At 33.8% G+C, this 68,151-nt stretch overlaps 2 protein-coding genes, 2 long non-coding RNA genes and 2 pseudogenes across 4 annotated transcripts; 4 read left to right on the forward strand and 2 right to left on the reverse strand.

Moving 5' to 3' along the window:
* Window positions 1–11,733: 11,733 nt before the first annotated feature.
* On the forward strand, window positions 11,734–14,494 carry LOC128170789 (putative nuclease HARBI1; annotated as a pseudogene).
* An 853-nt stretch (window positions 14,495–15,347) lies between these two features.
* LOC128170790 (uncharacterized) lies at window positions 15,348–17,383 on the reverse strand. The gene is made up of 3 exons (XM_052836556.1): window positions 16,511–17,383; window positions 16,198–16,394; window positions 15,348–15,926 (listed from the first exon to the last, which is right to left on the reverse strand). The coding sequence occupies exons 1-3, from the start codon at window positions 16,551–16,553 to the stop codon at window positions 15,354–15,356; spliced, it is 813 nt and encodes a 270-aa protein (XP_052692516.1). The 5' UTR covers window positions 16,554–17,383; the 3' UTR covers window positions 15,348–15,353.
* Window positions 17,384–19,080: 1,697 nt separating this feature from the next.
* LOC128173805 (uncharacterized) lies at window positions 19,081–20,400 on the forward strand (annotated as a pseudogene).
* A 20,330-nt stretch (window positions 20,401–40,730) lies between these two features.
* Window positions 40,731–42,528, forward strand: LOC128173898 (piggyBac transposable element-derived protein 4-like). The gene is made up of 3 exons (XM_052839572.1): window positions 40,731–40,813; window positions 41,611–41,779; window positions 41,869–42,528. Exons 1-3 carry the CDS (start codon window positions 40,731–40,733, stop codon window positions 42,403–42,405), a joined length of 789 nt encoding a protein of 262 aa, XP_052695532.1. The 3' UTR covers window positions 42,406–42,528.
* Window positions 42,529–58,711: 16,183 nt separating this feature from the next.
* LOC128172099 (uncharacterized) lies at window positions 58,712–59,701 on the reverse strand. The gene is made up of 3 exons (XR_008242189.1): window positions 59,527–59,701; window positions 59,222–59,353; window positions 58,712–58,807 (listed from the first exon to the last, which is right to left on the reverse strand). It is a non-coding gene; the product is annotated as an uncharacterized LOC128172099 (long non-coding RNA).
* Window positions 59,702–62,483: 2,782 nt separating this feature from the next.
* Window positions 62,484–66,012, forward strand: LOC128172098 (uncharacterized). Its single transcript, XR_008242188.1, has 3 exons — window positions 62,484–62,888; window positions 63,898–64,183; window positions 64,899–66,012. It is a non-coding gene; the product is annotated as an uncharacterized LOC128172098 (long non-coding RNA).
* Window positions 66,013–68,151: the final 2,139 nt, after the last annotated feature.

Here is a 68,151-nt window from a genome sequence, read left to right on the forward strand (position 1 = left end):
AAAACCCATGTGTGCATTACAGCAAGACGCAAATCTTGTGTATTAGATAACGACAGACCCGCTCGCTATAGCTAGTCCAGTCGTGACCTATTTCCTCGGCTGCGGACAAGGGTGGATACGCAACTGTTCACATACACAGCTCGGAATCCACCTATATTTTAAATGCGACTCAAATGCATTGCATAGAAACAGTTCTTTTATCCATAATGTGTTTCACTAGAAAATAACTAAAATGTTTCCGTATGTAAACCGGTACCCTTTATGTCAGTTATGCGCACAAACACCCCGTTTATTTGCCAAATAAAACACAAATACATGGTAACAAGTCTGGCTTTTTTCACTCATATTACGCAATACCCGAACAAAATATTATTGTCACGACATTAATAAGATCATAATGAACAACTTTTGCTGCGACAGCCATATCGAAATCTTAATCAATTTTGAGTAATAAAGTGAAAACTTTGAATTGTTCTAGGCCCTTAATTTGAGGGGCCAGCCCCTTTTTTGAGGTGTCAAACAAAAGATCTTGTAAATATAATTTTTTTTCTTCTATATGTCTTAACAAAATATTTGTGAGAAAAAAGATAATCTAAGAAAACCAGGCAAAATCACAACACTTTTTTAATCTCATTTTTTGAGCCCTACCGAGCTTTAGCGCATTTTGTGCCTGAAAATTGTTAATGCCTTATTACATATCTACAATCTTTTGTCTATCATTCCTGAAATTTTGAACTAAATATCTTTTGTAGTTTTTGATAACTCTCTTGGACAAGCCGACACTCTGAAAATCAAGAAAACGTCGATATTTCAAAAACGGAAATGACGTCATCAACCAAAAAAATTTCCGATCAAGTTTAAACTAATGTCAGTAAGATCTGAAAATTTTATTGAAATCGCTCAAACAGTTTCCGAGTAATCGCTGACACAAAATCGGTAAGAAAAAAAAAGGAGAAGAATGAGAAAAAAAACCCGAAGAAAAACAATAAGGTTTTCCGTTGGAAACGGAAGACCTTAATTATATGTACATGACCCGCTTATGCGGGTTATGCTATTTTTCTGGAATGCTAGCTACCTTCATACCTACATGAAACACAGAAGAAAGCCTTTTTTTGTTTTGCTTTCAAGAATCGGAAATTCTGTTACAAAAATACCGTGTAAAAGGTTTATATGTAAACCGTTATGAAAATGCTCAACTTTTCAAAACTTTTCTAAATATGATCGCATCTGTACTAGTGCCGGATGATGTAGCGCACCCATTACAGAGGTCACATCAAGTTCCCTGGGACAACAATTTTAACTGCTTTTACCATTGCACACGTACCATCTATTCAGCAGATAAATTATTTCCATTCTTTTGTCTTATCCTATCATTTAGACCTTTATTTAAGAGGACAATCGATAGAAATCAAAATCGATAAATAGTTCAGAATTTAAAAAAATCAAAGACATAAAAAGAAAATTACCAAAATATCCATTATTATGATAGTTTGTCGTAATTAGTCCGAGTTATTTTTTGTTTCTTAGTGTTTCCTTTCTATCAAGCATAGACGCACTTTCTCATTGCTTGAGACTTGGGTTTCTTGAGGCTAGATATTATGCAAATCTTCCTTACCTAAACCAAAACGGCAAAACGCTCAATACAGCAGTGCACTCTGATGTTGAAATAGATGTAAAATAGTGATGAGATAATTGTATATAAATACAGTTGTATGCGCGCGGAAAACGCTCAATAAGTCCTTGTTTATTGACAAATGATGAATTTTGCACATATTGGTTTTCATCAAATGGAACCCCCCCCCCCCCCCTTTTCCAAATTGCTAGATCCGCCTCTGCACTGGTGAACTATGACATCAACACTAGTGAGGGCTAGAAGATCCCCGTAAATGCACTTACAATTCATGGTAGCTATGGGAACTTGACAGTAGCAATTTGATTGGTTCTTTAAAGATTTATATATAGGATTTCAGAAATTAATTAGGATGATGTTTGATTGTGGCCTGTGGGGGTTATGTGTATGAATACCATTAATTGCATTACATTTGGCACATAATTAAATCCCTAATTTAGATTGGTGTGACAAGTAACCTACAATTACATACATAGTTTACACCTTGCAAACGAAGTGTGCGTTTAATTGTAACCCGAGTGTTTGAGGCTACACCCTAGTTAACACATATTGATGAGCGGAGTTTGTAACACACGTGGTAGGATATCGTAAGGGGTCACTCCAGTATGTATAGCAACCTGAAAAAAAAGAGATAATCAGCTAGTCTTCCTGATGTTTTGACAACCGATTATTAAGGGTGGGCGGTACTAAGACACCTATATAAACTCCCGCATTCAAACTTTAGCCTACATTCATTTTTTTGAATTTAAACATGACTTCGATGCAGTAAACAACGTCGAACTCTCTTTTAAGGCGGGAACCAACCGGTTCTTGACAGTGAATGACCTGAGAGTGGACCTTAGAGATTGGGTGGTCCCTTCTCACCGCACAAAGAAAGGGATCACCTTTACTCTTGCCAGGTGGAAGCATTTCACCCATCTCATCGATGAAATAGACCAGGCCGCTACGAAGCTCTGGGCAGATGACCCTGAACTGGAGATGAAGAAGTGGCACCTGGGGGGCAATGTATTTGTCACCGTAAACCCCGAATGTACGCTGGTTGACATCCGCCATTTTTGGATGCCAGAGGGTCAGACAGAGTTGACGGCCACTCGAAGAGGTCTGTCGTTTAAAGCGACCATACGTTTATCATGAACATCGTTTATCCTTTCCTATCGTGTATCAATCCTATCATATCGTGCGTGTATACTGTTCTATCGTGCGTTAATCCTATCCTTTCGTGCGTGTATACTGTTCTATCGTGCATTAATGCTATTCTATCGTGCGTGAATCCTATCATATCGTTTATCTTGTAAAAAATAACGTTGCGGGTACTGTATGTACAGCATTGGCACTCTCCAGTAAACACTCCATTAGCATAAGCTGTCATTTCTGAGGTAGTAAACAAATTGTTCACATAATATAAAAAAAAATACAATTAAAAAATTTTACATTATAAATGGATAACATTTAAATCAAAACTAGTATAAGTAAACCAATTTCACATATTTCCATTCAGTTCAAACAATTTCCAAATACAGCTGACTGAAATGTAATGAAACTAGCATTACAATAAAGTATATTGACAAACAATAAAAAAAATAAAAGCACATTAAACAATTTGTCTTAGGCCTAGTTTACATTAACCGATAACATTTAAATTAAAACTAGTTCAAGTTAAACACTTTCACATATTCGGTACAAATTCAGACAATTTCCAGATGGCTGGAATGTAAAACCAAATTGGAATGAGACTAGCATTACAATATAGTAATGTAAAACCAAATTGGAATGAGACTAGCATTACAATATAGTTTATATATAAATATATAAATATATATATATATATATATATATATATATATATATATATATATATATATATATATAAAATCAAAACAATAAAAAAAAATTCTTTGGACTAGTTCACATTTAACATCTCTTTATAATGAATATCATGAAACACCTTGTAGTTTTCTTTATTTAAAAAAAAATAAAAAATGCAGTATTCTTTAACACCAGTATCTACCCAAATGTTTTGCACTCATTTAAATCAAAGCACCATAATAATTACACAGTTAAAACCAAATTCAAAAACCAATTTTAACATAAACAGTTACAGCATAAGGCGATTCACTGGTCTGCGATTTCTCGTTGATCTTCTTATTGGTTCTGGATTTCTAATGGGTTGTGGATTTGCAATTTCTGGTTGGGGAGGGACTATTGGTTGTTGAATTTCTCTAATTCCCCACATCATAAACACAATAATCGCAGCCAAAATCATTATGCTAATTTATCATGTCGGTCAAAAATAACAGTAGACTCCAAACTATTCAAGCTGATCACATCTATATCAGCAGCAGATGATGATGGTGTTCGCTTATGTCTGTTGTAGCAGAGGCAGACTATGGCAAACCCCATTACCAAAATACCTGTAACACCTATTCAATATTAAAAAAAAAATAACACTTCTAATTTTCCTTCTATAAGTTTTTAAAATAAATAATAATAAATAAGTTTGTTGTACCTCCCAAAATAGTACCCAGCACTGCAGCTTCCACTGTCACTTTTGATGTGATTGAGGGGGTTGTGGCCTGGGTTGAAGTCCTCCAAACAAAGTCAGATGTCCGGTCAGTGGTGCTGGTGGCCTTCCTTGGCTATATCAATACAACCAAATCCATCAACAAATTAAATTATTCATAATTACTGGCTACGCTTTGTTGTACAAATTAAAGTCTCTGTAGACTTAATGTAAAAAATGGCCGCTAGGTAGCGCTGTAATGGCGGGTATTTTCCCCGCTCTATGTCATTTCTATAATTATCAACAAAATCATTTAAAATTGTTTAAAATACTTGCACTACATTCTCTGCGCTTCACAACCACACGTCCCGAGGTCACTACGCTAAACAGGCTGCAGCAGGGTCTGAAGTATCGTCAATTGCCACCAGTTCAACAAAGGGTGCTATCACCCGACCACCCGTCGACAGATAGGATATCCTATGTTCATTCACCTTGTCATCATCCAGACGTAGAACGTTATCCACTCTAGCACATCTAAGTATGTCTGACATCTTTTGGCAGATCTCTGCCGGTCTTGCGACTCCCCAAACAGCAGACAGCCCTAAAACTAGGCAAAACCACTTCATGTTGTTGTTTTCTCTTCTCTCGCTTCTTTAAGGGTGTGTGTAATAACAAAACCGTTTCCGGTAAAAAAAAAACCAACATATTTTTCCGGATTAATAAAAAATAATTTTAAAAATCCAAAATATTTAAATAATACTCATAAAAGCATAACAACTAACAGTTTTTACAGTATGGTTTAAAAAAACACATTATCATTACTTTATCTATATAAATGTTCCTTAAGTTTTTTTTTCACCCTGCTGGCCAGTAGGGATGGTATTACATGTTATAATCCCAGGTGCTGCTGTACACAACATGCTTATCAAGGCCATTACCAATAATTAGCTGCTATTTGGTGTATTGTGTACCTAGTGTGTCATGTTCTTATATGTAATTCTCCTGCTTATAATTTTCACTAGATATTTAGTTAATTAAGTGTAGGTAAACATAATATTTCACTGTCATTTCTACCTTCACTAATTCCCTGACATGTTTTTAAACAAGGGTGTTCAACAATTACACCACAAAAACCTTCCCATTCCAAAACAAGTCATTTAGACTTAATACATTTTTCATTGTTATTTCGATAGCTATTAACTAAATGGTAGAGCTATTAATCTGTATGTGTTCTATAATTAATATATTTGTAAAACCTATAAATACAACACTAAGGTAAATGTCTTTATTACTCCAACTCTATTATACCCATATTGTACCTGCTCTACTTGGTCCACTCTCATGTGTACCTGCATACAGCTGGTCGCACACTTAAGCAATGATCTTATTTAATTTGTCTACCCTCAGGTGTACCACTTTCTACTCAGGTGTTTTACCTGTCTACCCCTCAGGTGCACCTGCATACATCGGTTTTACATAATTTTTAGTGCCAACACCCAACACACCATAGGAACGATAGTACTACTAACATTTTTTAAGTCAAATACATGACTTATATCATGATCAAATGGAATAAAAAATAGCAAAATACATGACTGATCCATATTCAATGCAGTCAAATACATGACTGAAAATGGATACACCGGAGTATGAAGAAACAAATACGTTTCTGTCAGTAAAATTACAGCAGCTAAATACATGACTGTTGTGGCATGGATCAAGTCAAATACATGACTATTAGCTATATATTGTGTATAAAATGTCAATTCAGTCAAATACATGACTCAAAATCCAAGTAGTCAAATGCATGATTAGTGTGGCATGGATCGAGTCAAATACATGACTAGTAATTTATATTGTATATAAATGTCAATACAGTCAAATATATGACTGAAATCAAAGCAATCAAATACATGATTGATGTTTAAGAAATAATAAGATCACAGTCAAATATAAAAACCGGCAAATAAATGCCTGATGACTGGGGTAGAAAAAACATACATGACTAGAGAAGATGAAGAAAAACTTTCATCGATCAAGTTATATGCTATTAACAATCAAATACTTGACTGATTATTTAATGAGAAAACTAAGTGGTCAAATACATGACCTGACAAAATAGGTTGAGACAGGAATCAAACACGACTGATTTAAAAATGTAAATACCGAGTGTCACAATCAGTCTCGTACATGACATATCCTTTGGTATTCTATCATAAAACAGTCCTGTACGATTCACAAAATGAACTATACAAAAATATATTACCTTGATGTTGATATGGCAACATGCAACAATTCCTTTGTCAGGTAAATGAGGTCATGCATGCACACAAAATGAACTGGAGTATATAATCCTAGAAAAAACAACCAATTATTCAATTACCTTTATATTGTATGCGAAACATTGCAATATAAATTTGTTCATAATGATTACAATTATTATCATGTGACACATCATTTCTCCATCCTCATATTAGGAAACTCCCTCCATTTACTTTAAGAAAGCAGAAAAAGATTACTCATGAAATATTAGTCAACAATAATGTTGATTTTTGCAATGTTACTTAATCACTAACCTAATGACATGCAATTCAAACTATGAAATCTAGAGCATGCATGATAGCCAGTCTGATGCTTCTGTAAAATTTCTTATGACCAACTGCAGGTAGATGTACCCCATCGCTACCCAACACATGTAAAGGGCTGTTCATTAGGCGGAGATGTCGCCAAAACAATATTTTCTTGTAGTTTAAATCTCAAAGTAACACGGGCAGCATGTTGTTGATTATCTTCCGCCTTTCCTCATACAACTGTGGTGGTATATTTCTGGGCCTAAGTCTTTTAAAAAATTCACAGACCACACCGACCTGTACACTTTCAAACTTTCCAAGCTTTTCCATGAGCTCTGCTATGCTACATGCTACTTTTTCTGGTCTTGCAGATGAATAACACATGTCATTTCCTCCTAACTGTAGTAAAATCACTACCGGTTTGAAAGAAAATATGCAATTCTGTAGGTCTTGGTCTAGAAGCAAACTTTCTGTTCGTCCTCCGCTTATTCCGAAACATCGGATTTTGCACTGGGCAAGGTCAAAATCCGCTGGAAATAATTCACTTTGTCCCAGAAGCCTAAAGTGAGTTTGTTACATATTAAAGCATCCAAAGGGAAAAGTATTATGCTTAAACTATGTAAATGAAAATTGACAGTTCTACAAACTAATTCTGCAAAACTTTGTTGGTGCCAATCCTAGCATTAAGCCCTCCGACACTTGATAATCTCTGGATCTAAAATGTATTTTTGAAATAAAACATGCAAGTCTTTTTTTCTTTCTTTCTTTTTTGAAAAGTAATTTTGCTAATCAGTTTTATGCTCAAATCTTTTGAATTCTTAATTAAACTTAAAAAATATAGTTACCACTTTGTGGCGTTCCTCGCTCTTTTCTTTTAAAGTCTTCTCACAACTGTCAAATTCTTCTATTGTAGTTAACTGCTTGAGGATTTCTCCATCATTTCCAGGGGTTGAAGGGGATTTAAGTGTTCTTATCTCCTGCCTTATCTCCTTCAATAGACATGACTCTCTTTTGAAATCTGGGCATTAAAAAATATATTGCTTCATAAAAATCATCTTTGAATTTATAACAACAAGCATTCTGAGAGTATTGCATAAGCAATAGACGTCCTCTACCAGTTTGTAGAAAACAATGCACTGTTATGCATAATATCATTTTTGACTGTCTCAACAGACCAACCCGATAACGAACCCGATTGTAATAATACAAAAAACCATGTCGATTAAATTTACAACACAATGCTTGACATTATTTTACAGAATGTATTTGTTTGTTAGAAACAATGAAAGGAATGGTCCATATTGTGCACGATATTATTACTTTCCTCGTTTATTTGATACACACCGAGCCCGATAACAAACCCGAACATTAAAAAATTGGAATATAAAAAAATAATTTTCTCGAAAATATGTCAACCAGACGCTACAAAAGTGTACACTCAACAAAGACCAGACCAGTTGTCTCATAGATTAATGAATAATGTGTGTTTGATTAGTACGTATATCTCATTTTAAAAAAAATTGATAATAAAAATTGTCATAATCATGTAAAATGTTTAGATATAGTACACATTGAATAAATTTTAAGTCAAAGTTTATGTTCGGAGTACAGACATCTAAATGAGAACATTTTACTTAGGCTGAGGACCAAAGACTCTTAAATACATTGAGTAGTGCAATACATAACATATTGCTGAAAGTAGGTATAATTTGATTTTGCCATGGTATTAAATGAAATAAATAGCTTTGGAGTCTAATGATATTCAAATAAGAGAACAAATTTTAGTGTTCAAATATCTACAAAATGCAATTTTCTGTGAAATCTAAAATTCACCAGATGAAATTGAATGCCTTATTACTTTTACTTTAACAGTCAGCTCGGTGTTCCATTTATTTTATACTGAATAGTTAAGTTTTTATTGCTAGGAACAAAAATTAAGCACATTCATTTAAAATAATTGTTTCCCCTTTGATACAAAGGAACAATAACCCGGTTTTTATGCTGTATTTAATATAAATGCTAGAGTTCAAATTATGCATTGTAATATGTACAAGGTGAGGTTAATTGCTGAGGTAAAATTAGACATCAGGTTGTTTATATTCTATCAAAATAAAACAGTCTAACATGTAAAGAATCTTAATGGATTTAATTAAATTTTAGATAAACGGGTATCCAAAATTAGTAAAAAAAAATTTAGAAAGTCTGATCTTTAGCATTGAAAACAAGGAAAGTTAAGTTATGTAATATTTTGGTTGCCAACACTAGACAAAGTGTTGTTGCACATGGATAACACAAGGAAGGTATACTGTTATGTATGTGAGCATAAACGAAAAATTTCATTTACCATAGTTCTAAATGACGACCAAACATGCGACAGGAAAATCTACAAACTACAGTCATTTCAATACCAGAAGAAGTGGAAACTTTCATTTTATGTACAAATTACAGTCTTTTAATACTATGGGAAGAAAAAACCATCAAAAGTATATTGTTGACAACCATACATTACAAAAGTTTCTATTTGGCATGTAATTAAACAAGAGGCCCATGGGCCACATCGCTCACCTGAGGAACAATAGGTATGATAAAGTCAGCTACATGGAGTCATAAAACAAACAATCTGGACAATGTACAATAATACATGTAGATCCTGTATAAATAAAATCCATTTTTCCCCCTTGGAACTTGGATAGCCCTGATTGCTGCCAATATTTACAAGAGCAGACTTTAATCACCGCTCCTGCACATATATAGGGACTCAAAGTTACGCAGGCAGGGATGACCGCACACCTACGCAACTCAACAGGTACCAACGTTTACGCAAGCAGGGATGACCGCACACTTGCACCAACAGCTCAACCTAACGCAAGCAGGGAGTGCCGCACACTTGCGCTAGAAAGGCCGCTACCACCACCAATACAAGCAGATATGACTGCACACTTGTATTAATGCGATACAGGGCAGGAATGACCGCACACTTTGTATCGAAGGTTAGAAAACACATAGATTAGATAGAGCAAGGATGTTCACACACTCAATCTCTCCATACCTGTTCAAGTTTAACCCCAAACAGTCGCTCATCGAAATGCAATAGACACTGTCCCTATATATGTGCCAACCTAAAATAATTCCTAGTATCTAAAAATTGGAAATCAAAAATAAACAAAATAATCTGGCCTTACCCAAAACTTCTTATGCAGAACAACTTATATACATTGAATATTTATTATTGTATAAAAATAATCATCACAATAATTGGTAAACAGTGGATGCATTAATTAAAATAATCAAGAATCAATAAATCAAGGGCAATAACTCAATACAGTAATACAAAAAGATTCTAATGAAAAAATAGCTGCCTGCTTCAATTCTATAGTCATATCACATGTTGAGTATTGCAGTTCTCAAAAAGATCCTTTACAATTGTTTATATATGGGATATTTAGCTACATCAAACTCTGAACCTTCTTGTGAGGCCGAAGAATTGTCCTGGAGCCAAAGTTTTAACAATGATAAAGAATCATCTTGCTGATTAGTTTCTGAGAAGAAGATTTTTAAAGATTTACTTTATATATTCCTATGTAAAACTTCGACCCCCCATTGTGCCCCACCCTACCCCCCAGGGATCATGATTTTCACAACTTTGAATCTACACTACCTGAGGATGCTTCCACACAAGTTTCAGCTTTCCTTGCTGTTTAGTTTCTGAGAAGAAGATTTTTAAAGATTTACTCTATATATTCCTATGTAAAACTTCGACCCCCCATTGTGGCCCCACCCTACCCCTGGGGGTCATGAATTTCACAACTTTGAATCTACACTACCTGAGGATGCTTCCACACAAGTTTCAGCTTTTCTGGCTGTTTAGTTTCTGAGAAGAAGATTTTTAAAGATTTACTCTATATATACCTATGTAAAACTTCGACCCCCCATTGTGGCCCCACCCTACCCCCGGGGGTCATGAATTTCACAACTTTGAATCTACACTACCTGAGGATGCTTCCACACAAGTTTCAGCTTTCCTGGCTTTCTGGTTCTTGAGAAGAAGATTTTTGAAAATTTCTCGAAATTTTTCATTAATTTCTAATTATCTCCCCTTGAAAACGGGTATGACCCTTAATTTTCACAACTTTGAATCCCCTTTGCCTAAGGATGATTTGTGCCAAGTTTGGTTGAAATTGGCCTAGTAGTTCTTGAGAAGATGTTGAAAATGTGAAAAGTTTACGGACGGACGGACGGACAGACGGACAGACAGACGACAGACAAAATGTGATCAGAATAGCTCACTTGAGCTTTCAGCTCAGGTGAGCTAAAAAGCATAACATATAACCATAAGCAAGAATGAAAATGAAAAAAATGTAAAAACTAGATAAAGCTATTTACACGAAAAACATACTTACTTATTGTATACCATGACATATATATATATATAATTATACATTTTCAAGGAAGAAAAGAAGTTAAAATAAAATTATACCTGATATTTAAGGAAATAAATTTAATAATGATTAACACTATTTTTTAAATTGATGAATAATACATAATCATGCAAACACTGGGCATAAATATATAACTGTAGTATATTTAAATATAATCAAGCTTACCGAAATGATTCTCCCTTTCACAGAGACTAGTGTCTTGACAGGGGATCTCTTCTACATATCTGCGGGCAAGAGTTGCTGCAGGGGATGGGTTTGCGATGGCTGCCCCTTTCTCCATCAAAGGTTCTGGCACATCCATCTGCGCCGTTTTGTGGACTTTGTGATAACAACTGTTCCTTCATTTTCATTCTTGAATATGTAATTCATTAGAATGATGGTGGCTGATGCTTGCTTGTTGTTTAGTTTCAAAGAGTCATACACCATTCCCTTGATGGCATCAGTTGTGTCAGCTAATACGACAACTGTGTATTCCTTTTTCTCCCCATCCGTTATGTACTTTTGAGTATTACCAATGGCACACACTTTAAGTTTTAGTGGAAGCGAGTATGGTTTTGCTCCTTTGCTTCCCTTTAATTTTGTTACCGTCAACATCTGAAAATATACAATGAATATCAATTTTTTTCAACAATTACCACATATTGATGCATATAATTTATTTTTTGATATCTACCTTTTGTACTTGGTTTTCAAACTCAATGAATGATATTTAACATGAGTGAAATCATTTCAATGTAATATACAGAGGTTTATGATCCGAATAATGAGATTCTAGTGCACCCCACCCTTCAATGTCAGACTTAGCAAAACTGGTGTAAAAGTGGTCCAAAACTGAACCATAATCAGTTGTAGCATTGGTAGGCAAGTGTTGAAGTTTCAAATTATCTGACATAAACTGAACAAGGGTTTCTGAATTGTCGAAAGATTGTTTGCACAATATCACATCAATCAAGAAGACTTGGATGTTATCAAACATTTGTCTTCGGCAATTAAGAATATCAAGTTTTGTACACAACATTTTATTTTAGCTTGTTCTCGAAGCCTGGTCGTTTCTTCCAAAAGACAATACAACAGTTATTTTATTTTTATTTAGTTGGATAATGTGCAGGTTTTCAATATGAGTCACCCTACACTGTAAAAATTGTGTTTAGGCAATAAACACTGTATTAACATATTTACATCTAAACGTATTTAGAAAAATGTTATAAACCTAAACATTACTAGAGAGACGCGTATTAAAACTAAACATGTTTAGAATTAGAACATGTTAGATATGTCCCCGCTTTCCGGCGCGCCTTTTTCCTCCCGCCATTTGAAAACAAACAAAGGAAACACGGCATCATCGAGATCTCCAGGAACTATGAAACACAGCAAATCAAGAGCTCAGCAGGTAACTGTTTATGTTTTTAATGTTTAATTATACAATATCTCGTTAACAATTTATCAATTTTAAAGTATATATACGGAAATATTAAAAAAAAAAACAACTCGACTGAATTCACGAGTGATTATGAGGTGATGAAATGGTGGTTACAATGAAAAAATAATTTTTATTTAAATAAGTTAATAAGCAAACAGTATTAATTAGAACTATCTTAAAAGAATACTAGGACTGGCCAGTAGATTTCGTCTTACATTGTATACATTCAACGTTCATACATGTTGAGGCTTCGATGGACATTTAATCATGCAGAAATTAGGTCTATTCAAGAATAAAAAGCTAAGAGCGTTTTTATCTGGAAACTTTAGTCTTGACTCTAGTGATAACAGGACGTAAACAATTCATGCGCACGCAACTCTCCAGGTAAACACGTTTTGCAGCGGAGTCTGTACTCGCAATATGGATGTTATTTTGCTGCAATACTTTTTGGACGAAAATGACAATGACATGGCAGTATACCTAGCGAGAAATTTAACAATTTTTGCCTTGCTGAATCACAAACGATTTATTCCGAGGATAAACAATTATGCCGAAAATATCGTGCCATTGTTTGATGCAGCATTATTTAGATCTCATTTTCGGGTAACACCAGCTGTGTATGACATTATACTTCGTGAAGTGCAAGGCTCTATCGTATCAAAGCATGGCGGAGGAACAGAGCAGATTGAGCCAAGTAAACAGTTACTTATTTTTCTTGCATATATGGCAAGTCAAGAATCTTTGAGGGAAATAAGTGTGCAGTTTGGAGTTGGGATCAAGACGGTCCACGACGTAGTCAAATCCATGTCCTACGCAATAAACACTCTCTTAATAAGAGTAAGTATAAATGAACTTGAAAATGATGGTCCAAGACCATGGATACCGGTAACCTACAGCGGATATCGGTATGCTGTAAATCAAAACTTTAATGGTATCGATAAATTCATGATATTTTTAATTTTTTAAAAAATATCATCGTTAAGTTTTAATTCTTACCAATTAACTGTTTACAGAAATGTTTCATTTCATTTCGTTTTGCACACTGTTTTGCAGTTGACCCCCAAATGGATTAGGTATACTGTTTTGATATTGCTGCATTTTCTCTCAAAAATTTTATATTTTTTTTTATTAGATAATTGACTGGCCTAGTATTCAAACGCAGCAAGCCATATCCCGTGACTTTTAATTACAAAGTGGAATTCCTGGCATAATTGGAGCCCTGGATGGAACCCATATCCGACTTTATTCAGCACCAAAAGGGGACCGAGATTACTTTAACAGAAAACAGTTTCCTTCCATTCAGTTGCAGGTATTGTATATTTCCTGAATATTTAATTTAATGTTTGTTTTTATGATTAATTCTTGTGAATAAATGCAATACATGTAAATAATAAACTGATTTTTCTTATTGTCACTTATTTTCAGGTAGTATGTGACAGTGACATGGTCATTCGTCATGCATACACTGGCTGGCCAGGCTGCACTCATGATGCAAGGGTTTTGCGCAACTCGTCACTATTTGAGGATGGGGAGCAGGGAAATGCTATTGGTCAACGCAACTTTATCATCGCAGACAGTGCATACCCCTTAAGAAATTTGCTAATCACTCCATTTAGGAACACAGGACACCTTACTCCAAGGCAGCACAGGTTTAACAGGAGACTTTCGAGTGCCCGGCAAATAGTTGAACGATGCTACGGTCATCTTAAGGGGAGGTTTCGGAGGTTGAGGGAAATTACTGTCAGGAAACCACCTCATATAATTGCAATTATTATTTCCGGGTGCATATTACACAATTTGTGTGTTCTTAGTCATGATGTTGAGGACTTTATAGATGAAGATCATGATGTAAATGCTAATTTTTATCCCAACATAAACCTGGATGGAGGGTGTGGAGCAGCCAGGAGAAATGAAATAATGAACGCATTACTGTGAATTTGAGAAATATTAAATAGAACAAGAATAGAATTCCTGGGTCCCCCGCCGGTCAAGCAGTATACTAGTATCGAGTCTATCGACCAATGCTGATTTTCGAACTTGACCAAAGTATTAGTGGTATAAACATTTGGTATAAATTTAATGAAAATCCGACAAAATTTGTTAGCATGAGAGCGCTTACAAGGTCAATTTTTGGATAAAACGGAGTCTTTATTGCGGTCAAAGTCCCATAACTCCAACAAAAAGTATCGACCAATGCTGATTTTCGAACTTGACCAAGGTAATAGTGGTATAAACATTTGGTATAAATTTAATGAAAATCCGTCAAAATTTGTAGGCATGAGAGCGCTTACGAGGTCAATTTTGGATAAAACAGTCATTATTGTGGTCAAAGTCTCACAACTCCAACAAAAAGTATCGACCAATGCTGATTTTCGAACTTGACCAAGGTAATAGTGGTATAAACATTTAGTATAAATTTAATGAAAATCCGTCAAAATTTGTAGGCACGAGACCGCTTACAAAAAAAGTGTGACGGACGGACACACGGACGCACGGACACACGGACGCACGGACGGACGCCCGGCATTTCAATGTCCCCGCACCGCGTTGCGGCGGGGGACAAAAACAACTAAGCAATGTGTTTATGTTTTAATATTCATAACAAATCAACATAAAAATTCAATACACTGCTTGTGTATAAATAACATAACAATTGTAAAAAAAAAGTGTAAACCACAAAATTAAAAAAATATCACAAAGTTTTAATTAATATGTATCAGTATATACCTATATTCTGATATTAAAAAAAAAAGTCTGACAATCATATGACGTGACTGATACGAGATCACAATTGTTACTTTTTGTCCAATGATCTTTCGAACAAATCGAGCATTCTGTCCATTCTTTGAAGTTTGTCTCTGTGCTGTGTTTCCATTTGATCCATTAGTTTTGAATTTTGTGCATCCAACTTTTCCATCAGATCAGTTTTTAAATTGGGCCTAATCTTCTTTTTTGGCAATTCAGCTTTTGTTTCCAATGTTTCTTCCCTATCTCCCTTTTCCAATTTTCTTTTCAAACACTCATTGGTTTTTGGTAACTCCTTCAGTCGACCTGTGTCAAAAGACACACTTAGTTTTGTTGATGCCTTATTCCCATATGCCCCATCAAATGCATCTTTATGTTTCCAGTCCATACGATCTGCCCCTGTTTTTGAGTTGTGGTCATTTATTTCTTTATACTTTTTCTTCAAACTTTTCCACTTGTTAATTATCTGCTGCTTTGTCAATTTCAGCCCCTCACCATTCAATTCCTTTGTAATAGCTTGCCACAAGGAGTCATGCGACTTGTTACCACAGAAATCTTCCTCTTTGGATAATCGACAGTCTATAAGACGTTTTTCTTCTGCGACCGTCCAAATATGAATAGACTGAAATATATATACATTAATCTAAATGTAGCTTGTCAAGTTTTTCAACAAGGAGATTGTGAAATTCCTCCAAAGACACACACATATCATTTGACACTTGAATACTCTCTTTTGACATTATTTTTTCTTCTTTCTCCCAAGGAGAATAAAGTTCAGAAAAACATTTTGTGCTCTCAGGTGACGAGTCCAAAAAAATTATATCTAAATTTTTCTCAGGGTAACATTTGTTTCTGTGATGTTTTTCTAAATTTGGCCAGAAATAATTGTCTACCTGTTCTGATGTTGATGATGAGGCACTGGTAGACTCTGGTGTGGAGGAGAAACTTGACCTTGAAGAGCTGCAAGGCGATTCATTTTCAACCGGAGTTTCATTACTGGTACATGGCATTTCATTGCTGGTACATGGTGGTTCATTCCCAGTATTCTGAGCTCTTATGGCATCTGCTAAAGCTTTTCTAGTCATCGGATCTAAAAATTAGGATTAAATAATAAAGATATAGAAGAACAAATATTTTGCATATTTTAAAATATTCAAATTTGATTAAAATAAAAATGTAGTAACTTATAAATATAATTGTGCTTACCACACTGGGGGGACCTGTACAATTCTGCTAACTCCTTACTCATTAGAGCAGTGTAAGTGGTACTGTCAATCTTTGTAGTTACAAGGACACTGAAAAGTTCATATGAAACATTCAATAGTAAATGAAATTGAGGTCCTATTAATTCATCATTTTACTTTCATAGTCAAATCTTAAATATTTTCCTGTATTACACTGACTAATACAAGCACACACACACGCATGTACATGTACACACACACATATATATATAATCTCAGCGAGATTCGTCGAGACTGAAAAATTTTTGACGGACGTCTCTTCCGAATCTCAGACCAGTGCCACACAAAGTGATTCGGGAAAATTTGCCCCAACTTCGGCCGGTTGTTATGTTAGAAATACGCTGAATTAAATCATCTGCTCGCTTCAACTTTTTACTTTGAACATCCCTTTAACTCCCTATCAACATAAAATGTTAGGTTCCTACCGTTAAAAGATTTATATCCCACAAAATATGAACTTGTTTATTTTTCAATTCATTTCCACACTCATTCACATCTCCAATGCTGAAGAGTTCCAGTCAAGGTCACAAATAGCCTGTTTCAGAATATGTCGTACTCAAAGGTTTCAACCTTATCATTTTATGAATATTTCATTATAAAATTAAAAGGTTTAGTTATAAATACCGGATATTTCCTTTTTATTTATTATAAATTCCATATTTTATTTTTTTTGGCAAATAACTTGACATCTAAATGCATTTATAAAGTTTATGTTTGCCCTTTTATAATTTTCTATGTAAAACTACGAATACGACATATTTTGAAACAGTCTATTTATGACCTTGACTGGAACTCTTCAGCATTGGAGATGTGAATGAGTGTGGAAATGAATTGAAAAATAAACAAGTTCATATTTTGTGGGATATAAATCTGTTAACGGTAGGAACCTAACATTTTATGTTGATAGGGAGTTAAAGGGATGTTCAAAGTAAAAAGTTGAAGCGAGAAGATGATTTAATTCAGCGTATTTCTAACATAACAACCGGCCGAAGTTGGGGCAAATTTTCCCGAATCACTTTGTGTGGCACTGGTCTGAGATTCGGAAGAGACGTCCGTCAAAAATTTTTCAGTCTCGACGTATCTCGCTGAGATTAATATATATATACACAAGTGCGTCGGAAACAAATTGAAAGGGGGGGGGGGGGGGGCTAGAATCTTGAACAAAAAAGATTTTGGTTATGGTAATGTGTAACTGTGAAAAATTGGGTGGGGGACACTGGGGGCCTAGCCTGGTAAATATTGTCTCGAATGCTTACTGGAGGCACTTTTGATAATCTGAGTTGTGAAGTAAATGAAATTCTTTAGTCTTTTGACTATTTATATGTTTTCGGATTAGTTATAACTGTAGCAATGTACTATTAAATAATATCATGTTCAATTTCACAAATTCAGCCATTTTAATAACCTCTGTATTACATTTTCGATAATTTTTAAACTAACAGATTTTGACTGCTGCCGCCGTCGGCCATTTTGAATCCATACAAACCCTGCGTCAGAGCAGGGTCGACCTCGATATCAACCCCGGTAGAATTCGGGTCGGAACTCTTGTGTTTTTACCTGGAGAGTCTCGACTCGAGACGGAACTCGGGTCCCAGATAAAAACGCTCTTAGTGTCATTGCCAATTCAAACGAGAGATATGTGACTTTTAGCTTAGGTAGCTTGCGGTTTATTGATTCATTCCAATTTATATCATCTTCCTTGGATACATTAGTACAAAACCTCAAATCAAGTGGAGATATACATTTTAAATACTTTAGCAGACATTTCAAAACCCAAAAAGAAAAGACATTGCTTTTAAGGAAAGGTGTTTACCCATACTCTTTTGTTACCGATGCATCAAAATTTATGACAAAACAATTGCCTCCAAAATCATCATTTTACAATTCTCTAAGCAAAACTGACATATCCGATGAAGAATACAAACATGCACAGCTAGTATGGAATGAAATGATTTTGACAACAATGGGCGACTATCATGATTTGTACCTATTATGCGATGTCCTTTTATTAGCTGATGTTTTTGAAAGGTTTAGAGAAGTATCAATAGAGAGCTTTAATCTAGATCCGGCACAATATTTTACATTGGCGGGAATGTGTTGGAGTGCCTGTTTAAAAATGACAAAGGTAGAATTGGAACTACTGACAGATATTGATCAATACCAAATGATTGAAAAAGATATACGAGGAGGTGTAGCCATGATGACAACTCGACATGCCGAGGCTAACAATCCATACATACCAGAAACTTTTGATGAAAATAAGCCAAGAGAGTATTTAGGCTACTTTGACATGAACAATCTTTACGGGGGTGTTATGCTAGAACCGTTACCTGTTGGAGACTTTGGTTGGTTGACGGACAATGAAATTTCCCAACTCGACGTAATGAATATTCACAAAAATAGTGACATTGGGTATATTCTAGAAGTCATTTTAAGCTATCCAGAAAATCTGCATGATCTTCATTCAGACTTCCCATTAGCGCCGGAATCTATAACAGTGTACGTTGACGAGAGGAGTTTCAAAAAATAAACAATAAAACAAAAGGAGTTGTTTCAAAAAAATTAATACCAACTCTTTGCAAAAAAGAGAAGTATGTGCTCCACTATCGCAATCTACAATTTTACCTTAAAGAAGGACTTGTCCTAGATCAAATTCATAGAGTCATCCGCTTCAAACAAAATGCATGGCTCAAACCCTACATTGAATATAACACCAACAAAAGACGACAAGCCAAGAGTGATTTCGAAGTGAAATTGTACAAAGACTACAACAACATAGTGTTCGGGTAAATAAATTTTAAATACAAAAACAATTTCGTTTAAATTTAATAAAATAATTAATCATTCTTCTAATAATTTGTTTTCTCCTTTCTTTTTAGGAAAACAATGGAAAATATACGAAATAGGATGAACTTCAAATTAGTGAATACCAAAAAGGGCTTACTAAAACTGGTAGCCAAACCAAGCTTTGAAAATTTTACAATTTTTAACAAACATTTGGTTGGTGTAAAAAACAAGAAGGTAAAACTGCTACTTAACAAACCAATCTACACAGGAATGACTGTTTTAGACCTCTCCAAACTATTCATGTATCAATTTCATTATGGATATGTCAAAAAACAGTATGGTGACAGGGCAACTTTGCTGATGACTGATACTGACTCATTGTTTTACAAGTTTCAAACGGAAGATTTGTATCAAGACATGGTTCAAAATAAAGAGTTATTTGATACATCCAACTACCCACAGAACCATTTCCTTTATAGCGAGACAAACAAGAAAGTAGTTGGGAAAATGAAAGACGAAACCGGTGGTGTGTATTAATTTTATTCACGTGGAATGATGATTGTTCTTATATACTTTAAACGTTTGAACTAATACTTTTGTCATAATTATGTTTGCAGGGTATCCCGTAAAAGAATTTGTGGGACTGAGAGCTAAAATGTATTCATTTTTGATTCACGACGAGAAAGAAACGCAGATAGGCAAAGGGAATTACCAAAGCTATCGTCGCCAAGGAATTAACCCATCTTCATTACAAGAATTGTCTTTTTGAACAACAACGATGTCGACATAAGATACAGAACATTCGTAGTGACAATCATATCTTATATCTAAAATCTATCAATAAAATATCATTGTCGCCTTTCGATGATAAACGATGGTGGTTAGCTCCATTTCAAGTCGACAGCTTCTCCTATGGACATTATAAAATTTACAAATGATGAAACAAACGAAATGTCTAGTTGAGTTCTACTTTAATTTGAAATGCATGGACACTGTATTATATAATTATCATTGACTAATTTGTATATAATTATATATGCTTATTTATAAAGAAAGAATGATACATAGTTTACTGAACATATATATAATTCATTTTGTCAAATGCTTTTTTTTAATTTAATATTAAATGATTAAGATTTTAAAGAAAAATCATTCTTTCATTTAAAAACCATAAACGTTACATTGCTTACTTATTAAAATTATTAAACTAAATATTTCATAAATGAGTTTAACGCTGATGGTTTTTTTTCAAATTTCAAAATTCAGTAATATAACAAATCGACAATGTCATAAAAACTTTGGAAGTATACCTAAAATGCTTATGCATGGAGACAATGTTTCACCGTTATACTTTTTACATAGTTTTGCATGCTTTCACATTGCTCTTTTAATTTCATGAACTCGTTAAAATGATAGTTGGATTGGTTAAAAAGTTCGGTGGTGTGAAAGAGAATTTTTTCAAAGTCTTGAAATTCTGTCAATGACATCTTTACTTTCCCACAACTGTTAAAAAATTGACAACGATAAAAAATTGATATTTGAAGACAATTTTCGATAAAATATTTACATTCAAACTGTCTAATAATCTCTTTCTTACTAGTGAACATATTCGGAATATCAGACACCCGACTACTGACTGCGGACTGCAAACAAAAGACTGTTCTTGTGGAACGTATCAAAACACGTTTTTAAACTTAATTAGAATTTACCTGTTCACGCCGCCGGTTTTTTCTCTCGTTATTTTCTTAGATAAAATTGATACATTAAAGGAAGATTTCGTGCATTGTCAGCTCTATATATTGGGCAAAAAAGGTTTGTGTTTCATAAATATTATAATACGTTTAAAATACTTATAATGCAGTTGTATATGCATATTTTATGCATTTATTAAGAATGGACAAGGTGTTTGCTTAAATCAGAGATGGTATTGTCTACAAACAAGTCCTGCTACAATATCTACAACATATGCCAATTTTGTTCTTGGATGCCGCCATACACTGCTTAAAATTTTATATTTTTTCAACTTACAAATTGTTCGTTCTACAAGTGTTCTATAAGATGATACAATTTTATTAAACTTTCGGCGCTTTCTTTGTTCTTGATGATTTCTTGTAACTATTTGGTGTTGAGAAAAGGGTGTTATAATTGGATATCTGTTTGGATATATTTTGTCACCTAAAATGAAACAGTCTAATGGGAAAGGGAGGTCTCTTCCAATTTTGTAGGACATTAAGGAATACTGCTGAGCGTCGTTTTGATGTCCAAGAAACCCACTTTCTAGATGACGAATCAACCCCGAATTGTCAATTATGATTTGTGAATGTAACGCGTGATATTTTCTATGACCAGAGTAATACGGTCTTTGTGGTTCCGTTCTGGAACAATATATTTCGACTGATGTTCCGTCGATTGCACCAACTGCATTTGGTAATTTTGGCCAAATATGTATCATATCCCGCCATTCATCAACTGATGGCCACGTGATAAATGAATTTGCTACAGCATGGAATGCAGGCATTAACTGGTCAATTTCTTCATGAATTGTTGTGGTACTTACATCAAACAGTTGAGACAAGAAATTGTAAGATGGATAACATCTCAACCAAATCATAAATAAAAGCGTACGGTATTTTGGCGACAGATTATGGCCAGTCATTTTCCTACCCATAGCGTTAGTTATTTTCTGCACAAGGTCTAGAAAAGTTTCAAGATTCTCGCCTGTTATCTCATAAAAGCCATAGGAATGGTCTGAAAACATGCAGAATATATCTCTTCCTTGCCACACACCTGGTTCACCTGTCGATGTCGCACATCCACCAAAGGATCAGGTGGGGGTTTAGTGATAATCATCAATATTGATAAAAATTGTTTAACAATAAAACAATCGGGCGGACACGAAGCAAAAGCTGGGAGAGCTGCAACCTCAACATCAAAATCCATGTTTACCTGAAATTGAAACAATTCTTAATAAAAAATTACCTGTTTTATATTTCTATAGTTTATATTTACCGGGGGATTGGAGGAAGGTGGGGGGGGGGGGGGGTAGCAAGAGAGTTACTGAATCAATTAAAACTATTGGGGTCAATTATCGTTGGTTGTTACTATTTAATGAGAATGTTATATTTGCTAATACATGTACATATAATGTAGGAAGATTACTTGCATTTCATATTATTTGACACCCCCCCACCCCCCTAGGTTTATTTGCTGGTGAGAGTAACCAACGAAATTCTAGAACATTATGGCATCACAATTTAATTGATTCTAGGTTATTGGGGTTTTTATGGAAGTCTACGGGGTCTATGTTAAATTAATATATTTTTTTAGAAATCCATTTAATTCGTAATTCTAATTTAAGTTACAGTTGGGTCAAGACCCCAATCAATCTTAATGATCGCATTCATTCATTGAATATACTTTTCTATACTATCATAATAAATAAATAATATTACTAATATAATTTAAAACGAAATAAATAATTACATCCTTTGTGTTGAGTTGAACGGATCCTAAAAAGATTAATTGATTGCATTCGTAACCTAATATTATTTAAAATCCTTCACAAAATTAACACCCTTTACTCTAAATACAACCAACCTTTGCTTACATTTTTTATTACTTTTGATATGACCCTTTAGTTTTTTGTTTGTTTGGTTTTTTTTGTACCGCTCTTCCTATTCTTTCATTCCGCTCAATTTCTTCCGAGAACACGGACTTACTTAGATATGGATGATTTGCCAGATATCCAAGATGGTAAGCTTTCATGTACATGTAATCTTTTTTATCAATATCTAAATACATATATGTATTTTATTTTCTATTGAAAACGACGTGCATTTCATTTTTATAGTGAACACATGCACAGTACATGTTAAATACATTTAAATAGATATATCATAAAAATGAAAATTGTTCGAAAATATTCAAAACTGTGAATTGTCATATGCTTAAGTTTAAATGATAATAAAATAAAAACCGACCCTCTCTGGGCAACAGTAAAATACAAGTCCAATAACTCTTTTTTTTTTAAAGACAAGGCTTCCACCCGAACACCCCTCGCAAGTGCAAACTTGACGGAGGCGTTATCCCTTCATGCTTATCTATGATTAAATATAAAATAATAATTTTTGAAAGACATCTCCTTATTTCAATATATTTTTAACCATAAAAAATTAATAAGCATTGAAGTACATTTAAAATTCTATCAATCATATTTTTTAATTGCAGATAATTTCGAACATCAACAGCCTTTGGTAAATGTAAAACGAAAACGGGTGGTAAAGTTTTGCGATCAGGAAATCCTGTTGATGTTGAGCAGCTACCAGACTTATCCATGTGCTTGGGTTCAAATACACAAATCGATGATTGATAACATCCATCAGCTTCCATTAGAAACGCAGAATTTGTACAATTCCTCTAATGCAAAACAAATAAAAGATAGGCTTTCTACAAAGTTATCTAAATTGCTGTCTGTATTTTGTTTAAACAGAACTCTTTGTAATGTTCAAAATTATTTCTAAATAAATGTTCATATAAAATTCAACCAGCTTCAATTTTATAAATATAGTTGATAACTTTGTTTTTTATAGGAATGAATTGAAGAAGGTAAGGGACATAGAAATCAAATTAGCACAACCTGTTCATAAAAAACAGACCGGGGTACGTGCGACCACTGATTTGAACGAATTGGATGTAAGATCTCAAATGATGCAAGATCTGTCCTCTTCCGAAGAGGATTTGAATGAGGCCAATTCCGATTCGTCTACGCCTGCTCCTTCAAAATCTGCATCTTTGACCGGTCCGTCTACATCTACGTCTTCATCTTTGCCCGGTCGGTCAAAATCTTCATCTGTGCCCGGTTCATCTAGATTTTCATCTACGCCTGGTACTTCTAGACCATCACCATCTCAAAAAGGAGTTCGCAAACGGCCACTTCTGAGCGTTATGCGGGAAAATCAAGAGAAGTATAACATTTTTATAACAAAAAAAGTACCAAAACTTCTTAAAGCTCTTGGTGTTGACTCTGACGAGTCTGATTAATTTAATAAAACACTTGAAGAACTCGTTTCCTGTATATTTTTTAATTTCATTAAAAAGGGATACATTTCCTCCACTTGTTATAATATGTATAAACAATTTTGCGGTATTTTTTTAAACATTGATAACGTTTCGGTCAAATATGTCGTCAAGTATCATTATGGAATATCTTGAAATTACTTCGAAAACATAAAAAATATTATACATTATATACGTGTACCTTAAATTACGTGAAATTAATCTTTAAAAATATCATAATTGAAAGAAATCAACATGCTTATTCTTATAAACAACGCACCCGAAGTCAAAAATTAAGTTCAATGAAAACAATTTTTTGAACACATATTTTCTTCAATTTTCGTGTTTGACATGTCCCCTCAACTAAAACGTCCGCAGTCCGAAGTCCTCTGTCTGGTGTCTGAGATTCCGAAAATGTTCAGTAGTAGTACAGTTCAATATTATATAGAGTATAAATAAATCGTTTTACACAATTAATGAAACTTTTCTATATAGAGAAAGACTGTTTGAAAGGTGCATGTTTAAATTTCCCTGTGTTATTCATACCAGTAACAAATTATTAACGCGTGCAATAATTCTGATAGAAAAGTTTCATTTTACAGATTACATATGAATAATATATATTATCTAAAAATAACAATGCCCCGGATTTCTTTTTTCTTTATCTCTTTAGAACTCATCATCTCCGTCTAAATCCACCACTCGCTTCTTTTTGCGTGGGGTCATCACAAGCTATTGATTGAAGAAAACACTCCCCATTGTACCCTGATATATCCTAATAGGAAAATTAATCGAATGTAAGGACTGTGATACTGAATTAACTAACTTACCAGTTCCGGGCTAGGTGGTCCTTGATTGGACTTCCTGATTTCATCCACCGTTTTATTTATTGTGAAGTATTGATTGTTCATAGTTTCAAAAACGTCGTCTGGGAGTGACACCTGTTTACCGTTGTTGTTGTCTAGAACGTTAAACGAAAGACAACTCTTTAATATATTAATCCAGTTTTGCCGTTGTAAATTTACGTTATTTAATTCAAAATATCACTTACCCTGCAAATGCAAATACACCTTCCCTTTGTAGTATGACAGTTGGATGGCATACTGTCCTCTGGCATATCTTGTAGACTCTTTCAGCACAAACTGTACATTCCCGTTGCTCTTTTCTTCTTTTTCAAATTACTGCATCTTAGTGCGAGTAAATTAATCGCAATAACCCCGCAAGATGAAAATTGTGAAAATGTACCATCTTTATATAAGTATATGAACATGAACTGTCCCTGAACTTTTTTTTTGTGTTTACTAAAAATTTGGGAAAACAGTAGTGAAACCATTGCATGAACTATCACCCCACCAGCAAACTTTATTTCCCACTCTCTAAAAGAGGAAATTATAAGTTGTTCACCTTTAGTTTAAAAAAAGGCATAGTGTTACAAGATGCTTACTTGGTCATTTTGTGAAGTAAACAACATTTTTGAAGTAAACAATATAATTATAGTTCGATCACGACTTCAGAAGATCTCATCACGAACCTTCTCCTGCAATGCTGCTTTTCTTACATCAACAACGGGACAAAAGACATCACCGAACACTCACATCAACACACTCAGAGTTAAAAGATAGCATTATAGTCTATTTACTATACACAGGAGTAGATTAAGTTCTTGTAGACCGCAATCTCTACTTAATTTCGTGGGAATAGTTTTATTTTACATACATTTATCAACATGTGATCTACACCAATAGGTATTTTTTATGAATCAAACACTGATATAGTTCACTGCTTTAGAAGACCTCATCATGAACTTCTTGCAAACAATGGCGCTAAAAGAAGACTCCTGAAATTACATCAACAGCGGGACCAAAAATCCTCAAAGATCACTCACATCAACAACGAAATTTTGTTGTAAAAAAAATAAGTAATAAACTAATAATGATAATAACATTAAATATAATTTTTCAACCTTAAATACAACATCCCATCTAATGGTCTCATGTGTATACGACCGTAAGCCTAAATCCCCCCCCCCCTTTTCCACATGATCGTAAAAGACACATTTTAAATGTTAAATATTCAGTATAATACATGGTAAAAGCAATTAAATAGAGACAGTTTTGATGACTTAATGATTTATTTAAGGTGATACATTTCCTGAAACTCGTTAAGGTACTCCTACTTTATTTTTAATGCATTGATTTTAATTGTAATTGATTGTATATAAGCTAACCCATTAAGCATTACACATCGGGCTCGACATTCAAATTATTCCTAATAATGTGAAGTGCGTCTTGATTCGGAAGTATCATGATCATGCGGTTTTTCAAATTGTGGATTCTTTTGCTGTTCAGATGGGTGTGCTGTACTAAAGCTGTCTTTTACTTTAACGCATGTGATTCAGATGGAAATTGTGACTGGTATCCAAACAGCGTATACTCCGGATGTGTGGATTGGATTAATTTACATTTTTCCTATTTTGACCTCTCACCATCGTTAGATCTAACGTGCTCAACAGTTCAACAGATACAGATAGAGTCTAGCGACTGTAGCTGTGACAGTCTTAGGAGAGTGCTGAAAGGAGATCACCTTCCCGAACTAATCATAGGACGCTATGTGTGTGTAAGTTCAAATTCATGTACTTTTCTAACCTATTCGATAAGTACCTCCAGCGTGTTAAGAAACCTCACAATTGCATTTAATGAAATGTTAACACCTAGCACTTCTATTTGCTGATATTTATTTATTTATTATTTTTGTTGTTGTTGTTTGCAGGTACCCATAACCGTCTCCAGAGAGTCATCGACCTTGATGGCGACTACGAGCAGACCTGCCGCTGGGGGTCATGAATGACAGGTAGATTGTTATCTCATACAATGGATATTTTCTGTACATTCATACAATAAATTTTCTGTATATTTACATGAACTATGAGCTGTTCCCAACAGTTAAACACTGAATGTACATTGTTTGAATATGAAACCAAAACATATCCAGTTTGTTGTTATATACATGAACTTTAATTATTATTGTTGTTGTTGTTTGCAAGTGCCCATAACAAGCTCCAGAGAGTCATCGACCTTGATGGTGACTAAGATCGAACCTACCGCTGGGGGTCATGAATCACAGGTAGATTGTTATCACATACAATGGATATTTTCTGTACGAGAAACATACCTTCTTTGTTGTTATATACATGAACTCATATACAGATGGTTATCAACCATGGATAAACTGACTACTTAGAACATACATAGCAAATTAAAGATAGCTTGAAAATAAGCTTCAAATAAATTTAATATGCATTATAAGAAATTATTATTTATATTGTTATTACTAAATACAATAATTTGTAAAAATGGAGATTTCAACACTTTGATACAGAACTCTAATTTTTAACAGAAATCCACACCCTTCACTCCTCTCACCAGCCCCTTGGTCACAGGATCAACAGAAAAGGTACTTCAAATTGTTTCACATAAAATCAAAGTTTCATAGATGATGCTTTAAAGTTTAATATACCACAGTAAGTTTTAAATGGATTGATATGAAATCTGAAAAAGACTTCTCATGGATCCAGCACCTTTTAGTAATGAATGTTTATTTTTAGCTGCTGTTGACTACACATCAACCATCTAAAGACTCGGATGCCGATGGAGGTACCCCTGTGATGACCATTCTCGTAAGTAAATACTTATCTATTTCTTCTTTTTGTTTGTCTTTATTTACATTATTTTTAACACTGACTATTCTGAGATTGTGTCATATCCAAAAAAATCAAAAACAACCTCTAAGAAGTTCAATATATACTGGATCCAGAACAAACATTTCACTTGATTCTTTTGATTCTGAAGGTTATGTAAGACCACACACAGACATTGAAAGCATGTATGAAGACATTGTGTAATTTTTGTTCTCAGTAAACTAATTTGTGTAGTTACAACTTTTAACCTTATAATCATAAACATCCAATAGATGTTATTAAGATAGTTCTTCCAATTCTTTTTCCAGTTGTCTGCACAGCATTGATTGTCTCCTTAATACTGATATTATTTATAATTACTTTATTATGGCTTAAAAAGAAAAGACAAGTTAATTTGTTATATTCAAACCCTTGTGATCAATTTGAGATGGAAATATGTGTTTATATTTCAAAATATATATGGTGACCGGGTTATATATAAGATATATAACTCTATGTTATTTTCTCTGCTTTCAGTAGTATCAATCTGCTTGAGTAGTCTATCAATTGGCAGCTTCTGCATTTATCTCATCTGCATGCTTAAAAAACATATAATTAGGACAAGACTTCAGCAAGCACATTTTGCCGATGTAAAGGAGCAGTTCAATGCACACGAATTGAGAAATGAAAGTTTATCTGATGTAGAGGAGCATTTCAATGCACAAGAATCGAGAAATGAAAGTTTATTGTGACTTTGTGTGTATTCTTTGTAGGCGTAGTTGGCTTTCTCGCATATGTAAACAGACAACTTGACATAATAAGAAGAACACTTTTAGGTGTACATGATGTATTAAGTAGAATTTCTTTATCAGTCGAACTGTTCCTGGGAAAAATAATAGCCATGCTGCAACATGTGCACCTCCATAATCAAGATCGTGTAAATGAAACTGTAAATAAACAAACACAGGAACTTGATAATCAAAGAAGATATCCAGTTAGAATTAGGAAAAAGACAGATTTTTATGGGGTAGCTAAATAATTCCTTATCACTTGATATACCAAAGGCGTTTAAGTTTTCACTTCAGATTTCAAGGTAACTTGTGTAACTATTTTTGAAAAAAAGAAGGGGTGAGGGTGATAGTTAAATGTATTATTTACTATTACCTTAAATAATCCTTTGCATATTGAGTAGAATATTTTTCTTTTTTTTCAAGTGTCATTGTTGTGTTCATCACTTGCTTGGGTTTCATTTTTATATATTGCCGTTATGAAAATTACAAACGTCAGCAAAGAAACTTGAGGTTAAATTGCTTATATTATTACATAGAGGACCCAACAGAATTACAAAATTACATGGAAAGAAACAATCTAGGCTTTGGTGAAGAGGTTACTACTTCTCTTTAATGTGTTCTACTTCTCTGTGATGTGCTTTTAGAGATTTACATAGAAAATATGAAGCTTAAAAAATCGCATGACTTCTTTGCTTTAAATGTATTCATAGTCATAGCATATCATTCCTTTTAGATGTAAAAAAAGGGAATGACATAAGTTGTATGCTCGCTTTGCTTAAAATATAAGCATAGATCATTGCACATCATTTCTTCTAATTTTAATTTTTTGTTTGTATGCTTGCTGGTTACACATTTTATTGGTAAAAGTAACAATAATGCCATTTTGATTTATTATTGATTTTATCTGAAAATGTTACTGTTGACTAATTTAAGAATCATGTGATGTACATTATTGATTTATAACTGATTTGTTTACTTTTTTGGTGTTTACAATTTAAGCTGTGATTTTTAAATTTGTTATTGTCTCCTTTTACAAGATATATGCCATTTAATTATATATTGTACAAATTATGTACATTGTATTTTTCAAATTGTCGTGTTTTTTTTTGTTTTTTTATTTTAAGCTGACATGGTATGTTAAATGTTAACTGATGTTTTTTCTTTACCTCAAACAGTTTTATATGTGATTTATGTTGGGTTTTTTTAACTCCTTTACAAAGAAATGTGCGAAATTATTCCAATCATATTTTAATAGTTGTGTATATATTGTGATTTTTATTGATTTTATTATTTTTGTTGACATGGTATGTTAACAAAATGATTACTAAATAAATGTTTAAATGATATATTCTGTATTTTGAATTCTTGAACATGTTAAATACCTTCTGCATTATTAATAGGACATTTCCTTAACAAGAAAAAAAAAAGTCAAAAAAAAAACAACTATTCCCACAAAGTCATAAGGGTCATAGACCTTTTGGTAGAGAGACAATCCTGTTTTGATGTACCCTGAACTCGGGGAATAAAGAGGGATCTGGACTAGTGTCCTCCCATAGAGTTGTTATGGAGTTTTGTCTCGGAGTGTGAGGGGTGAGACAATTATTTAAAAGGTCTTTAGGAAAGTTTGACCAGGTATTGACTATCTGATAAAAAAAGGCTTATAAGAATAAAGAAATTATTATTGAGCAACAATAAATAGGTAACATATAATACTTGGTGAGGAAATTATTTAATAAAGGTATTTGTAAAAAATATGACTGAGGTATTGACTATCTGATAAAAAAGTAAGGTAATTAGGGTATTGAATATTTTTACCTATAAAGGTGTACAATAACCAACAAGGTTCTTAACATCATATTAGCTGTCCTTGACTGGTCATTGACTGACAAATGGATGTGGATATGTGAGAATAAAGCTTTTCATTCAAAATACATTTTCATTGTTGACAGTATATAAAAGTAAACATGTTCAACAAGTTGTTGAATTTCCAAAATTCTTCCCATAAGCATTAAAGTCGTAATTAGGAGTCTACGATTGCATTTATATATACTAAGAGAATATGGATTATTACAGAAATTCTGCCGATGAGGAAGTCATTTGTCCGTATGACAAAACTCATGTCATTAGAAAAGGAAGACTGTCACGTCATCTAATTAAATGTGCAAAAAATAACAAAGCTCTTCTAAAAAACTTTACATCTTGTGAATTTAACCACAGTCACAAAATTAAAAGAGGGGATGGTAGTGACCATTACAGATATTGTAAAGAAAAACAGATTCATGAAGGTTGGCTGGAGCGGGATAATATGTGCACCAAAAAAGGTGATACCTCTCTCCAAAATACAAGGATATATTTGGCGAGAACTGGGATGAGGAATTGGAACCTTTACCTGGAGAAAAGTACTATGGTTTCATTCCGGACATAAAGAAGCAAAATTAAAACATTATGTCTATTTGAATTCTGTTCATACTACTTGTGTATATAGTGAATTTATATTTAGTATTTGTGGATGGACTTTATTTTGTACAGAGCTATCTCTCTTTGATCAGGGTTACATTCTACGAACTCTCGTATAGCTTGAACTTCACAAGGATAGAGAGATTTCGAATTTTTCGTGGTGAGAAGTACTACGGACCAATTCCAGAATAAAGTGCCTTTAATTTGATCATTTTCATCTTGGTGATATGTGTAGCTATATGTAATATATATTTCGTTTATATTGCTATTTTGTTTTGTTTTTTAACCGATGATTGAAATCATCAAGGTTGACGGAGTTAACTGATCTTGGAAATTTGCTAAGAGTTATCATTCTTTGTACGTGTCTTCGAGAGAGGGCGGAGTCTCCTATAAGCCAGCTTTCTAAAGGGTGACACTATTATAAGCCTTTTATATAGATAAATAGAATATCCTTCTGAGTGGGCGGAGACTATTGTGAGTCTTTAGTATAACTATAAATTGTGGGTGACGTGGGTGAGCCTTCCAAGAGGGCGGAGTCTCCTGTAAGCCGTTGGTATAAATATATAGTGTAAGCCTTTCTGAGTGGGCGGGACTATTGTGAGCCTTTGGTATTAATATATAGAAAAAGCGTTTCATCTTATTAGCATAATTGGTAAGAATATATAGTAAACTGGGCGGGTCTTACTATATAACTATAAAGTGTGTTGTAGAGCACCATATATACCACTACCGCTTGTATGTATAGTGAAGATTCTAAATTGTTTAAATTGTGACCCCCGGGCAAAAACTGGGCCCCCAGGCGGGGTTCAACGTTTAACATATATAAGAAAAATGTTTAAAAATCTTCTTCTCAAGAACTACAATGCAACAGTTTGGGATATCACTATGCATACATCCTTGGCAATTGTAGATTCTTAAGTGTTAAAATCATGACCCTCGGACTAATACTGGGGCATCAAGAGGGGTTCAAAGTTTAACATAGAAATATATAGGAAACATGTTTTTCGAGAACTACAATGTGATACTTTGTGAGATTACTTTACTTGGATCCTCATATAGTTAAAACTTTAAATTATAGAAGCGATCTAATACTGGGGCCCCAGGAGAAGGGGTTCAATGTTTCACATAGAAAGATAGGATGGAACATGTTAAAAAATCTTATGGAGGAGAACTACAATGCTTCAATTTGTGAGATTACTATGCAAGCATTCTCAAATTGTAACGTTTCTAAATTGTGACCCCCAGACTAATATTGGGGCCAAAGAAGGGGTTCAAAATTAACATAGAAATATATAGGGAACATGTTTAAAAATCTTCTTCTCAAGAACTACAGTGCAACAGTTTGTGAGATTACTATGCAAGCATCATTGGCTATTGTAGATTCTTTGGTAAAATCATATTCAAATGAACGTTACTTCAAAGATATTTCCCAGCTTACAGTGGTCATCACCAATAAAATATGTTCCTCACGACAAACTATAAGGCAGTGTACCAACTTCACGCTTCTCATTCCTATAATATGTTCCACAGATTCAACAGACCCTCTCTTAAGAAACAGTCTAATATTAGTAATATGCAGAACAGTTATGAAAGCAAAATGGATGATGATTTGGTACCATCAAACCAGGAAGCCTTATTCGCAATCCCAGACCTTGATCTCACGATCAACCTTCAAGAGGGAAGTGATAATTCATCTACTATAATTTCTGAGGGACTGGGAGAAATTTGCAAAACACTTCAAAACCGCCTGACCCTGGCAAAGAGGAAAGAAAGTTTACGTTATGGCATCCAGACAGGAAAATTTCCGACTTGGTTTCATACCCGGTCTTACTGTGCGTTAAACTTGGACGGCGAAGGAAATGAAAAGTTTGAAAAATTCTGGCGAGACTTGGCCGAATCCAAGAATAAACAAACAGACCAATTAGTCCTTGACTATGTGGAGGCCGAAATCGAAACCAAGGAAATGGAGAGTAACCAAATCCGAAATCAAACTCTCCAAGCAGTAAGGCGCCAGTCTGTTGATTTTGAAATTGAAAAGCGTCGCTTTGACGAAAACATTACCAAAATCAACCATGAACAGATATCGGAAATCCAGGAATTCAGGAGCAGGCAACAGCAACCCAATCTAACTCCCAAACGCGGGACCAGTCTAAAAGACCACGCGGGAGACCCTTCCGTAGACCTGGACCACGCAGACAACAACTAAGAGGCAGGCCATATTGACACTTATAATGTTCTGACCAACGGTGTGTTCATATCAAAATGTCTGGAAACACTCTACCCGAAATGAATATAGCGTTTTTGTGACAATGTGATGCACAATACTCTGTGATTGGAACTGTTAAACCCTCATAATCAAGAACATGTACAAACTTAACAACTAACTTTGTTAGTCAAAGATTATAATACTACTGTATTGTTTGTATATCATGTGATACCAGAATATACCATTATACTTGCATTATTTGTTTTTATTCATTATCATTTGATTGTTAACACAAAGTTGGGTTGTGGTTATTTAGGTGTGTTAGCCTCAGTTTCAAACGGGGCGTAGTTTGAAGCCACGTGCTATCTTCACTGATATCTTCCCAAGGATTGAAACAAACCAGTTACTTTCCTCTACTACATCGACCAGTCGTTTAGTAGACGGAACCTTTGATTCTCATAAGTAACAAAGATCTACTACATTTCTGGGTATTCTTTATTAAAATGGCAAAACGTTTTAATAAACGGAACAAAACCAGAAAAAAACTATCGTAGATCCCAATCTAATCTAATACAACTTAAAAATACATACAAAAAAACCGAGAACAACTCTCAGAAGTATGTACTCAATCTATCTAAGTACAAAGTCAACCAACACGAGTACTCTGTGCTCAGTAAAGGTTTAAAATTTATACCGACTCCACAAAACAGCAACAGTAAAAAAGTCATCTTGAACGACTTTGACGAGTTTGCTAGAAAACTCCGATGCAAGTATCATTTTGACAAAGGGGGAAATCTTCCAATTCACCCATTCAAAAAAAAAAACCTCTGGTTACAATCCCTCATTCACATGTTATGCATTAGAGGATTACATCGACAAAACTAAATTAGAATTGTCATTTATTCCAATCAAGAAAATTCAAAATAATACGTCTAAGCTTGAAAGAGAAGCACTGACGTCTCTGAGAAACAATAACAATATTGTTATAAAAAAACCGGACAAAAGCAATACAATTGTTATTATGGACAAAAACCAATATATTGCAGAGGCCATGCGCCAACTCAAATCAAAACAGTACATGCAAGTTGATAAACCAGATCTACAGAACTTGCATCATATCATACAAAATAGAGTAACGCAAATGTACTCTAAGGGCTCAATAGATAAGGAAACGTATCGTTATCTCTGCGATAACAAACCATCGCTTAAATGCGGTCATTTATACTTGCTCCCTAAAATACACAAAATCAAAGATGAAGTCCGATATGCCCTTCAAAACGGCCTATGCAGCATCAGACAATTACCACCTGGCCGCCCCATTATTTCACAGTGTGATACGCCAACACGGAAAATCGGCGCATATTGCGATTACTTTCTCATTCCCATAGTACAAAATCACTCAACTTATTGATAAAATCGAGACTCGAACTTCCAGCAGAAGTGTTACTAATTACATATGATGTAACTAGTATGTATACCAACATGGAATTCGGCGAATTACTCAGCGCCGTCAATGAAACTTACAAAAACGCAAACAAACCACAAATCGACATTCCTTATCCAGAGAGCGAAGATCTTATCTTCTTATTGAAATGCGTCTTGGAAAACAATTACTTTGAGTTCAATGGAAAATACTTTAAACAAATCATATGATGCAGTATGGGTGCAATACCATCTCCAGAATGTCAGATACAAGAATGTATCAAATCACCAACTATATAATGTCAAAATTCAAATTCGCCAATCAATTCTTTACCACGGGCGATTTAGAGACAATGGTTTATAGCCTTTAACGGCACACAAAATGAAATTCTAGAATTTTTTGACATCGGCAATACATGTCACAAACACCTGAAATTCACGTATGGAATCTCAGAAAAAAAGCGTCAATTTTCTGGACACTACTATATACAAAGGCGTGAGGTTTCAGGAAAATAACATACTTGATATTAAATCATATATCAAACCAACAAACAATTTTCAATATCTACACAGAAAAAGCCCCCACATCCCTTCTGTCTTTAAAAGGTTCATACAAGGCGAATGCATCAGACATACAAGGAATACCAGTGATCCTTGCATTCTATCTACAATTCTACCGGATTTCAAGACACACTTATCAAAGAGAGGTTACTCTGATAAGGAAATAGATCCCATTGTGCGTACAACGGAAAACACAAATAGAAAAAAAGTACTTGGTGAAAACAGATATAAAATGCAAACAACGACAACCAAATGTCATGATAACCAAGTACAACCCACACTTAAAGGGTCTCAAAAAGCGCATCCTGAAATACTGGAATGTCCTTAAAAATGATGAAATATGCAAATAACTATTTACCAATGAACCTATAATCGCCTACAGTAAACAGAAGAATATCGGCGAAATGATAATTCAATCACGATTACAATAATGTGAAAATCATAATAGGTAGACCCCTGATGAGGCGGGCCTTAAGAGTTAAAACCATAACTCTTACAAAAACCGCCGAAACACTATATGCATCCATAATAATATCTGTGTATAACGTGTACTCATAATGTGGTCAAGAGTGTCGGGTCTTAATAAATTTACAACAGGTTATGTTGATTGGTGTCGTCTTTTTTTCAAAAATGCATATCAGTCTAAAGCAATTACAAATCATATTTAATTGTATGTTATTCAAATTGACAGCAATGGTCAGCTCCTAAATTGCACACTGGATGAACCTTGTGAGACAGTGGTAGTTGTTGAAAACAATGAAGTTACAGTGACAACACCAAAGACAGCAGCTGGGATGCACAGAATCACCAGTTGAACAACCAAAGGAAGCCACTGTTAAACCAATAGATTCGTATATCCCCAAATATAGCTTCATGATTCAAACTTTACTCCAAACAGGGGAGATTTACAAAGAGTGAGACGGCGTATCATGTTTTGGCAGTTGGAGACTTTTCCTCCAGAGGGCAATATGAAGACTTTGGACGTTTCATGGTTTCCAAACATCCAAGCGTTGCTCATAAAGCAATGAAAGAGCCCTGGGTAAGATGATTCTTGGGATCCTAATATGTTAATATTACAAATTGTTCATGCTTTTACTTATTTTCTAATACGAATTACATGTATGTCTATTTTCAGAGCTTTGTCAACAAAAAAACTTTCTCAAAAGTCCGTCATATTAGATGGAAGTGGAATGTTAGAAGCAAAACAAATGCTCCAGAAAAAGCTTTGAGTTCTTGCCCAAACGTAAAACACCTTGAGCAAAACTTGTGCATATTCACAAGACGTATTTAATGGTATCAATAGGCATGATTCCTGTAAATAAATTATCTGTAGGGTCGAACAGTCTGTAATTAATTTCTCAAGAACTGTTGGTAATCTGTTGACCAAAAATGTTTATCCTGATCTAATACAACTGGTTGACCTTTTAAACGGAATTTTTAAATGACAATATGGTAACTTATTATGATTATGCAGTATGTAACAAAAATGTTTTTCAAATCCCTATAGGGTTGTAGTCGTGAATAATTTGAATTTTAAAAAACCATTCTATTTTCGAAACTGTCATAGTGATTCTGAATAGGGAATAGTAGAGATGGCATCTGAAATTACTGTCATATTTCTCTCAAAACTCAGAGACAGTAAGTAAAAACAATAGCACTTACATATTAATTAACACATATTCAACTTTTCCTAGATTATCATGGCGCTGGTGGAGTACAATAATAAAAGGTTTACCTCGGATAATTGTCATCCGGGAACGATTTTACATTTGCAAGGTCACCACTTGGAAAATTGGACATTCCAATCATTTGGACCAAAACAAAGGATACCAGTTTCATACTAAACCCACGAGATAGTGTTAAATTAGATCCAGCCTTTATTGTCTGCAAGTTTGAATGCCAAAAAGGGAAAAACAATCTTATCATTGAGGAAAGACACAAGACAAGTATGATAAAAGGAATTGCAAGTTACAATAAGAAGTAAATTGTTACTTTGGCTGAGTCATTCAGGTTTAGTCATTTATATTGACTATCGTTTATATGATTATTTGTGTACCGTTTTTAATTTCTTCATCCTTGTTCATCGTCACGTGCAGGTTATAAAATATCTACTTGATTGTATAACTAGAAAGAATTCTCAGATTCTTGGAAACTTTACACATTGTTAAGTAACAAAGTATTGTGTCAGAATTTTTGTGTGTGTAATTTAAGAGCGTAATTATGGCACTTACATGTTTATAGCAAATTCACCAAATATTTGATTTATATAACATTTGGCAAAATTATACTTTATTTTTAACATGTTCTCTTACATGTATATCAACGGATACTTGTTACAGTTGCTGGCTATAGTTTTTTTGTAGTACTGTTTTTTTGTTATTGTACACACATTGTGTATTTACATTAATAACGTTAAATGGTGGATGAATTAATGAATCCTCCAAGTGTAATTGAAATTTGTTTTAAAGACAACCCAAAGTATATACCAATTTGGTGGATGCACCAACACTATGAATGTGGAATTGTCAAATGGAAGACCAATTCAATGCTGTTTGTCTTTATATAATTGAGGTTTTTGGTGGAAGCACCAAGTTTCAAATTTTACTGAATTGGTGGTACCACCAAGTATTTAATTGCACTAAAATAATGAATAGGCAATTATGAAAAAGACCCACTTCGAGTTGTAAATCTTTTAGATAGTCCAGTTGTAAATCTTTTAGATGGTCAAAGTGTTCGGTGGAAGCACCAAGTTTGAATTTTTTTCCGAATTGGTGGAACCTCCAAGTATATGGTTAATTCTAAAATTATTATATTAAGTCCTACTCCAAACCCCAAATAGTGGAGTATTCGGAAATTTGAATATAAATTGGTGGCCCTACTCTGCGGAAAACGAAGTACACACATCTTGAATCGTTTGAATCATTTAAGTATATGCTGTTTTATGATTTTAGCTTATTTATGTTTGTCCTATTTTTTTTTTAAGAAATGTATGACAAGATTCGGAACAAAAATTAAAAGTTTGGTTGATTTGATATAAGATAGATACATGTAATAACGATAAGTAAATGTAGCTTAGATATTTCTATGTACAATTGTATCAATTTTCAGACAACGAAAACAAGACGGTATCTAAATTAAGCCAAAACAAGGTATTCCGAATAACAGGGAAAACTCAAAAAGTATAATTTACAGAAATTTAGCTGAAAAAAGATGTTATGCTTGATATAAAGGTTATTAATGAACCACTAACCGTTTTACCTTTATCTCAGGAAAGAAACTTCAGGGTTCTAAACTCGAAGCTGTTAGTTCCTGCATGCGCACAATACCAACGGCTATGTGCAGCGCTCTTTCGCATATGACTTGTGTAGAACAAATGGAACATTTGTATCACTTGATCACTTTATGTTTATGATTTATCTGAAAATATTATTTGTATTGTACATGGATTAATGTGTTAATTAACTTAATTCTTAATTCTGTATCTCTTTATAGAGGAAATAAAAGATGAATGAATCTCCGGAGGATGCATGGCTGAACGAGCCATGCATCACAAAAATTGCGTTATATAACGTAAGACTGAAATTTAAAAATGTAAAGAATCTTTAAAGTTATTCAAATATCTTGATCTTATAAATTTCTTTTAAAACCTTGCGACACCTTATTTATCATATCATTAAAAAAGTTAATAATTGCAGTATTGTTGCCAGCTTTTGAGTTTTCCCCAATCATGTACTAATTTAAAACAGATTGCCATTAAATTTAAACATACTTGCAAATTACATTCCTTAGTGATTTACCGAGTAAAGCAATGCAATAATAGACAACATAATAAATAAAACTACAAAACTCTCATAATTAAATTATTCCTTGAAAAGTCATCCACGGTTGATTTCATAAAATCAATTCATTATGATTTATGGCGTGCTACGATGAACATCAGCACGACCGTTTCCATTTTGGAGAAGAGATTATCAAATATTTCCGATCTAACGTAGATATTTTGAGAAGAGGATGTCTTAAATTCAGAAGCATTTTCATGCACATGACATCCAGAAATGATGAGGAAGGCGTTGATCCGTTTGCGCATTGAATTACTAGTGTCAACTAGAACTGTCCTAATGGGACTAATACCCCCGCAAGGCTAATTTCAAATAGGGGAAATAATTGAATTGAATAATAAAGGTTTGGAACACATACAAAAAAATATTCGAGAATTGTAAAAAAAATATTAGTAACAAAGAAAAATTAAAATCAAAATTGTCAGAATTTCACTGTAAATATATATTTATAACAGTTAAACATTTACAAATGTATGTATCTGATGATATTTTTTTTTTTTTATATTTAATTGATTTTAAAAAATACCACCAAAATGACAATAACCCCTCCCTTTGCAGTATATGGAAATACCAGTAGCCAAGCAATGCTCTTCTGTTAATAAAACTTTCAATATCTTTCTAATAACAGTCTTGACAGATGCAATTAGTTGTTTCAAATTTTCCTCACTTTCTCTTATGGCACAATGGAACTCCATATCAGAAAATTGACCCAAAACATTACCATAATTACCATACTATGTAAAAATATGTAAAAAAGAAAATTTAATATTACAAACAATTTTTAAATTGCAATAACACTACAATCATATCAGTAATTTTGAATTTCATTTAAATTAATGCTCAATAGGGGCACTTCATCAATTTACTTGACTAATAAATTTAAACAACTTCTAAAAATAGTTTATCTTCTTTATTAATAATGATATTATTTATTTCCTTATAATGATAGAAACTTTTGGTTTACATGAAACAGTTTAAAAAAATCACCAAAACCATCACCCATTTTACAGATAATCAATTTCCCCTATACACATACTCAATCTGAACCATGGCTCAGATAATGGCTCCCTTGGGACAAATGAATTCAGCCACACTTGTCTTTGATGTTCTCATTAGCTCCTAGGAATTTATCATGGACAAACAAAAACTTTGCATTGTCAGTTGATAGAATACTTAAATAAAAAAATTGTTTTTTATTAAATAAGACATAAAGACAAAAAACCTCCATCTGGATGTATTTATATAAATATGTTTTAGAGTGTTTAAATACTATTAATTAATTAATAAAATCTGTAAGGATTATTATAATACTGTTTTCGTTGAGATCATTTATATGATCTAAATCGGTATACATCATTGTTATAGGAAACCAATGATGCAAAGACACTATGAGTAGGAGCAGTTTCCGGAGATTGACCGAGTATCTACACTTGAATAACAATACAACTCAAGGCTCTGTGGGATCTCCTGAGTATGACTGGAAAATAAAAGTAACATTTTGTAGAATGCAGTTAACATAAAAGTGCATTATCACCAGTGTCAAAAATGTCATCATTTTAGTGTTGAAACATTAGTTTTTGAAAATAAAGTTTCATAAATGCAGTTTTGTGTACATACAAAGTGAGTAACGCCAGTTACTGTAAATTCCTAATATTACGCGAATACTTAATTCTGCGATTCCGGTGTTTTGTATCAAATCGCGAGAAAATAAAATCGCGATCAGCAATTTTTTGTATAATTTCCTATAGTTCAAAACTGTCTGAAAAATAGAACGAGATTTAAAATCCGCGAGATTTGCTACTCGCGATTTTACGCGGAAATGAATTCCTTGCGTTTAATTAGGAATCTACAGTACCGCGTAAAAAAAATTGTATGCACACATCGCTGCAGTTATGAGACTGTATCTTTCAAAATACAAGGATCCAATGCTTAAATTTACATTTTTAAACTTCTTGCTTCTTCTGCATTATATATCTGATAAATAACTAAAAAAGTTAACAGCGTTCAACGTTTGTGACATTATGATAAAGCTTATAATTTTATCCTCTGAGTACCCTGTGTATGTTACAGTGTTGTGACTGCAGTAGCTTTCAACACACTTTACTAGCAAAAAAATATTTCGAATGTAAATATCTATAATTTAGAATTTGTTTTATATAAATATGATTTTGTTCAACAAAACATATTTGGCATTGAATGTCTTGCAGGCTTCACAAGATACGCCCATTGATAGCGATGACTCGGAGAAATTTCCAGATGTAAATGAAGCCTGGATCAAAATATTGAAGTAAATGGTATTTATGCTTGTAGTACCATCAATACCAATCGCAAAGGATTCCCTCATGAGCTGAAGAACCCAACTTTTAGTGGCCGTGGTGATACCGAGCAACTGCAACATGACAATTTGGTTGCAACAGCATGGAAAGATGCCGAACCAGTAAGTGACTAATTTAAGATTGTTGATGGGAGTGTATAATGTTGAAAAAAGCATGTCATCCATTTGGTAAATCATCATTTACTTTACAGGTTCATATTGTTTCAACCACATCAGATCCACTTGGAGATGGTCCAACACATCGTCGAGTACCTTGGGGTGAGGTCATACTAATACAGCGGTCACCAGCTGTTGTTGCCTACCAGGAGAACTACTATGGTGTTGATCGTGCCATGCAGTATCGCTCCAAGTGTCCCGTTGGTCGACAGTCAAGAAGGTGCTGGAAGTTCTTTATGAATTTTATCCTTTGGAAGATGACCCCTGGTGTGATGAAACCAAGGACACATTATTCTTTATGTGATCTTCATGTTGATGTTGCCATGAGTCTTATTGAAGATTTTTCTAACAGGAAGCAGCCTAGGCATTTAGGAAAACAACTGATCACAGCAGCAGGTTTGAGCGAGCATCACAGCATGAAGTTAAAACGACCTCGTGGACGGTGTAAATGGTGTGCAAAAGAGGGGAAGATGAAGGGTGTCGTTTATGGATGTGACAAGTGTATGTTACATCTTTGTCAGGGTGCTTGTTTCCAAGCATATCATGTGCATAATCAGCTTCCAGTTTTGTAATGAATGCATATGATATTCAAAGTCTGCATATTGCGGTATTCATTGTTACTGTCATTTGTATCTTTATTGTATGTCACATACGTAACAGTATTATTTATTTGTTATATTACTCCTTTAGAGGCAATTTACTAATTAGAAATTAAGAGAGAAAGAAAGAGAAAAAGAGAGCGAGAGATTTTTTATTATAACTTTTAATCTGAAAATGTTAGAACATAATTTAGTGATACAATATAAAGCACATGCATTATATGGGATATACGGTAGTTGATTGGCATAAATTTGTTTTAGTTGAATGTTTCAGTGTCTGCAAATTGTCCATGAAATACAGCATTATAATCATGAATCTATTTCAAAGGTTTCCATTATTACTTGATGATTATTTTTCTGTCTTCTAAAGAATTACACTGGTATATCAATATATGCGTTTAGGCCCATACATTGACATAAATTTGAATTAGTTCTGGTATTTAATGTGTGTGTAATTTATTCCATTTACACGTAGTTAAGAAGTAATTCTTTTGCATATGAAGTGATCACACCTAATATAGAATTGATTAGACTGGTATATACAATGAACTAACAGTTTTTATAGGTTTCCCAATGTTAATTCCTGCTTTGTTAGATACGCTTACTTTGACTGAATGAGCTTACTCTCCACATGCAATTATACTTAACCATTGTCTATTCTTGTCCAAGCTAAGATACTTCAGGGGTCTCCTTTGATGTATTTTGACATGTAAACTGGTTTTCAATAAATTGTTGCCATTTTCTTGCTATTACCAGCCTTTGTGTAAAGTTTGATGGCTGGCAAACAGTGTGTTCTTGAAATATTGTTCGTTATTTGATATGGACAGAACTATATGTATTTATACATAGAAATTAACCTTTGACCTTTTATTATTTAATTAATGACGATTGGAGAGAGCAGGCGTATCAACTTATAATCAAAATTTTATAATAATCAATAGACTCGCAAGATATCAGATGTTCAGTTAGATATATTTTACTATAACCATTTAGAATAAATATTTCTATTATCATTTTTAACGGCGCCAACGGTAAAAAAAGGATAGCATTTAGATTCTAAATAAGTAGATTCAAAGGTTAAAAAAATACTATAACTAAATTTTTGTAGCATACAACATGGATAATTGCATAAGTATTTGATAACGTTTATTTTACAAAGTATTTAACATTAACGCATGTTCATTCATGTCAAAAACACTCAAAATACATCAAATGTTGTTGTTCGTGACCATATTCTGTTGCCATGGTTATCATAAGGTTGTGAAACACAACCTAGTATGAACCCTTAGTATATTACCTTTCATAATATATATGGGTTACCTTATGTAAAGTCTTTCAGAAAATGTCATAAATTTCATTTTAAAACTGTTTGCTAAATTTATGCAAAACTGTAAAAACGGCGGCCGTTAAAGGGTTAAAAGATGATGCACAGCATGAGGTACAGATTTTAGACAACATGCTTTGAACAACGGGGAATGATTTATTAATAAGATAAAAGAAAGAAACACCAACAGTTTTTAATTGTTGGAGGACACAACCAACGTGTACTCTGCTAAAAAACAACAAAACGTTTTACTAAATATATTTTTAAAAAGTCTTGGAGGAAAATCAGCTGCTAGTTATAGAAATGTCAGAGGCAAATCAACAGAAGGGGCTGTTGTATGGCTGCACAGTCATGAATATTTTTATGCCGACAGAATGCCAGATAATGGTGACATGAAGTTGCGTTTTCTGACAAGAAAAAGCGACATTTATGACGGATATGTTGCAGAAAAAAATACACAATTGGAAAATCCATTTCATATGCCCGTCTGCAGGGCAGCATTTTATGAAATTTGGAAGACAGATTTACCAAAGTTGAAGTGAATCAGGTATCAATTATGTTTTGTCGTTTACATTTTTATTGCATTATTATATATGAGGTAGTATAAATGTAGTGATAAGTGAAGTTTCTCATTTAGAAACAATCATTTCAAATTGATTTAAATCATTGCCTTTTTTTCCAGACAGATTCCTTTTCAAAATATAGCACATGGTTCATATTGAATGAGAGTAAGAAAAAAACTAGAGTCCTGACAAGAGAGCCAAATTAAAACAAATGATGTCTGTTCACAATAGAAGACATGTAAGTTAAAACAAATCATTAATTGTTGTGGGATAGGGTGTCTCCGATTAAGTAGTTTTAATACAAAAAAAATATTTACATGATTCCCATAAACTTCTTCAGTCTCTAACTAGATTGATTTAAAACTGTCATATTAGGTTAATTTTTTGCTTGAAACTCATTATGAAATTGTTTTTGCATCCTCTCCGTTTTATTGCTTGAAATAAGCTTAACACCCTTCAATAAGAATTGACAGAAAATCTGCTACACTCTGGATCTCATAACAAACCGCAGCTTGAAAACATTCATTCTAAGTAGGGAGCGCCAGTATTAGTCATAGGAGTATAAGTGAACATTCAATGAGAAAAATACTTCAATTAAGAACTATTTATATAAACAACTACATAAAAGCAAATATAGCTTGAAAGATGTTCATTTTAGGGTAATTGATAACTTTTTGCAGGAAGTAAAATTCATATAGGTACCATGACTACGTTTATCTATGTAAAATATTGCTGGACAAGCTGATATCGTGTACAAAGTTACTTGTAATATGCATTTGCTAATATATTTTTTTTACCTTAATTAATTTAAGGAAATAATCAATTATCAAAATATGGTTCAACTCTATTGATTGAACAAATGTGGCAATTTGTGGTAACCTTATCTAATGTTAGTTAGTCAAATGAGCTAATTCCTATGTGATGACAAATGTAGTTTGACACTTAAATAGAATATAAGTTTTAAATAGGAAAGAAAGATTAAATATTTGATTTACCTATACGGATCTTTGAACTGAGTCTATATTCTTAAAAGTAGACGTTTATACTCAGAGTATGGCATAACTTAACAAAGCAGCAGTCTGGGATTGTTATAAGATGTTGTAACATCTGTTCTCTACCACAATTAAATATTCTAGAGCAAAATATTTGGTATTTTATTGAAGGGTACCTCCAGTAAAAATGTAACTATCTAGTAGTCATCTTACAGGATAATTTTGTAGTCATAGCACATGTTGAGCATTGCAGTGTTCAAAAACGACCCTAAACAATTGTGTATGTATAAAGGATATAAACTTAAATCAAACGTGACACCCAAGAATTATCCAAGGGCCAAAGTCAACACAATTTGAAAGAATCACCCGGCTGATAAGTTTCTGAGAAAAAGATTTTTAAAGATTTACTCTATTAATTCCTATCTAAAAAAAATTGATCCCTAAATGTGACCCACCCTACACCTGGGGTTCATGATTTTTCATGACATTTGTGGAAACACTAACAGCGGCCAAGACAGAAGGCGTTTGGTTACCGACAAATACAGCCCGTTGCAGCAGCCATCCGTGCGTCTTACTCAGAAATAATGTCGTCCTCACGGAGCTGTCCTGGTTATCCATAACTGTTTTCGATGTGGTGGAATTGGTCATGTGCAACGCGCGTGTGCCTTTAAGGCTGATGGCGTATCTAGCCCCACCACACAGTGTATATACTGTTCCCAGTTTTACCATACTATTCCATCATGCATTTTCGCTGTGAAAGAAAAGTTCTGATCACCCACTCAGTAGAAAAAAAGCGTTGTGATTAGAAATAACAGAAGAGTTAAACAAATGTTTTAAAACTGAGATTACTGTAGCCTAAGTTGAAGACAGACGGAAGACACAACTTAGTGCCTTCGAGTGGCATCAAACTGACCAGGCTAAGTCAGGGAGTGAAGAAAATAATTTCTGCATGAAGAGGAATTTCACAATATCATCAGTGATCGACACGATATAAGAGTTTTCAATCTCGAGCTCAGATAGTGTAAGTTTCACTCAAGATGGTGAGCCAGATATCACAGATCCCCAGCACAAAAAGAAAAAGGACTATTTCTTCAAAATCTGTTTCTTGTCAAGTTACACATTTTTGGGAATATTAAGTTGAAAATCAAATTTAAATCAAAGGCCTGAAGGGCCATAATGGCTTACGGTATGATGTGACTATATTTACATATTTGTGAAACACTTATGCCCCCCTCCATTGGAAACATCCACAAAAAAATGAACGTAAAACTCCATTTATTTGGAATGTTTCTAATTCCAAGGGGCATAACTCTTTAAGAAATTGCTCTATCATAATTAAAATCAAACTTGATCTAGATATTATTCAGATAAACCTGCATACCAAATTTCATATTAATATATGCACCCTCTGTTAAGAAAATGAGCGGAAACTGCAAATGACTCTAATTTTTCTAAGTCCAGGGGCCATAACTCTGTCGAAAATTGCTCAATCGTACCCAATATCGAACTTGACCTACATATTATAAAGATAAACTTCATTTTAATCGAATTTTTCTAAGTCAAAACGCCATAACTCTGTCGAAAATTGCTCGATCGTACCTAATATCGAACTTGACCTAGATATTATCATGATAAACCTGTATACTAAATTTCATTTCAATATGTTTATCCTTTGAAAAGAAAATGAGCGAAAACTGTTGGTGGACCGACCGACGGACAGCAGCAAAGCAAAATGCCCCCTTTCTTCGTAGGGTGTTGCTAAAACGCGGAACGGAAAGCGGAACGGAACGGAAAACGGAAAATCTTATCTAATGTTATTTACTTCATAGATTTATTAATCATGCTTTGAAAGATTTGCAATATTAGATTATTTATTCAAGAATAATTATTTCCTCAAAATTAACAGTACATGTATTGACCACTATATTCTGTCCCAAAATATCCTCGATTCACATTTTCCCGAATAACTTGATATTTATATATACCTAAGAGTTCAAGCGATTTTCTTTCACAAGCACTAAGCATTCTCATTGTTCCTTCTTTAAAACGTCCTCTCTAGCTCATCATCTGGTTTCAATACACGGCTAAAAATAGACTACGGGGTTTTGCATTTCAACCGACCCGGATGATATCGTTGAAAAATTGTGCAAGGTCTTCTGAGTGACTTCCAAATGGAGAAAAGATGTCAACATTTCCATTATAAATCTCCGTAAGAAATCTGATTTCGATCCTGTGAATTTTTCCGATTAAAAAATGACAATGTGTCAATAAAGTTTTGTTGGATATTCCCCGTTTTATCTATTTCAATTGCATTTTTTACTGGTATGTGTATTTTTTTTAAATCGTCCAAATGTGTTGCATGAATATTTTGGGATCGACAGACTATAGTCCCAATTTATAATCGGAATATCAAACCAGGCAACGTCTAGAGCTCTCTATACGGATTATATGTATATATCTGCAGGAATGAACAACTGCCAAGTAATGCAAATGTAAACAAAATTGCATAGCTAAAAATACTAGTTTCACTAAGTACCGGGTATTTTAATTTTGAATGTCGTCAGTCGTATGTTTTTTTTTATCTCGATGATACTGTATCGTCTGTATGATATAAGATCGTATAGAACACCGAAAATTCAATGTTCATGTGAGTATATACATCATATTTGAAATATAAAAATACTCATTAAACACATGAACTTGTTCACTTACTGCGTACGTCACGATGCTATGCCAAAAATACCATAAAAGAAAAAAAATTTAAAAAGTTATAGCTTATTTACTCGTTAAATTATGTTAATATTTCACAATTCGTATATATTTGATTTTTACTCAGCTAAAGCCAATTGAATACAATGCTATATTACAAGAATATCGATAAGACAGCCATTATTATATTGATAATCATTCATAAGATATGAATAAATGATACAAAGTAAATTGTTTTCTGGTCAGTCTATGCCCTTTTAAAGTGATAAACGTGATATGATATTTTCCGTTCCGTTCCGCTTTCCGTTCCGCGTTTTAGCAACACCCTTCTTCAAAGGAGGGCATACAAATTATGTAATGTTCTTATGACTCGAATATTCAATGTACTAGTTAACAGTACTGTCGTCAAACATCATAAGTTAACTCGTACCATGAACGTAACTACCTATGAATACCACACCTTCTTTGCGTACCATCGCTCAAGAACCCTTTAAAAGAGTAGCGTCGTCGTCCACTGTGACCGTCCATTGTATTCAAGGAAAAAATCATTGTTTTGTATGCATCTACAACTATCGAGTTGGGTATACATTAATGAATATCTGTAACTAATGAAACCACACGGTGTATCTCATGTGTTATTAACTCGAATATCTAATGTAATAGTTAACAATGCTGTTGTCAAATAATATTAGTTAACTCGTACCATGAACTTATACAATATTGCGAAACAACGGGAATTGTTTTTAACACGTTAATCCTTTGTAGTGATGAAGAATCAATAGATAAATACCATTCTACTACAGTTATTGCCGAGATCAAAGAGATGCCGCGGACATTATATAACGAACGTCATCAGTAAATTATCAGATCAGAAATACCTATTTGTCTCGCACTGATCATGGAAGTACAAATTCAAACCGCAAACTTTTTTAAAACGATGTCAATTTCACGTGTTAGTTCCAGTCAAAACGATGTGTATTGCCTCAAATGTTTATTTTTAAGAGATCAATGCGGCTGTTCCTAGGACCTCCCTACCACATTTTCACTGCGTATTTTTACATAAATTATAAAACGTGTACTAGTAATAATCGTATTAAATTGTCCTTAAAATATTAGGAACATGATTCAAAGATATTTTATAAATAAGTGAAGAGTATTAAAAATCCAAAGAAAAATTCTGTCGTCTGCATGTGATTCCTTTGATCGATACACATGTAAACATTACTAACTAAACCGTTGGGGTTACACGGAACAGCCGTCAAAATGACCTAGATCGTCTCTCTATAGGAGAAACGATCTGTAGAAATACTGTGCTGTTAGCAGAATAGAAATAAAGTTCTTGTTTTCGTGAATGTTGCAGGATAACCTCCTCGGTCTCAAAATGTTGTTTGAAATATAAAAGCCTCGGCTAACGCCTCGGCCTTTATATTTCAAAACAACTTTTCTCGACCTCGGAGGTTATTCTGCAACATTCACGAAAACTCGTACTTTATTTCTAAAATGAATACCACACCTATACGTAGCGTCACCGTCCTCTGTGACCGTCTTTTTATTCAAGGAAGATGTCATTGTTTGATTGCACCCACGACCATCGAGTTGGGTATACATATAACGTTATGAATATCGCTAACCAATGGGTTTCAGACTTTATTATTTATCTTGGATTCAAAGTCCAGTGCAATACAATGTAAAATGGACTGCAGTGTCTTTGCTGCTACATACGATGTGTCACGATAAAGAACACATTCAATAAACTGAAATTACGATTCGATGAAATAAATGACTTTGGTATATTATGTATATAAAAATTATTGAAAATGCTGGCTTAATGGTAAGTTGATTAACGCAATAATAATTTGCAGTTAATTTGCCTCTATTAAATTATACTGTGATCAATGCTGGACTTTAACAACAAACTAAGTAAAAGTTAACAATAGTAATAATAAGTTTGTTAAGTAACTCGTACGAAGTCTATAATCTGTCCAAAGTTATTGCTTCCATCGCTTTTTGATGATTTTTGATAAAACTACACATACCTGTGAAAGAAATACAGTTGAAATCGTTAAAAAGGAATATATCCAAGATATTTTCATTGAACAATTAACCCTTTCATTTCAGAAAAATTCACAGGAACGAAAACAGATTCCTTACGGAGATTTATAATGGGGAATGTTTACATCTTTTCCCCATTCGGAATACATCGCGCAATTTTTTAACGTTATCATCCGGGCTTATTAATGGCTGTTGCAATGCAAAATATCCGTAGACTTTCAATTTCGGGATGTGTATTGAAACCCGAGGCGGTAGAGGGGGCGTTTCAAAACAGATAATCTGGACATTTTTCATATTAGTGGATGAACATAGTTTGAGCACAAAGGTATTTACTATTATTGAAATATCAAGCAAAAATACAGGAACATATTTTGGGAAATCTTAACAGTAACATAACAAGCACTACATGTCATTTGCTTCAAAATAAGGACAAACAGCAATACACATCTCATCAGCAAGTTCCATTTACAACAGGTTAATAGAAGGATGCACAATAAAGTAGGAGTAAGGTAACTAAGAGTCCTCCATCGTTATATTCCTCCCACTTCCGGTAAAGTTTTAAATTCATTTCCTATGCCATCTTCCGGTGTAGATGTTCTATTTTTCCCTTTGAAAGAGGTTTTGCCTACACGGAAATGTTCTCGGCTTCCTTGTATAGTTCTGTTAATAGAAGGTAGAATGACAGAACCCCTTGCTGGTTCACATGTCGTTTGAGGTAGGCTGTTGTGCCAGCCTTTAAGATCGTTATATGTCCTCACGGAAATCATAAACACACTCCAGTTCTTCATTGGGAATGTTGGATTAGTTATCCATTGTCGCCAGATGTAGTCGCATCTCGTCCTCTGTTCCAAGTGTTGAAAGACTGGCACAATGTGTTAAGTGATAGGAACGGTAGTACCATCACATGGAAAGAGAAAATGCCATCTCTGTCGTTGTATTCTCTCTGAACGAAAAATAAAAACAGAATTATTGGAAGGGAACAAATATAACTAAATACATACATTCTTACTATAGATTTTTAACTGCTAGGAAATGAATTCTAGAGTAATGCAATTTCCCTGTGACATGTGTATTAACCTTTGAATGAATACTGTTACAAAAATGCTAATACTTTAACCTGTACTAAAATACTTTCTAATTGGAGTGCTTAAAAACTGTCATAAAAGAGCCGAAAATGGCAGTTTATTTTTCCATTACCTAGATCTGTTATTATGGAAGTGGTTGCTTGTTCAAGTAATTTTCCAACCATCCCTGAATATAAACAGGTATATATATCAATAAAAAATTACCAATAAAAGGAATCGTATTAAACATCAAACCAAGGTAAGATTTGATAAGTTTTCTTTATATACAGGGACATGTAAAACATGCACTTACATTTTCTGCACTGGCCCTTGCAGCGCAGAATCATATTTTCTTCTCTTTTGACCTCTAGAAGAGATACTCTCTATTCTAGATTTGATATTCTTTGGGAAGAGAAACTCTCCCACTCGATAGTGGGCTGGAATTAGGAAACAACACTAATAAATGTTCGATACGCACCAGATTATATTAATAATACAAATGAAAAAAGTAATTTATGAAAGGTCACTTACAGAGGAGAGGTCGGACTCCGACAGCGAATTTTTCCTATTCGAAAATAAACGCTTTCTTCGATTTTCCTGAAATGAAAATAAATAAAAGCTTCAGATGGCATTCATTTCACAACGGAGTGACTCATCCTTTATACTGCCTCACTGATAGCTATTCTTGATCGACTGATTTTATCATCCATTTTGCTTTGTAAATATCTTTATCCTATACACGATAACAATTTAATTTAGATCGAAGACCTACCAGTTCTTGAATCACATTTGCACCACATTCATCTTTGAATTTTCTTAACCTTTTTTTTTTGTTTGATCTGAAGGATAATTTGAAAATCAAATAAATCCCTGTCAGAGGAAGTATCTGCATAGAATCATAGAGGAAGGAGTCAGTGTCTGTGAAGCACAGCTGTGCACGATTTCCAAACTTTTTGCTTTATGTATTTTCCAAAACTGACTCGGCTGTAAATCCCTGCAGGCAATATCTACAGAAGTGGTATTTATGACCTTTACATTTTGAATGAGCCAGCAGACGACTGAGATTACGGATTAGCACATAATGGGAATCATCATGACGTTTAAGTGGTAATAGCTCCACTTCAAGACGAGTGTTCTTTACAGAAGATGTGTAGATGTGATAAAAATGTTCTTCGTCTTCATCATATCCAAGAACTGTGATGGATAGGTAGTTTTGAGCTTCAAATCGAGGAATTTGTTGTTTTGTCATAGGAAACTTGATTCCTTGCAAATTAAGTTCATGTTGGTATTTTAGATAGATTGATACCCGTTGGATGTTTTCCAACCGGATGCAGTGCTGCTTAGACACACAACAAAAACATTTATCATCAACATTATCAATGTTGACTGCAGCTCTTATACGTTTAATTTTTGTTGGTGTTGTAAAGAAGGTTCTCCCAAGAATTGGATCGTACACTGCCGAACTTATTTCAAGATGGTTTATTTGCTTTAACGACCATCCTAATCTACGTTCATTGTACACTTCCAAAATGTTTATATAAACTTTGATAAGCATTATCAACTTCATCGTTTAAGCTATCATTTACATCCAATAGCGTATAGGTTTTCCTTTTAAAGTAGGATGCACTCTCTTTTAAAACCACACCATTTTGTCTTTGCATGGTTACATGAACGTTCAAGTACCACTTTTTATGGCTTACGGCCATCTAGTTGCCGGATAATCTTTACGGCAAAGAGTTCAGTTAGCTGAACATGCGCGACAAAAAATAGTTCTATTCGAATGTTTCAAAGTTAACTGTTTGTTGTTCATAATAAATATCTGTAAGCAAGATTATATTTTCCATAATTATGTTATTATCACTTATGTTATTGTAACCAATATGAATTGACTTTATTTAAATAAACTAGAAATCTAACGCGAATGAATATTAACTGCAGTGTTTTTGCATAGAGGTAAAGGCCCCCGCCATGCATCACACAGTGCCGCCATGCTTTCCGCTATGCATACTTACATGTATTATAAGCAAAAAATCTTTTCCCAATTATTTCAGATCCTAACAGTGATAGGTAAATGTAAAGTTGTCGTTATTTCGCTCAATCTTCATAAAAACGTTGGCACCCGCAGAGAGCGTCGCTAACTTCGATCGACATCGATCTCAGCAAGGGGGAAAGTGTTTAACGGTTAAAGGACTGAACTTATGATTGAGATATATTGAAACTGGGATTATAAATCGGTAATAAATGCATAAATAGAGGGGCAATTACTACTTGTTTAATATAATGTGCCTTCTTCGACACCTCCGCCATTAACGAATGTTGGGGATTTTCCAAGATCTAAAAATAGCACAATGTTCCCTCGATGGAGTTACCTTGGTTGTGCTATGATTAAACTGTTTATTTGTCGTAAAAATATTGGAAACTTGAGACCAAATGTATTCAAATACAAAAAGAATATACAGTTAAGCTTGATTGCAAGTCATATACGGAAGCGATGTCACATTACTATAACATAGAGACATCGTATAGTATGCCTCTGAAAATGACTGTGTACACATGTCATGTGAAGAGAGACTGACTGCAAAGTTATAGTGCAGTACTGAATTTTTATTAAATTTGGTGTCAAAACAAGTTTGCTGTAATTGCATAGTCCTGCCTTTTTCTTGCCCCCCCCCCCTCCAAAGAGTTTATCTCTGTACAAAGGGAAAAAAATAAAATAGAAGGTGTTAGAACTGCCTTGTGAATCTATATTTCTCATAAAAGCTTGTGAAGGTCAGCCTCTTAAAAAAGTAGAAAAAAACCCAGAAAATATGAATAAATATACATTTATGAAATACAAATAAAATGGAATAATACTTGTTGGTGTAGATTTCATGAGCATTCATTAATTATAGTACATAACATACACTACAGTACATTTCATCATTAGGGTCTTCCGTTTCCAACGGAAGACCCTTTTGTTTTTCTACGGTTTCTTTTTTTAGGGTCTTCCGTTTTCAACGGAAGACCCTTTTGTTTTTCTACGGTTTCTTTTTTTTCTTATTAGGGTCTTCCGTTTTCAACGGAAGACCCTCTTGTTATTCTATTGTTTCTTTTTCATTATTATTATTTTTCTTTTTCTTTATTTTTCTGACTTTTTCAAAGCTTAATATCTCAAAAAGTTTTCAACAGATTTACATGAAACTTTCAGGGATTATGAAGCATTATTGTGCCTCAAAGTTTTAAAATTTTCAACTACAACGTCACTTCCGTTTTTACGTTACGTCAATTTTTAAATTTTAAAAAAGTAATTTTGTCCAGGGCGTTTTTCAAAAACGGTTCAAGATAAAGACTTGGAATTTTCTGTGTTGAAGCAATGATCGTTTTTATTTGGACATAAGACTGGAAATTAGTTTCCGTCACTTCCGGTCTAAACCGGAAGTGTTTTAAAATTTTCGAATTTTCGAATTTTTCGTTTTAATTTAAAATGTTAACGAGGTTTGTAGAATTTGTTATGCTGAACACGAATCTGAAATCCGTTTGAAAATCGGACGAGGCATTACAGAGATATCGGGGTTTGAAAATTGATTTCTCCGGAAATTTTGATTCCGCGTCCTTGGTTTAAAAAATAGCATAATGTTCAAAGTAATATTAACTCGTACCAAAAATAATTGCTAAGTTGTACTTGAACACATTCGGATTTTTTTGTTAAGTCGTTCTTGAAATCAGAAAGGTTTTTGTTAAGTCGTACTTAAAATCATTCGTATTTTGTTAAGTCGTACCAAGAATAATTCGATTTTTTCATCTTTTTATTTTAGTGACTCTTGTTATTGGTTTAAGAGCTCTGCTTCTTACAGGAACTTCCAGCTTTACTTCCGACATTAACGGAAGACCCACTCGTTGCTTTGCAACGAGCTTTGCTCTAGTTCTTATTATTATTATTCTTTTTATTTTTTTTCCAACTCAAATATTTCAAAAACGCTTGCATCGATTGTTTTAAAATTTACAGGTGTAATGTGTATCTAAAAGATCTCTATGATATGAAAAAATTATTTGATGACGTCATCAATTTCGTCAGATATTGACGTTTTTCACGTTTTAAAAAGTGATTTTGTCCGGAGCTTTTCTCATTTTTGATTTAAGATAAAGCTATGAGATTTACAGAGAAGGTAGAACAATCGTTTTACTTATGACATAAGGCTGGAAACTCAATTCGGACACTTCCGGTCGAAACCGGAAGCAAAACCAATTTTTTTGAATTTTCATGTTTTTCAATTTTAAAACATTTACGTATGTATCTTACAGTATTTTTCATGCTGAGTTCAAAACTGAAATCCTTTTTTGAATCGGACGATGCATTACAGAGATATCGGGGTTTAAAAATTGATTTTTCCGGAAATTTTGATTCCACGTCCTTGGTTTAAAAAATAGCGTTATATTCAAAGTAAAATTAACTCGTACCAAAAATAATTGTTAAGTCGTACTTGATCACATTCGGATTTTTTTTTGGTAAACTCGTTCTTGAAATCGGAAAGGTTTTTGTTAAGTCGTACCTAAATCATTCGGATTTTGTTAAGTCGTACCAGAAATAATTCGATTTTTTTCATCTTTTTATTTTAGTTACTTTTGTTATTGGTTTAGGAGCTCTGCTTCTTACAGGAACTTCTAGCTTTACTTCCGACATTAACGGAAGACCCACTCGTTGCTTTGCAACGAGCTTTGCTCTAGTTTGGTTATATTATTTTTACGCGCAATGATTTTGCGCTGGCTGTGGCCCTGTTACGTCGCACCGTGCACCAACTCTCGCGCAAGTTCATAGTGCATAGGAATACAAGGTATACTGATATTTGAGAGCATGTTGGTTTTAAGTGTTTTTGTGTCCTCTATAGTTGAATGAATTTACAGTTAATGTACTTCAGTCGTTGGATAGAGTCTGACATCATCATTATTATTTTATGCAGTCTATGATTTTCCTAAAAGCAATGGTGGTTTCAACCAATTGATAAAAGAGGCGTCTAAATTTCAATCCTGTCTGTTTCAGTCACTAAGGTTCGACCAATCAACAAATGGGACATGTTGATATGGGTCCTGTCAGTTTCTATAGATCTATGAATTACATGTAGCTAGTTACTTTCTATAGAGCTATAAATAAACTAAAGTTCCCGTAAGAAATAGAGGGAATCATACTCGATCCATGTAAATATAGTCATATCAAACCCGTAAGCAATTATGGCCCTTCAGGCCTTTGATTTTAAAGTATGGCCACGTTGTTGAAGATGATGCACAGTTTGGTCATGAATATTCGCCAAAAATGTTAATAAGTCAAGATTGTTTTCATTTGATGGGAAAATATAGTGTTTATTGACGTTGTTTAGAACAGATACATCTTTTGTAGCATGATTCCAAATATTTGACGACCGTCCACCATGAAAACGATAAGTATTATCTGACTAAGGAACGTTAGCAAAAGATACTTCTTCTTGATTCAAACAATTTGCCCGATCATCATTGTTCAAAAGTGATGAAGAAATAATGGAATCTCCATTCAGATGATCAGAGTCTATATGCTGTTGGAATAGTGGTTGTTGATCAAATTCATGTCCGCATCGATCGCACAGATATTTTCCCCTCTTTGCAAATTTATTGCAAGCATTTTGTTTATGACGCTTCCTTTGACAACCTTCACAGTCATGTTTTTGTGAGTGGGATGCCATATGTCGAAGGTAATTAGAACGATTACCAATAAACCTACTGCAAAAAGAACACAAGTTTTCAAGTTTTAAAATATCTTCAGCATCTGAAAATAAGTCAGAAAAATCATTGTTTAACCTATTTGTATAGGTAAATCTAAATTAAAATTTGATTTTTAGCGAACTCTTTCTCGAAATGGTCATTGTTCAGTTCGGTTAGAGATATAAAATACCATATTTTTTTCTTTAGACACGCAGTAATTAATGTCTGTATGTTTTTCTTTGTTTATTATATTTGATCCATAAGCACTGTTCCCGATGAGTTTCATCGTATCAGCAAATAATCACGGATCCCAATCACCGCGTCGACGCGCAATTCATAAAATCTGAAATACAGAATATTGGGGGAAAATCGATCACTTATAGACGTGCGAATCAATAAGATCGTGGTCTAGAAACCATTTTAAAAGAGGGTAAGCACTATTTAGACCAATAGTCGTCGCGGTGTTTCACTCAAATTAATTGTTTTACCTGTTTCATGGGAAAAGTCATTTAAACGGTATATTGGCATTACCCAAAAAATTGGTGACATTTCTTGGAATCTATCGAGCAGATGGTCTGGCACACGAATTGACTTCGACGGCGCCAAATATTTTCTGTTCGCGGATAGCCGATTGTGTTAGAGTCGAGCGATGTTTATGGGATGCTTTCGGTGCTGTTCATCAATATAGCGTTTAAGCTCCGGACACGTTTTCAAAAGTTCCCCGACATTCCCAAATGATTTGTATATTATAATTTACCTTGACTCTTAAATATATTCTTTTCGCTCATGATCGTGTTTTTGTACTTTTTGTCCCCCGCCGCAACGCGGTGCGGGGACATAGAAATGTCGGGCGTCCGTCCGTCCGTGTGTCTGTAGGTCCGTGTATCCGTCCGTCACACTTTTTTGTAAGCGCTCTCATGCCTATAAATTTTGACGGATTTTCATTAAATTTATACCAAATGTTTATACCACCAATACCTTCGTCGGAATTCGAAAATCAGCATTGGTCGATACTTTTTGTTGGAGTTATGGGACTTTGACCACAATAATGACTCCGTTTTATCCAAAAATTGACCTTGTAAGCGCTCTCATGCCTACAAATTTTGACGGATTTTCATTAAATTTATACCAAATGTTTATACCTCTAATACCTTGGCCAAGTTCGAAAATCAGCATTGGTCGATACTTTTTGTTGGAGTTATGGGACTTTGACCACAATAATGACTCCGTTTTATCCAAAAGTTGACCTTGTAAGCGCTCTCATGCCTACAAATTTTGACGGATTTACATTAAATTTATACCAAATGTTTATACCACTAATACCTTGGTCAAGTTCGAAAGTCAGCATTGGTCGATACTTTTTGTTGGAGTTATGGGACTTTGACCACAATAATGACTCCGTTTTATCCAAAAGTTGACCTTGTAAGCGCTCTCATGCCTACAAATTTTGACGGATTTTCATAAAATTTATACCAAATGTTTATATCACTAATACCTTGGTCAAGTTCCTAAATAGCCTTAGTCGATAGACTTGATACTAGTATACTGCTTGACCGGCGGGGGACCCAGGAATTCTATTCTTGTTTGTTCTTGCCATTTAGGAACTTGTGCTGTTAAGGTGGATCTCTACACCAAATAAGTGTAGATGATTTTTGTTGCATGCATTTGTTACTAATACTCGGCACAATATTCAACAATAATAGACCTCAAAATACCATACTCTATTTTCTAGAGAATTTTTAAAATATCAGTCTGATTCCAGATAACCCCTTATTTATCATATTTTTAAACATTTCTGTTTTAAAATTCTTATGAAAGTGAAATGTCATTAAGTTTAGAAATAAAAGACAAAATCATCATGAATGAAGTTTGTATGATTTTTATTGGAATCCACATAAATATGAAACTTAAATATAAAAATATTCTTTTAAGGCAAACTGCTGGACAAAACCCCACAAAAATCTGAAAATATAAACAATATTAATTGGTTAATAGGATGAAAAAAAGAAATTGAATGAAATTGAAAAATTAAAGAAAATACTGAATTATTGCAAAAATCTTGGTATGAAAGATCCTGTTTAAGAGTTGTCTTTCTTTATTTTACATGGTCTCAAATATCTTGGGACCATTTTTTAATTAATAAAATTCTCGAAGAAAAAAAAAAAAAAAGGAACAAGTCTATGCTAAATATGTACATGTGTATATATAAGATTTGTAGTGCTTATGATGATATTTGAAGATGAAAAGTTATATTTTTGATAAACGTATTATATATATTTAACTATTCCAAACAAAATATTAGTAGTGAAATTGTCTTTTACTTTTTTATATACAATAGCAATTATAAACAACAACCATACGCATATTAATACATACATTAGATGTCCATAGTGATACACATGTACGTGTGGAAATGAAAAACATGCTCCTTTTCAAAATTCTGTCCTTCCCTCAACTGGCTTGCAAATACGGGCTTCCACTGCTATTGCTACATGTACCTAGCTTTATCTATTTAAATCAAAATACATTAGTTTAATGTCTAAGTTTCCATGCAAGTAGTTTTCTGCAAATGTTTTACATTTGGGAAATTGGGATTAATTCAAGAGATCGTACTTCGGTACTTTCGTTTTATATTCATCGTACATATATATAGTTTAAGTGAAAATATGATATCTGCTTACCTATATCGATAATCCGTCACAAATATATTATCGTCTGTTGCAGATGACATGACTAAAACGTATTGCCAATAGCGGTGAAACAGTAAATTATTTAAAGTCCACGTCTTCCGTACAAAACAGCTGATAATCAATGTTAGTTGAAAGCTTTAAACAGGAAGAAAATTGACATACTTATAAGCGTTTTGGTGACTATTTCTATATCATCTCCCTCGTTAGAAGAGGTCAATTTAACGGTGTATAGCTATTTTGTACCACGACAAAATATTATCAATCCGGAGCAAAATGACGTTTCGAACGGATGTCAGACATGTTTTGACGATGTAGCCTTCCACCTTAACTCGCAGTCATGGCGATGAAAATAACCACCACTTAAACTGCCCTCGAATATCCATCTACGCAATACTTCGGCAATTCTCGCATGGCGCATTAAACGCAATTTGTTCTAACGACATCCCACTTTATGTTAGTAATAATGTACACAGACCATTCTGAGTTAGTAAGAGATTGCAAGACAACTTTGAAAAGATTTTGTCTCTTAAGACTAGTAATAAATGATCAAGATCCTTTATCTGTTAAATTTGATAGGCTTCACTTGAAACAGAATAATTTCCGGGGGGGGGGGCATAAAAACAACGTTATTCACCCTCTGCATATCACAATACTATTTATCACAATTATATTATAAAGAAAAAGTTCAGTTTTTTATTTTTGCAGATATCGTTTAGATTGTTCTCAAAGTTTACTTGTTTCTAAAATAACGAAAAGATAAGGAGAATCGCGGATTTCTTTTGTTCATTTTTCTTCGTTCCCAAATTGAGTCCAAGGCATTCATGATGATTGATGGAGGGATTTTCATAAACGGTCTCCCCATTATAGTGGTCTTAGAGGACATCGCTACTTTTCCACCTTTCATATTAAAATTCCTGATCGTTAATATCTCTACCTATTTTGAGTTACTTGGATTTGTCCGTTATTATCGCCAACATTGGTCCTGGTTGATCTGCGATACTTAAGTTGAGTATTTCTTTCTGTTGCCCGTTGGCACCGGTCAATTTTGCAACATGCCCCTTCTTAACAACATTAACAGTAATACTCTCCATGTATGGGATTGGCCTGGTGTTGCCCCGTACCCTCTAGCTTCGATAGGTTTTTCAGAGCTATTCTGAAAATTAAAGTTTGCCGTGTACTAGAATGTTAGAATTAAATCATAGTCCAAAATAATGGCTTAATGATTTTGCAAAGGTTAATTTCAATCCATTTTGTTAAGAAAGAAATACAAATCATACTGATAAATTTCTCGAAGCAGAAAAGTATACTGTATCTTGATAATGCAGTAAACAAATTTGTTTGATCTTTAAAATATGTGCTATCAAACAATTACACATATAACTTGATACGATCTTGTTGCGAGCAACGAGTGGGTCTTCCGTATCCATCAGATGCAATGAGATGGGATTATTTTCTGAGACTTTTAAATTTGTTTGAAGTCATGTGTACTCGATTTCAATGAGTTTAAAATTCGAATATTCCTTAGCATGGCATAGGGTTGAAATTTCATATGATAGCATTATAATTTATAGCACATGATTTGAAATTGACACCATTGTATACAATCTGATATTTTATATTCGTTATATGATATCATAGCATACTATAGCACATCATATGTACAACACGATTTACCTTTATTGTTAATATCTATACTACTATTTCGGTCTTAATAACGTTAAATCGGTCGAATAATGTCTTTTGTTGTATATATTTTTAACGTCACCAATTTGTATTTATTTTTTCTCAGTTAAGCCTTTTTATTTAATAATCAACGAAAATTCCTCAAAAAATCCCGGAAATCAACTGGATTTTACAATCTTGCGCTTGCGCAATACAGTCCGCTAACGGGATCTTTAGTTTATGTTTCCACAATATCATATTTGTATAAATAAACTCAGAAATGATAATACAATTGATGAAAGGTATTTACAGTCTCAAAAAGGTTTATTATAATGAATTTGACTGTTATTTTCAAGGCAACTTCATTAATTGTTTCCACAATCGTTCCGGAGCGATTCTACATTTTTCTGCTACATTATGGGTATAAGGAAGGCATTCTAACTGTGTTGAGGGCCTTTCCCGAGGCAGTTAGATTTTTCAAACTAAGGAAAGTGCAGTGAAACTAATAGCATTATTGTAGGCTTATAGCTTTGTTATGTAAATGTCAATATATACCGGTAATACGGTGTGTCGATGAATCTATTTCGTAAATGTCCGATATGCAATGTCAACCCGTGCACGTACGGGTCAAAGTCTAGTTTTGATATAAAGGTAGTTTATGGTTATTTATTTAGTTTGGATTATTGAAACTGTTCTATCGGTGTGTATGGTGGCAGTTTGTCCAGGTAATAAACCGTCCAATTCACCACTGAATTTCCAAGTCTTGGTAGAATCATTTGGTTTTTTACAACAGCTTTAGCGAGATCAAAGGTATTGTTCTGATGAATATCTGTTGTAGAACCGGAGGAACAACTGCGTTCGATGTAGACCCGTGTCTCCAATAAGCGAAAACGGCCCGTAGAAATTACTGTACCGGGGACAGGGGACTACCTAGACTTGAAAAAACAGTTTGTTGTTTGTAAAAGCCCGCATCCTCAGGGCGGATGGTACCAGTCACGGTGTAGAAAAGTGGAAAAGTGGGTCCTGTGAATAATTTTTAGGCGGAAGCGCCTATTGCAATTGCTTTCATGACCTTCTACGTCAAAGGTCAAATTCCTGCCCTTTTTCATGGTAGCTCTATCTGATGTTATTTAAACTAAGGGCATATAACTCTCTAACCCTCCCCCCCCCCCCCCAACTGTTCGACCCCCGTTTAAACAACGTTTTTTTTATAATTGAACTGTGGTATGTCTCTAAATTTTTACGTCATCGTTTTTAATTATCCATACTGAAAATGCCTTTAGCAAAGATAGCTAGTGGTAGATCTATGAGTTTACGTTTTTGATAGTACAGGAACGAACGATAACCCTTGCAATAATATGCGACATAAACAAAGGACAAGCACGGAGTCTGATGCCTGTAGATGAAATTGCGAGTGAAAAAATAGTTCTATTTGAAATTGCGTGTTTATGAGTACAAAAGGAAAAATTGATAGGGAAACGGGTAATGAATGCTTTTTTAAAAAAAACAACGGTGTGTATAAATCTATTTTAAAAAAGATTATAAGAATGATACCATGTCTGTAAATTATTTGTAAACATACCAAAGTTTCGCGTAGTAATCTCAGACAATACTGCATATGCAGTGTAAAATTTTTGTCAACAAACCCACGTTGAAAACAACTGGTGACTGTCCATCTTCGACATAGTAAGGTAAGTTAGGAAACTAATGTGTTATTTCTCATTGTATAAACGTTTGCCTCATCATTTTAGATTTTCGTGTTACAATAATGGTGATAACGTTTTCTTGATCGAGGAGCTGGTACTTTCTTAATTCGAAATTCCTCTGACTCTAATCCCCGCTAGCTTGTATATTGGGACATGCGGAGGAAACATGTCACAGTGTAAAAGCGGGGGTTAGAATCAGAGAAATCTCTGATAAGTACGTAAATTTTATGAAAGAATTTATATTGTTTGTGTTAGGCATTCATCGATAATTCTGAAATGTCGGTCTATAGTTATGAATATTGTACAAGGCGAGGCCTATATGATTTCTTTAAAGATTAAAATTTAGCACAATGGAATGGCATATAACGGAAGATAAAATTTCCTTTTCATAAGTTCATATGGTGATTTTATAATACGTGACGAACTGCACTGTACGATACTGGGTTCATTCATTTTTTGCTTACAAAATATTACAATATTCAGCTTGGTTTTAAAATGACTCATGAATAATGCAAATGGATTTTCTCTAAAAATATCTCAAATACAGCTTTTAAGTATCATACAAGATGCAATTGATAGGTTGATATATTAAATATTCCAGATAGAATATTACAAAGATATTTAATTTAACATTTAAAAAGAATTAACATGATTTATCCTTTTACCTACTGTATTTACTTGTATCTCAGAATTACGTCATCATTGCTCTATAATGAAAGTGACTAAAATTTCCTATGGAAATTTCCCTAGCTCATAATTTAATGACTTAATAATTAAATAATAATTTATAATAATAATTTTGATGACTGCATCCTTTTTTTTTTATTTTTAAATTTTCGATTCATGAGAACATTGACTATATACCGGTATATCTTTGATCTACCATGTTCATGATTAATTGCAATTTCAAAAAGACTCGATTACATACATGACAATGATTATAGATAATAACCTAACATATATCTATTTATTCTATATGAATATGTTCTTTTAGATGAATGTCAAGAAACTGATTAACATTAACTGACAAGTGGAGACAATGAGAGCCCAACATCATTCTTCATTTCTGGTGAAGGGGAGAGTTGCTAAATTTGGGCGCACAGCAAAATTCAAGCAAAACAAAGAAAAAGACAGATGCTGTAAACGCGGTGTATAATAACTTCCCACTTCAGCACTTTTAAAGAGGAACAAACATTGCACGTTTGCAACTTCTAAATTGAAGCAGGGCATCTTAAATATGCTAGAATCTTCATCTTAATGGCCTTAACACCATTTTCAAGGTTAGTAAATACAACTAAATTTAATTACAATATTCCCCGTGGTTTTCTTGTTTAAGTATGATCTAGTTATACCCATGCCGGAAGGAGAGGGGTATATTATTTTACCCTTGTGTGTCTGTTTGTCTATAACACAAAGTCAAAGATATCTCTGCAACAATTGCAGATGCTTGAAATTTCAACTCAGTCTTTGTTAAGGCATGCCATACAGTAGGATTCTTTTTTCAAAATATTTGATGTCACCTTCCCTTACATGTAATGTTAACTATGCTTTTTTGTATACACATCGGAGCAGGGGTATCACTAGTGAGCATTGACTCACAGAGATATCTTGTTGTCATATCTTTAATAATATAGTAAATATTCGTGTTCTAAATGCAATTATAAACTGAAGAATTTTGGAGAGAAAAAAAAGAAACTTTCATTTACAGTTCAATCACTATGTTTTCCATTACTTGTATGTAATATATCGAAATAACCTTACAAATATTGATTATTCATATTGTGTAATCTTCTTATATATCTCATCCTTTATTTGCAAAATACATGTATACTTTTTGAAAATAAATTATTTAAGGTAAAACACATATAAATTCAAAATATTTTATAGATTAATTTTATTTTTAAATCCATGTTTTCTTTATTGGAGGTCAAGTATATTGTAATGAAATATTGCTTGATAACATATCCATTATTCATTTTCATCAACACATTTTAGAATATCCTGCTGAAAAAGACAGCTGTCATTGGTATAATGGATGCAAGACAACACTGAATTGAAATTGTTGTTACCACAAATGGCACACTCTAGGATTACACGCTTTCCAAAAACACAATTACGCCATGCAGCTATAAAGGGATTCTTTGGAAGTCTATGTTCTGTAATGGGGGAATTTCTCTTGAAGATTCCATTAGTATTAAAATAAAAACTTAAAAGTTAAAAGTTCAAATGTCTTCAATACTAGAGACCTGTGATTTGACAGTGCAACATGGAGCAATTGTATAGGACACATTATTTGTATATTATTGAATATTACCTGAATATTACCTGTAATCTATAGTTATCCATAAATTACTTGGCTTTTACATTGTACATGTATTATGATTCTTAACATTTGCATATATGTTTGATCTTTGTAAAATATGTATGGTGTACAGTACAGTAAGTAAATACATTCTTTCTAAGTTTTAAACATTTGTCAACAAAATGTATGAACTGCAATCTGAGGATCATTTAGCAGTCTGCAATTCTCCACATATAAATGACTTTGAAATCACTTTTACTTTTAGTTTACTGTTAAACTTGAGAATATATTAAGAAAACTTCAAAATCTCTTTATTGATTAGCTTTTTTACTACACATTGTCCTTATATTTTGTGTATTATTCTATAAAGCTGATTTCTCAATGGCTATTGCTTCTCAGGTGAGCAAAGTGACACACATATTACTTGATTGTGTAAAATACTGTAATCAAGTGATGTACAAATGTAACTTCTGTATTTTGGTGAAACATTATTGTAAAGAATATAATACTGCAGTCTCAGAAGTTCAGTTTACTAAATTCTAATACTATAATACTCTTTCATCACTTTGATGTCAAAATGACTATTTTTAATAAATCGGCATAATAAATGAAAATGTATTCCTGTAATTTCATCTTGCATATAAATATCAATTGTTAAACGAATGTAAATTTTTTGATGTTTAAATTGCTTTTCTTATCTAATCTTTATTCAAGGCATGATCCAGACTAATGTGGTGCAGTAATTGAGTATTTCCACATTTACTACATGTATATACCTTAATTAACATATTAAAATAGTGTTTTCTGTTATCAAACTAATTCTTAAAAAGAAAATAGTTATAACGCTATTACATTGACAACTTGCAATCATGCTTCCGCCTATCAGTACTTTCAGTACTTTGATTTCACAGTCTCTTTAGTCAGGTGGACATATCCTCAAATGGGAAACAGTTCCCGAGTAGCGGCGGCGCCACATATGCTCATAAAGCTTACCTACAGAATTTGTTGAATTACGGAGAGGAGGCTAGGCAATCTCGACTTCAGTGCAGGCTATTTTTAAAGGATGACGCCGGCTTCATGGATATCATGGACCCCAGCGGAGCTAATTCAGGGTTGTACTCGCGGACCGTGTTTTGTAAAGAAAGTTTGTCTTTTAATTTATAAGGACCTATCTTAGAAGATGTGTGTCGACTTGATCGTTAATGATATTTGTCAGTAGCAACCACTCTCCACCAGAAAAGGAAATTTTCTATTCTGGCTGCTGCTCATTTTTTAACCGTATCCTCTTCTCTTCATTGTAAATACCGGTCGTTAAGGTGGTTCTGTCACTCGGGAGCATGGTTATTGTGTATAGTGCTTCAAATATGTCCCACTCCCACATGAATACCCCACCATTCATGTTTGAACACTGCTGTTTCTTACAGTACCCGCAACGTTATTTTTTTACAAGATAAACGATAGGATAGGATTCACGCACGATAGGATAGCAATAACGCACGATAGAACAGTATACACGCACGAAAGGATAGGATTAACGCACGATAGAACAGTATACACGCACGATATGATAGGATTGATACACGATAGGAAAGGATAAACGATGTTCATGATAAACGTACGCGTATGATCGCTTTAAACGATATTTACGAACAAACTGATAATGGCAGAATTTGAGAGAGAACACGAATGAATAAAGATTTACGTGGAATTTCTTTTTAGTAACAATTGCCGAGTTGTTAATCATCGCTGCATGATTTATAGAATGTATAAGAATGACCAGTTAATTTTGTTCCACCTAAAATTATGAGCTTTAATGATCAATAAATTTTCTGCAATGTTAAAATTGTTTTCATTACCGAACACCCTAGCCTATCGCCGCAAATATTTCAGCCCGAGATTAAATCACTCGGAAAAAAGCGGGTTTAATTATATAAATCCAACTCTTGTATAAAGTAAATATAAAATCTATCATAAGTACATTTCTTTCTGTATACGAAAATGATGCATTAAAAAAGAATTATTACAGACAAGTTAAATAAATATTTACGCAGATACACATTATATACTCTCCTGAGTGACTCAGGTGCCCTAATAGTACAGAGTATATTTACCTAAGAATAGTGAGATAAAATGAATACTATACCGCATATATTCCCTCTTTGATCTCTCAATCAACAGTACAGTCAGACACAGGGAACTTGTGAAGAGGTGAACCCACCAAATCATATATATATATATATGGTCATTTATATTAACTACTGGCTTAAATGACCCATGCTTTGCTAAAACCATAACCTTGGCTGACTATTTGACTGTCCCCCGGCAGTTAATTTGGACAGTTTCCCAGCCCTGACATTACCACAAGGATATGTTTTTCCTTGTTTAACAAATCAATCATCAAATAGGAATGTGGGCAATCGGTATATTGTCAGTTCTTTGGTAAGAAATTGATGTTGACCTAGGCCTTTGCTCTCAGGCAACAGTTCGTACCCCAGGACAAATACAATGACTACTGCCCTCATACCCATTTAAGAGATTTATAATGTCTATGAATGACACACAACGACAAACGTGTGATAGCACTGGGTCTCCTGAGTGATTAAGGTGCCCTAATAGTACAGAGTTTATCTACATAAAATGAATACTAAACCGCATATATTCCCTCTTTGACCTCTTAATCAACAGTACAGTAAGACACAGGGAACTTGTGAAGAGGTGAACCCACCAAATCATATATATATGAGGTCATTTATATTAACTACTGGCTTAAATGTCCCATGCTTTGCTAATCCCCTAACCTTGGCTGACTATTTGACTGTCCCCCGGCAGTTAATTTGGACAATTTCCCAGCCCTGACATTACCTCAAGGATATGTTTTTGTTTTACAAATCAATCATCAAATAGGAATGTGGGCAAGTTATATTGTCAGTTCATTGGTAAGAAAAC

Source organism: Crassostrea angulata, chromosome 2 (genome assembly GCF_025612915.1).
Source record: "Crassostrea angulata isolate pt1a10 chromosome 2, ASM2561291v2, whole genome shotgun sequence".
Taxonomy (NCBI): Eukaryota; Metazoa; Mollusca; class Bivalvia; order Ostreida; family Ostreidae; genus Magallana; species Magallana angulata.

Coding starts and splice junctions, on each gene's coding strand:
- LOC128173898 (XM_052839572.1), top strand. CDS start 40,731: ATGAGTAGGAGCAGTTTCCGGAGATTGACCGAGTATCTACACTTGAAT. Junction 40,814..41,610: donor GGCTCTGTGGGATCTCCTGA/GTATGACTGGAA, acceptor ATGTAAATGAAG/CCTGGATCAAAATATTGAAG. Junction 41,780..41,868: donor CATGGAAAGATGCCGAACCA/GTAAGTGACTAA, acceptor TTTACTTTACAG/GTTCATATTGTTTCAACCAC.
- LOC128170790 (XM_052836556.1), bottom strand. CDS start 16,553: ATGAGTAAGGAGTTAGCAGAATTGTACAGGTCCCCCCAGTGTG. Junction 16,395..16,510: donor GTACAGGTCCCCCCAGTGTG/GTAAGCACAATT, acceptor CCTAATTTTTAG/ATCCGATGACTAGAAAAGCT. Junction 15,927..16,197: donor CATCATCAACATCAGAACAG/GTAGACAATTAT, acceptor TATATATTTCAG/TCTATTCATATTTGGACGGT.